The 72089-nt window shown below is 44.9% G+C and overlaps 2 protein-coding genes across 2 annotated transcripts; one reads left to right on the forward strand and one right to left on the reverse strand.

Moving 5' to 3' along the window:
- Positions 1-43405: 43405 nt before the first annotated feature.
- LOC125536469 (transcription termination factor MTERF9, chloroplastic) lies at positions 43406-47715 on the forward strand. Its single transcript, XM_048699695.1, has 6 exons — positions 43406-43751; positions 44972-45044; positions 45116-45270; positions 45363-46052; positions 46157-46790; positions 46886-47715. The coding sequence occupies exons 1-5, from the start codon at positions 43503-43505 to the stop codon at positions 46487-46489; spliced, it is 1500 nt and encodes a 499-aa protein (XP_048555652.1). The 5' UTR covers positions 43406-43502; the 3' UTR covers positions 46490-46790; positions 46886-47715.
- A 1118-nt stretch (positions 47716-48833) lies between these two features.
- On the reverse strand, positions 48834-53733 carry LOC125541318. Its single transcript, XM_048704762.1, has 8 exons — positions 52923-53733; positions 51468-51764; positions 51155-51304; positions 50888-51061; positions 50060-50185; positions 49849-49940; positions 49598-49690; positions 48834-49298 (listed from the first exon to the last, which is right to left on the reverse strand). The coding sequence occupies exons 2-8, from the start codon at positions 51752-51754 to the stop codon at positions 49090-49092; spliced, it is 1131 nt and encodes a 376-aa protein (XP_048560719.1). The 5' UTR covers positions 51755-51764; positions 52923-53733; the 3' UTR covers positions 48834-49089.
- Between the last annotated feature and the right edge of the window lie 18356 nt (positions 53734-72089).

Raw genomic sequence — 72089 nt, forward strand, 5'->3', positions numbered from 1 at the left:
CTGCGCCGGATGGTCCACGACGCCGGCCTGCGGCATGGCGCCGAGGATCGTCTCCAGACGGTGTTGGAGACCGGCTGGTAGATGGCCGCCTTCGACGCCAACTACGACTCTCAGTTGGACCAGATGATCGTTGCCACCAGCAACAAGTTCACCGTCCTCAAGAAGCTCACGGACGACATCGCCGTACTCCTCCAGCCCGCGCGCTCGGGCTCCTCATTGCCTGCCACCCTAATCGGCCTCCATGGCCGGAACCTCTTTCAAGCACTGGTGGCCTTGCGACTCCCCGCCGACGCCACGAAGAATGTCTACCTGGAGGTCGCGCTCGCCGCGAGGCGCCTCGCCCTGCAAGAATTCGTCGACCTACACATCCACATGTACGAGGAAATCGTGTACATAGGTATCTACAAGGCCAGTGAGGACGCTATGATGTTGGCCTTCCTCAACCGGCTGGAAGCCTTGGATGCCTTTGCTAAGAAGCACCTCGACCTCGCCACAAAAGTCGCCGCTCCTTAGCCGCCGGTCGGTGGCCCGGCGCACTAAGTTGAGGAGGAGGAGGTCGTACGTTCGTGGATCCATCTTTCTTCTTGCCTTCTGTAACCACCACTGCAATCGCATCATCGTGGCCTTAATTCTATGCTGTTGCATTCACGTTCCAGTCAATACCGACATGTGCGATCCCTTTGCTTAATTATATGCATCACTGTAACTAGTACTCCATCCGTCAATTTATAAGTTGTGCTTACCTTTTCCATCAACTTCATGCAACGCGCGGGCATCTTGCTAGAAACACTAGAATATGTCTATATAATCCGTATGTGATAGTCCATCTGAAATCTCAAAAAAGACAAATATTTAGGTACGGAGGGAGTAATATATTAGGAGTATATCAAAACAATAGTGATTTCTTTCAAATTTGTGAACAAATACTACTATTCTACTACTTTGGATCCGTCGCAACGCACGAGCACATTGCTGGTAAAAGGAAAAGGCCTGCCGCGTTCACGTCGCACCCCCACATGCCCGGGAATCGGGAGTACAACACGGCCCGTCTGGCACGACACATGGCTTAGGGATGGCGTGTTGCCTAGCATTTTCACTTTCATGTGGGACCGCCGTTGAGCAAACCGACACCCCGCCCGCCGCCGGGTTGGAAAAAAGAAACGAGGGGATGATCTAGATGTAGCGCGGAAGCCAAGAAATTTGGTGTCAGACGGGGCTCGTTGATAGAGTAGGAGCATTCCATACTAGTACTACTCGTACTAGTACCAAGTTTGTACTCCTAATACTATATTACTAGTACTACCACTATACAACTAGTAGGTACGTGCACGGCACAACATCGTAGGAACAAAAAACGGGAAGATCTTGTTTTGGGTGATTTATCTATTTTTCAATCAACGTAGTATGAATAATATGATGTGGGGGGCACCCATGAAGCTTATGTGGCTTGGTTGCATGGCTACGGAAGGTTAGAGAAAAATAAATAGATAATGTGTTTAGAGTGCACTCCACTAAATAGATATATATACTTTGGATCCATTGCAACGGACCGGCACATCTATATCTATACCCCCTATATAGTGTGTGAAAAACTTTGAAAGTTGGTCGTTGGATGAAGCCAATCCGACGGTACAAAGATGGAAAATCCGAGCACTACTGGCCGTTGGTTATCATCCACCGGATTCTGCCACATGTATAATCTAGAAGACTCCATGGTTGAACTTAATTCATGACTAAGGGCCTCTTTGATTCATAGGATTGCAGAAACACAGGAATATGAAAAAAGTAGGATTGGAATGTGATAACCCACAAGTACAGAGGATCGCAACAGCTTTCGAGGGTAGAGTATTCAACCCAAATTTATTGATTCGACACAAGGGGAGCCAAAGAATATTCTCAAGTATTAGCAGCTGAGTTGTCAATTCAACCACACCTGGAAACTTAGTATCTGCACCAAAGTGTTTAGTAGCAATGTAATATGATAGTGGTGGTAGCGGCAACAAAAGTAAAGACAACAAAAGTAATGTTTTTGGCATTTTGTAGTGATTGTAACAGTAGCAGCGGGAAAGTAAATAAGCGAGAACCAGTATATGGAAAACTCGTAGGCACCGGATCAGTGATGGATAATTATGCCGGATGCGGTTCATCATGTAACAATCATAACATAGGGTGACACAGAACTAGCTCCAATTCATCAATGTAATGTAGGCATGTATTCCGTATATAGTCATACGTGCTTATGGAAAAGGACTTGCATGACATCTTTTGTCCTACCCTCCCGTGGCAGCGGGGTCCTATTGGAAACTAAGGGATATTAAGGCCTCCTTTTAATAGAGAACCGGAACAAAGCATTAGCACATAGTGAATACATGAACTCCTCAAACTATGGTCATCATTGGGAGTGGTCCCGATTATTGTCACTTCGGGGTTACCGGATCATAACACATAGTAGGTGACTATAGACTTGCAACATAGGATCAAGAACTCACATATATTCATGAAAACATAATAGGTTCAGATCTGAAATCATGGCACTCGGGCCCTAGTGACAAGCATTAAGCATAGCAAAGTCATAGCAACATCAATCTCAGAACATAGTGGATACTAGGGATCAAACCCTAACAAAACTAACTCGATTACATGATAAATGTCATCCAACCCATCACCATCCAGCAAGCCTATGATGGAATTACTCACGCACGGCGGTGAGCATCATGAAATTGGTGATGGAGGATGGTTGATGATGACGACGGCGACGAATCCCCCTCTCCGGAGCCCCGAACGGACTCCAGATCAGCCCTCCCGAGAGGTTTTAGGGCTTGGTGGCGGCTCCGTATCATAAAACGCGATGATTTCTTCTCTCTGATTTTTTTTCCTCTCCGAAAGCAAATATATAGAGTTGGAGTTGGCGTCGGAGGGCATCTAGGGGGCCCACGAAGTAGGGGGGCGCCCCCCCCACCCCCGTGGACAGGGTGTGGGCCCCCTGGTCTTCATCTTTGGCGAGGATTTTTTATTATTTTTTCTAAGATGTTTCGTGGAGTTTCAGGTCATTCGGAGAATATATTTTTTCTGCACATAAAACAACATCATGGCAATTCTGCTGAAAACAGCGTCAGTCCGGGTTAGTTCCATTCAAATCATACAAGTTAGAGTCCAAAACAAGGGCAAAAGTGTTTGGAAAAGTAGATACGACAGAGACGTATCAACTCCCCCAAGCTTAAACCCTTGCTTGTCCTCAAGCAATTCAGTTGACAAACTGAAAGAAAGAAAGAAAGAAAAACTTTTACAAACTCTGTTTGCTCTTGTTGTTGTAACTATGTTAAGCCAGCATTAAAGTTTTCAGCATATATCATAACTAACCACATTTGCAATAATTCTCAGGTCTCATAATTACTCATATCAATAGTATAATCAACTAGCAAGCCATAATAATAAATCTCGGATGACAACACTTTCTCAAAACAATCATAATATGATATAACAAGATGGTATCTCGCTAGCCCTTTCTGAGACCACAAAACATAAATGCAGAGCACCTTTAAAGATCAAGGACTGACTAGACATTGTAATTCATGGTAAAAGAGATCCAATCATAGTCACACCCAACATAGATTAATAGTGATGAATGCAAATGACAACTGTGCTCTCCAGCTAGTGCTTTTTAATAAGAGGGTGATGACTCAACATAAAAGTAAATGGATAGGCCCTTCACAGAGGGAAGCAAGGATTTGTAGAGGTGCCAGAGCTCGGTTTTGAAATAGAGATAAATTGCATTTTGAGCGGTATACTTTCATTGTCAACGTAGCAACTAAGAGATGGCGATATCTTCCATGCTAAACACATTATAGGCGGTTCCCAAACAGAATGGTAAAGTTTATACTCCCCCTCCACCAACAAGCATCAATCCATGACTTGCTCGAAACAATGAGTGTCTCCAACATACATCAGGTCCCAGGGGGAGTTTTCTTTGTAATTAATTTTGATTTAGTTTGCATAAAGCATGGGACTGGGCATCCCGGTGACTAGCCATTTTCTTGTGAGTGAGGAGCGGAGTCCACTCCTCTTGAGAATAACCCGCCTAACACAGAAGATAAGGACAGCCTTGGCTGATACATGAGCTATTCGAGCATACAAAACAGAATGTTTATTTAAAGGTTTAGAGTTTGGCACATACAAATTTACTTAGAACGGCAGGTAGATACCGCATATAGGAAGGTATGGTGGACTCATCTGGAATAACTTTGGGGTTTAAGGGATTGGATGCACAAGCAACATTCCCGCTTAGTACAAGTGAAGGCTAGCAAAAGACTGGGAAGCGACCAACTAGAGAGCGACAACAGCCATGTAGATGCATTAAAATTAATAAACATTGGATGCAAGCATGAGTAGGATATAATCCACCATGAACATAAATATCGTGAAGGCTATGTTGATTTGTTTCAACTACATGCGTGAACATGTGCCAAGTCAAGTCACTTAAATCATTCAAAGGAGGATACCACCCCATCATACCACATCATAATCATCGCAATAGCATGTTGGCACACAAGGTAAATCATTTTAACTCATAGCTAATCAAGCATGGCACAAGCAACTATGATCTCTAATTGTCATTGCAAACATGTTTATTCATAATAAGCTGAATCAAGAACGAGGGACTCATCATATTTACAAAAACAAAAGAGGTCGAGTTCATACCAGCTTTTCTCATCTCAGTCAGCCCATCATATATCATCATAATTGCCTTTCACTTGCACGACCGAATGGTGTGAATAATAATAAGGGTGCACGTGCATTGGACTAAGCTGGAATCTGCGAGCATTCAATAAACAGGAGAAGACAAGGCAATATGGGCTCTTGGTTAAATCAACAATAATGCGTATAAGAGCCACTTCAACAATTTAATTTTGGTCTTCTCCTACTGACCCCCAAAGAAAAGAAAAGAAATAAAACTATTTACATGGGAAAGCTCCCAACAAGCAAAAGAAGAACGGGAAATATTTTTGGGTTTTCTTTTTAATTATTACTACTACAGCAGAAAAATAAACTACTACTAATTTTTTTGGTTTTTCTTAAGGTTTAACAAACACACAAGAAGAAAGCAGGAAAAAGAAAATAAACTAGCATGGATATTACAGTGAAAGAGTATGAGCACCGACATCTAGCAATGAGTGTGTGTGAACATAAATGTAATGCCGGTGAGAAATACGTACTCCCCCAAGCTTAGGCTTTTGGCCTAAGTTGGTCTATTGTCAGGGATAGCATGGCGGCTACCCATAGGTGTAGCTGGGGTCATACTGCGACGAAGAATAGTTGGGATCATACTGATGTGCAGCGGTTATCGCCTGCTGAGCTGCAGCGTGGAGTCGAGATGCCTCCGCTCTCCTCTCGTACTCTTCTGCCTCCTCTCTGGTAATAACATATCTTATTTTTGTCTGTGAATCAAAGAAGGCAGGAGCAGGGAGAGTAATACAGAAAACACGTCGTTTATCAAAAATTAAACGATATAAGAGAGGTGATTCAGGCCTCTCGACAAATTGGTGCGAAGCCATAGAGTTATAATCTAAATATGCAGGAGGCAACTCCGTATCACCCTCACGAATTTCTATCTCAAGAAAATGAGCTAAGCAGGTTGCATAAATTCCTCCAAAGAAATCTCCATTATGTCTATTATGATGCAACCTACGAGCTACAATGGCTCCCATATGATAAGATTGGTCTCCTAACACAGCACTCCTAAGAATGCTAAGATCGGGGACACACATGTGACATGCTTCATCCTTAGCATTTATGCATCTACCGATGAAGAGAGCAAAATAATGTATAGCAGGAAAGTGAATGCTCCCTATGGTAGCCTGCGTTATATCTCTAGATTCCCCCACAGTTATACTAGCAAGAAAGTTTCTAAATTCAGATTTAGGGGGATCCCTAACACTACCCCATGATGGAAGTTTGCAAGCAGAAGTGAAATCCTCCAAGTCCATGGTATAAGATTTGTCATAGAGATCAAACATGACTGAAGGAGAATTACGCGAAGATGAATACTCAAACCTCCTCACAAATGAACTTGTGAGATCATGATATTGGGGGCATTTGTTAGCCTCAAAATCCTCAAGACCGGCATTGCGCAAATATGATTTGAATTCTTCTTTAATTCCCACACGGTCCATAAAATTTTCCGACGGCCATTCGCAAGGCCGTACTGGAGCGTCTCTTGGTGGATCCTCGTTAGCATCGCGCATAGCAATCCTGGGTCCTTGCTTCTTAGAAGAACCACCTTGGAACATCTTCCTAAGCATATTGTTTTTCTCTGAAAAATTCTGAAATTTTTAGTAACTTCAAACAAAAGTGAACCAACTTCAATAAAACTGATAGCAACTACTCCTACAAGTGCCTAGAGCCTATATCAAGCATTAGAACTACTTGGAACCATATAAATTTGACATGCAAGCTCAAGAACATGGTCACCTATGCAGCACAAATTTGCAAAGAATAAAGCACTAGAACAAAAACTAATTGGACCAATGGAGGAGTCACATACCAAGGAACAATCTCCCCAAGCAGTTTTGCGAGAGGTGCTTTGAGCAAGGAGATCGAAAATCACAGCAAAAGTGGCTGGAACTCGTGCTTGAGTTGGTTTTTCGGGTTTGTGTGAGACAGAGGAAGAAGATGGGTGCTGGGATAAGTGGAGGAGGGCCACCATGGGCCCACGAGGCAGGGGGCGCGCCCTAAGGGGGGCGCGCCCACCACCCTCGTGGCCAGGTGGCAGCTCCTCCCGCGGTAATTTTTGCATAGTAAATCCTCAAATATTCTCAAAAAAAATCATATTAAATTGGCATGGCATTCTGAGGACTTTATTTTTGGGATATTTTTATATTACACGGATAAGCCAGGAAACAGACAGAAAAAAATACTATTTTTACTTTATTTCTACTAATTAACAGAAAATATAGAGGGTACAGAAGGTTGTGCTTCTAGTTTCATCCATCTCATGCTCATCAAAAAGAATCCACTAACAAGGTTGATCAAGTCTTGTTAACAAACTCATTCTGATAATCATGAAACCGGAGAAATTTCGAATAACACTAAGTTACCTCAACGGGGATATGCACATCCCCTATAATAAGTATATCATATTTATTTTTGACAGTAGGAAGAGGAAATTCAAAACCTCCAATTATAATCGATGGAATTTTTCCAATGGAGTTGATACTATGAACTTGAGGTTGTTTCCTCGGAAAGTGTACCGTATGCTCATTACCATTAACATGAAAAGTGACATTGCCTTTGTTGCAATCAATAACAGCCCCTGCAGTATTAAGAAAAGGTCTTCCAAGAATAATAGACATACTATCATCCTCGGGAATATCAAGAATAACAAAGTCCGTTAAAAGAGTAATGTTTGCAACCACAACAGGCACATCCTCAAAAATACCGACAGGTATAGCAGTTGATTTATCAGCCATTTGCAAAGATATTTCGGTAGGTGTCAGCTTATTCAAGTCAAGTCTATGATATAAAGAGAGAGGCATAACACTAACACCGGCTCCAAGATCACATAAAGCAGTTTTAATATAATTTCTTTTAATGGAGCAAGGTATAGTAGGTACTCCGGGATCTCCAAGTTTCTTTGGTATTCCACCCTTAAAAGTATAATTAGCAAGCATGGTGGAAATCTCAACTTCCTGTATCTTCCTTTTATTAGTAATGATATCCTTCATATATTTAGCATAAGGATTTGTTTTGAGCACATCAGTTAATTGCATACGCAAAAAGATAGGCCTAATCATTTCAGCAAAGCGCTCAAAATCCTCATCATCCTTTTTCTTGGATGGTTTTGGAGGAAAAGGCATGGGTTTCTGAACCCAAGGTTCCCTTTCTTTACCATGTTTCCTAGCAACAAAGTCTCTTTTATCATAACGTTGATTCTTTGATTGTGGGTTATCAAGATCAACAGCAGGTTCAATTTCTACATCATTGTCATTACTAGGTTGAGCATCATCATGAACATCATCATTAATATTTTCACTAGGTTCATGTTCATTACCAGATTGTGTTTCAGCATCAGACATAGATATATCATTTGGATTATCAGGTGATTCAGCAATAGGTTCACTAGAAATTTGCACAGTTCTATCATTTTTCTTTTTCTTCTTTTTAGAAGAACTAGGAACATCAATATTATTTCTCTGGGAATCTTGCTCGATTCTCTTAGGGTGGCCTTCAGGATACAAAGGTTCCTGAGTCATTCTACCAGTTCTAGTAGCCACTCTAACAGCATAATCATTTTTCTTACTGTTCATTTCATCAAGCACTTCTTTTTGAGCTTTAAGCACTTGTTCTACTTGCGTGGTAACCATAGAAGCATGTTTGCTAACAAGTTTAAGTTCACCTTTAATATTAGCCATATAATCACCCAAGCGTCTAATCATATAAGCATTTTCTTTTAATTGTCTACCAAAATAAGCATTGAAGTCGTCTTGCTTAAACATAAAGTTATCAAACTCATCCAAGCACTGACTAGCAATTTTAGTAGGAGGAACTTCAGCTTTATCATATCTATAGAGAGAATTTACCTTTACTACCTGTGTCAGGATATCGGGGTCAGGAGATTCTTCAATAAATAAAGAATTCAGATCATAAGTTTCTTCAGCAGGCGGTATATTAAGACCATGTATTTCTTCAATAGGAGGTAAATTCTTAACATCTTCAACTTTAATACCTTTTTCTTTCATAGATTTCTTTGCCTCTTGCATATCTTCGGGACTGAGGAATAGAACACCTCTCTTCTTCGGAGTTGGTTTAGGAATAGACTCAGTAATTGGAGCAGGAGCTGGCTCAGGAGCTGGCTCAAGAGGTGCCCAATTATTTTCATTTGTCAACATATTATTCAATAGAATTTCAGCTTCATCCGGTGTTCTTTCCCTGAAAAGAGAACCAGCACAACTATCTAGGTAATCTCTGGAAGCATCGGTTAGTCCATTATAAAAGATATCAAGTATTTTGGGTTTCTTAAGAGGATGATCAGGCAAAGCATTAAGTAACTTGAGAAGCCTCCCCCAAGCTTGTGGGAGACTCTCTTCTTTAATTTGCACAAAGTTGTATATTTCCCTCAAAGCAGCTTGTTTCTTATGAGCAGGGAAATATTTAGCAGAGAAGTAATAAATCATATCCTGGGGACTACGCACACAACCAGGATCAAGAGAATTAAACCATATCTTAGCATCACCCTTTAATGAGAACGGAAATATTTTGAGTATATAAAAGTAACCCGATCTCTCATCATAAGTAAACAGGGCGGCTATATCATTTAACTTAGTAAGATGTGCCATAACAGTTTCAGATTCATAGCCATAAAACGGATCAGATTCAACCAAAGTAATTATATCAGGATCAATAGAGAATTCATAATCCTTATCAGGAACACAAATAGGTTAAGTAGCAAAAGCAGGGTCGGGTTTCATTTTATCTCTAAGTGATTCTTTGTTCCATTTAACTAATAACCTCTTAAGCTCATATCTATCCCTGCAAGCTAAAATAGCGGCAGAAGATTCCATATCAAAAAGATAACCCTCAGGGATAACAGGCATATTTTCATCATCACTATCATCATCGTATTCAGATTCAATAATTTCTTTTTCTCTAGCACTAGCAATTTGTTCATCAAGAAATCCACCAAGGGGCACAGTAGTATCAGGCATAGAACCAGTTTCATCATAAGTATCATGCATAGCAGAAGTGGCATCATCAATAACATGCGACATATCGGAATGAATAGCAGAAGCAGGTTTAGGTGTCACTAGCTTACTCATAACAGAAGGTGAATCAAGTGCAGAGCTAGATGGCAGTTCCTTACCTCCCCTCGTAGTTGAGGGATAAATTGTTGTCTTAGTGTCTTTCAAGTTCTTCATAGTGTCCAGCAGATATAAATCCCAAGTGACTCAAAGAATAGAGCTATGCTCCCCGGCAACGGCGCCAGAAATTGGTCTTGATAACCCACAAGTATAGGGGATCGCAACAGCTTTCGAGGGTAGAGTATTCAACCCAAATTTATTGATTCGACACAAGGGGAGCCAAAGAATATTCTCAAGTATTAGCAGCTGAGTAGTCAATTCAACCACACTTGGAAACTTAGTATCTGCAGCAAAGTGTTTAGTAGCAAAGTAATATGATAGTGGTGGTAGCGGCAACAAAATTAAAGACAGCAAAAGTAATTATTTTGGTATTTTGTAGTGATTGTAACAGTAGCAGCGGGAAAGTAAATAAGCGAGAACCAGTATATGGAAAACTCGTAGACACCGGATCAGTGATGGATAATTATGCTGAATGCGGTTCATCATGTAACAGTCATAACATAGGGTGACATAGAACTAGCAACATCAATCTCAGAACATAGTGGATACTAGGGATCAAACCCTAACAAAACTAACTCGATTACATGATAAATCTCATCCAACCCATCACCGTCCAGCAAGCCTACGATGGAATTACTCACGCATGGCGGTGAGCATCATGAAATTGGTGATGGAGGATGGTTGATGATGACGACGGTGATGAATCCCCCTCTCCAGAGCCCCGAACGGACTCCAGATCAGCCCTCCCGAGAGGTTTTAGGGCTTGGCGGCGGCTCCGTATCGTAAAACGCGATGATTTCTTCTCTTTGATTTTTTCTCTCTAAAAGCAAATATATAGAGTTGGAGTTGGCGTCGGAGGGCATCCAGGGGGCCCACGAGGTAGGGGGCGCGCCCTAGAGGGGGGTGCGCCCCCCACCCTCGTGGACAAGGTGTGGGCCCCCTGGTCTTCACCTTTGGCGATGATTTTTTATTATTTTTCTAAGATGTTCCGTGGAGTTTCAGGTCATTCCGAGAATATTTGTTTTCTGCACATAAAACAACATCATGGCAATTCTGCTGAAAACAGCATCAGTCCGGGTTAGTTCCATTCAAATCATACAAGTTAGAGTCCAAAACAAGGGCAAAAGTGTTTGGAAAAGTAGATACGACGAGACGTATCAGAATGGCATGTTCATTGGATCCCTATAGGATTTGAGTTTGTTTGATTGTGTCACATGAAAAACAAAGGATTTCTTTCAAGAGGTTGGAGTGCATGTTAGAATTCCTGTGAAATGTAGTACAAATGAATCCTTAGGAAAATATTCTACATGATTCAATCCTATGAATCAAACGACCAACGTAGGAAAATTCCTAAGGATTCTAATCCTTCAAAGATCCTATGAAAATCCTTTGAATCAAACAGACCCTAACTTTGCCACAACTAAGCTTAGGCAAAGTTATTAGTTCTTCAAAACGAGAGAAACAAGTTGGCAAGCCTAAGGGAATCTTGCCACATTTTTTGTGTGTATGTCATGTGGGGCCTTAGTGTGGCTTGCCTAAGGTGTGGCTTGAATCAAACACTCGCCTAAGTTAATCAAACTTGCCTAACCTTACATTCCACCAGATTTTGCCACATGTTAGAATCCAGAAAGCTCCACATGTAGAAGCATAATGCACAAACCACCAGAATCTCATGCGTGCAATGCACGTGTACCTTACTAGTACTAGTTGGTAGTAGTAAGAAACAAATTCCAGTTTTGGCACGAGCTCGTACTGCGGGGGCACCACAAGGCCTGCCGCAGGAGTTACATTTCCCTCTCGGGGCCCACGGGACCGAACTTCAGTGGCTTAGTGGTAGAAACAAGAAACGTGATGGTCGCCGTGGTTCAACTTCCATGGACAAGCTGTCATGTCTGCTGACACATGTATATCAAAACTAGAGTGTTTATATTTCAAGCACGTGAACAAGTATTATTCTACTACTTTGGATCCATTGCAACGCACGGGCCAGCACACTGGTAGCAGTAGTGTCCATCTCTATCTCTAGAGGCCTTCCCTCGTTCATCCTTTTCTCTCACAAGATAAACTACTCATAAAAATGCATCTGGATGTTCCGTGGAACGCACGAGGATGTTTCCTTGGGGGTCTCTCCAGCGCGGCGTGGCCGTAGTTGCAAGGTGACGCCCCTTGAGATGCCGACGTTGAGGGGCACTCGGATTTCCTCCGATGAGCAGGTAAGATGAGTTTGATCACGTAGTAAATGCATTCTAAAGACTACTTTCGTGTCCATTTCCTAATTCTCCCCCTGCCCACTGTTTCACAGGTTAGGCTCGGTGCGAGTGGAGATTGGCTTGCATATGTACGGGAGGGTACCAACATCAATTTGCACAACATTTACAACGGTGAAACCGTTCCCGTAGAACCTTTGTCCAACATTGGGATCAGCCATGCAACGGGCCACCGCATGAATTGGTACGATGGAACCACGGTGAGATTGAATAAGATAGCACGAACCTTGCACATGGCAGTCAAAGGCGGACCATGCTGTCTGCGGCCAATTTGTTGCCGTACGAGTAGGAAGACAATGTGCTCCTTTCTAACCGCATCTGCGCGGTGACAAACCAGGGGACTTATTTTGTATGGGACACATCCTACGATATACTCCCTCTCTCCCAGTTTATTTGTTTTGAATCTTTTCGTTTTATAAGTTTCAAATTCAAATTTAGAGCTCCCCATCACATGTTGAGATTACAATGTCCATTAAATCGTTGCATGCATGTATAGTAAAGAAACAAATCTCGAGTTTGGCATGAGTTCGTGCTGCGGGAGCACCACAAGCCCTAGCGCAGGAGTTACATTTCCCTCTCAGGGCCGTCGGGACTGAGCTTCAGCGCCTTACTACACCTACCTTTGAGTCAATAACATGTGGACCCGATAGGTGACTGGTCCACATGTAATGCTCCCGTAGGCAGAGGGGCAGTGGGGCCAAGAGGGGTGAGCCGCAGGTCAGGGGACGTGTGGTTTCATGGGTTCGAGCGGCGTTGTGGGAATCGCGGGTGGCTGTGGTAGAAACTTGATGCTCGCCGCATTTTAGGTGGCCCACATGTCATGCACACAAAGGCAGAGGGGCGGTGCGGCCGAGAGGGGTGAGGCGCACGTCGGGGGGTGTGGTGCCGTGGGTTGGAGAGGCGTCGTGGGAATCACGATATGAAACGTGATGGTTGCCGTAGTTGAACTTCCATGGACAAGCTGTCATGTCTATGGACACATGCACTGCATACCGATTACTGGAAGGAGTTGCAGAGAAAGCTATATATGCGGATAAATAGTTCCTTATAGTCAAGCGGAACCACGCTACTACTCTGTTCCAAAGACATGCACACCATCGAAATAGTCCATCTATATCAATATACACCAAGAGGGAATAATTTTTTTACAAGAGAGGAAATAGTTCATCCATCCATAATGCCCTCCTGCTGGTGCAGCCTCTTCTTCTTCTTCTTCTTCTTCTTGTTCTCATTCTCTGTGGGAGACGGCTTCGCAACAATCTCTTTGGACCTTGCAGCTATCTCGAAACTCACACGGGCATCGAGGGCAACATATTTTATCCGCTCGTACATCAAGGGATAATTCTCCCATCCAGATGACCTTAATGCCATCGTCTCGTCACCCTTCTGAAGATTTGTACCGAGCACAAAATTTTCTACATCGAATAGGGATGGTGTCTGTTTATCACAAACTTCTACAGGAATTTTGATTCTGGTTTGTAGGTCAGCGATGCTCTTCAAATCAAGCTTGTACGGCTCCAGCTTCTGTTTGTCCACTTCGATGGCTGCCCCACAGAAGTATACGTCCTCCCGAGACAAGAAATCGTGAAGCTCACCCGGTATGGAGGGCGAGTGCATGATGTTGTACACCAAAACATCATCTTTGAAGCACAGCTGAAGGACGGCGGCGCCCTGGATTTTCCCAGGGGCACGCTCCGTGAACTCTGCATGGAGACCAATGACCCTCATCTCTACCTTTTCGAGGGAGTTGGATACATTGTTGATCCACTGCCGAACAACCCTTGGGTGGACGGTGACGGTGGCAACTATGCGCATCGAGCCTTCCACGAGGACATGTTGGACGCTAAAAACCTGCATCTCGATCTCTATCGTCATTTGGAACCGCTGGAACGGAGGGCTATAGTTTGGAGAATTAGGATTAGATGGCTAGTCTAACTGAAGTAGTAGATGATTATTTAAAGAGGTTAAAACAATGTGAACGTAGTGGGGTTTGGATGCAAATGAAGACGAAGGGGAGGTGAAGAAGCCGAGGATAATCGGTTCCCGATGGAGAAGTAAATCGGAGAAGTGGCGTGCGGGCAGTTGATTAGACGGCTAGGTAGACTAAACGAAAAGGCTATGCGGGTAGACTGATGAGTCATACCTGTTCGTGTACGTGCCCATCCTGGGACCTATGCAAACAGATAAAAAAATGTGTCGTAGTTTTTTTTGAGCGCGTGAGTGGGAGACACAACATTCTCTGGTTAAGGAATACTCCCTCCGTTTAGGTGAGTATAAGTCACCTTATGAAAATCAGGTTTTCCCAAAACCTTTAGGCGTGGAGCACTAACTTCCTGCTCGATCCCCTCCCAGCCTTGTTAGCCAGCGTTCTCTTCCTCTGCTGCCGCGTTCTACCTTTCCATTTTTCCTCTTCTCAAGTGTGGAACGATTTGCATGCCGTCCTTGATGCACCAGAACGACCACTGCATGCATCGCGGCAGAGCATTGATTGGGCATGCACGAGAATTTGGTTCTGCTCGCAATATGGATGATACCTGAATGATGAAGTGAACAGGCATGCTAGCACGGGAGACCTATTTATGCTATACAATACTGGAGTACTCATGTACCTACTGGTAGTAGTAGTAGTAGTACAACTGTGGTACACTTGATGGTCAAAATACTATTCATCCGGTCCTCACAGTGAAGTGAAAACACCCTGCGCCTGACACTAGTCCAGGCGGCGTGTTTGGGTTACCAAAGTCAGCCTCACCCTGTGCACAGTGCAGTCTGTCACCGCCGCTGTACAGCACATTGGCGCCTCGCCTCGTCTCCCTCTCCGCTCCCATAGCACCACTCCATCTCCATCTCCTTCTCCGTCGCCATCTCACTGTGCCCCCGTGTACCGTCGCCTCACTTGCCTCCCCCAGTACCACTATTCCCTCGCTAGCCGCTCCAGCACCAACATCCTTCTCCCCCGTAAATCAAGCCCCCTTCCACACTCCACCATGGCCGAACGCGAACCGCGCAGCATCCATATGAGCCGCGATTGGAGCAATCTCCCCAGTGACATCCTCGACCTCTGTTGTTCGTGTATGGATATGTTGAGCGCCCGGCTGGTTGCATGCTCGAGGGACATGCACACGGCCATCATCGAAGCAAGGCCTAAGCTTTTCAAGACACCCTGCTTGCTGCTATCTGGTCTTGCGAGATTGGCTCACCATGATACGGAGGCGTGCATGATGCCCCTTGACTTCAATCCGATCTCCATTAGCCGAAACTCCTTTGCAGGTATGTAGTGGGTCACCGTACATCATTTCTCTCGACATCGATCCGATCACCATCGCCCGAAACTTCTTGGCAAGTATGTACTGGGTCAGCATGAACTCCCACTGGATGGCTGCCTTTAGAGAAGACGGTAAAAAGTTGGTGCTCGTGAACTTCCAGACCTCCCATGAGATTATCCTTCCTCCGTTGTATTATATAGAGTATTACCATCGCGGTCCAAGTCATCTAGATTACTACGTCAGTTGGACGGACCTTGTTTTGCAGAAGATTGTAATCTACCAAGTGCCCACACGACATGCGAATTACGCAGACTTCAAGCTAATTGCCTTGTTCGACCGCGGACTCGCCTATCTTTACGCCGGTGCCTTCTTTAGCTGGAGACAACTCGGCTCACAGTGGATCATCGTCAAAGCTGATACACACTTCTGTGATGCTATTGAACACAATGGCATCATCTACGCGATCGAAAAAGCAGATGGCACCACGTATTGCTGGGACGGCGCGTGTAAGTTGTTTCCTCTCATGTTAATGATGACGCCATGACACTGTTTGAACTTTTTGTGATGATTGGCATATCTCTGTTTGAGCAGAATTTGAGTAGAACTATGGCAATGTATTAGAGACGCCGTAAATCAGCTATATTTGGAATGAGTTAATTCATGCGATTGTGACCATGTCATTACAGCCAATTTGTACCCTGAATAATCAAACGGTTAGGAATATATGGATATTATCCTTATTTTACAGTAATCTATATACTACTACTAAATATGAGTGTGTATCAATGGCCATGTTAGTTTCCTCATTTTCATGATGTAGAAACATGCACCACACTGTTGGTTTCATCTAACCATACATTAGGGAAGTAAATGTGCATATGGGGAACTCTATATTTGGAAGTAGTGAAATCCTGCAATGCTTACCATGTGTACATACCTATATTCGCCCTTCAGCAATCAATGGCTAGAATAATATCCTCACAAAATTTTTGCCCACAGAACATGAGTATATAACAATGCATGGTCTGTTAGTTACCTTGAAGAATTTGTTTGTGAGGACAGAACATGATTACATAACATGCACGACATGGTAGTTTCCTGTGAAGAATCGATTGCGAGATAACAAGAGTATAACCATGCATGGCACTTCTATATTTTTGAACCCAATATACATTTCCCTATATTTTCCTCCCAGTTCCAAAAGGGACATATCAATGTTGTTTCTTGCATTATCCTACTCATACTCTGAACAATGCTAATCTTACACTAACAATGCATGTCCTTTTTGATATGATGCAGTGTCCCTACAGTTACTGCCCTTTGTAATCACACCACCTTTGCCAAAAACAGGGAAGCACAACTGGTTCCTCACTCGATCAGACGACGACAAAAGACTGATGATCATTCAGACACATGAGCCAGAAAAGTTATATTGCAAAAACCCCATTGTATAGAAGCACCGTGTAATACGTGAGTATCCGGACAGTGGCTGTTATGTCTATGAGCAGGATACCAGCTTGTTGGGGCCTTTAGGATTTTTTAGTTGGAGGCGGGTAAACAGCCTTGGTTCACACTCTCTGTTTCTCGGACTCAATTATCCGATTAACCAGGAGATCACCGTTGGCAAGGACCTTGATGGCAAAGAGGATATGTTTGCTATGGAAAACTGTGTCTACACGGCGAGCCCTAGGAGTTAGGGAGCAAACTCCCCTGATTGTCAATGATACATCCTACAGCCAAAAGAAGGTGAGAATGATAAAGGCATCCGGATTAACTTTGATCCTTGGATGCCTCAATTACGACAGGCAGTGATGTGGTTCGAGCATTCAGGTTGATAGGTAATTGGGTTGTTGCATCGAAAGGGTGGAGTACTGGTGTCTCCGGATCACTGGTCGCTGAAGCGGGGCTGCAAATTATGATGGTGTTGGATCATCTCTTCGAATGACTTTGTTGTCTTTGCTGCTGGTCTTTCTTTTGTTATGCATATTCCTTGTCATTTGGTCATCCTCGTCTATGTCACTCTTACTATGTAATAGTTGCTTCTGTTTAGAATGTCATTCTCATCTGGATCACGAGAGTCTGAGCGCTGCAGATGGGTGCGTTTTGGTGGTGTAGCAAGACTTCTTATGAACTATCATGTCTTACTGTTTATGTCAGTAGTAGTCACTAGTCAGTGTTTGAATGTTGTATATATCGTTGTTTGGAACTGTTTATTGTCTCGAACTACTGGTGGGCTAAATGAGGGCATCACCATTCTCAAGTGTTCAGAGTATATCTCCTTTTTTCAAGTTATATAATTTGAGCTCAGTGTCTTTTCGATGATGTACACTTGTTTGGGCCAGTGAGGTGTCGTTGAATATGGGCCGAGTAGTAACGCAATGCCAAACAGGTCAATTATGACTCTCAGGCCGGGCTCTCAAAAGATCCTGAAAAAAAAGGTCGGGCTCTCCAAAAAAGAATGAATAAGGACTCTTAGGCCGACATGTGGGCGCCACCGGTGTTTTCATGCGCTTGCGCGCCGAGAGCATATTGGCGCGTGCTCGAAATTCATGCTACCTTTTCATCCACAGTCTCCCGCCCCTCCCCCACCTCTGGAATCTCGATTCCTACTCCAGTTCCCCCAAATCCCCCTCCTGTACTCCCTGTACTCAAGCGCACTATCATGTCGCCGGTCAACGCGGATCTCCGAGCCGGAGATCCTGAGGTCCGTCCTGCCTTCGGTCACTGCGTGCTGTCGCTCAACAGTGGCATGGCAGTGCTTGATGACCAGTTTGCCGGCAAAGTGCGGATGGTAACCATCAATGGCGACCGGCCTCCCGTCTCGCCGGATGACCTGGTCAAAGCTCTTGGCATTGCGCACGGCATCCAAATAAGTGACTTGCTCGTCGAAGTCTGTCCGCCACCGGCTGATTTCTTCGTCAGGTTCCGGACAACTTTCGACTGCAGTCGTGTGTTCGAATCTTCCCGACGTTTGTTCTGTGATGGCGCGCTGGCGAGCTTTGATCGATGGCACCCAGGATGGGGCTCAGTGCCCTATGAGCTTGAGTTTTTAACAAAGCTTACCTTCCATGGCATGCCTCGACGTGCTTGGAACAGCAAGTCCATGAACGAGCTTATCAACGACCTTGGAGGTGAGCTCGTAAGTATGTTTGTTCCTCCAGACAGTTGGGCTCTGACGGTTATGGCATGGATGAAGAAGCCGTCCTCCATACCGAAGGTGATTGGTGTTGAGATACCGGTGCAGGAACCGGGGTTGTACTATTCGTCGCCACCAAGGCCGCCGCGGACCACGTTAGGGATGTACCTGTATCGAGTGTTAGTGCATGTCGAAGAAGTGGTCAATCCATCAATCGAAGTCCTGCCGCCGCCGCCGCTGGTGCCAGGGTCCGTCGACGACGTCCATTACAGGAGTCAACGTCAGACTTTCCCCGTGTTGCTCGGAACGATGGATGGCACAGGGCCTACTCCATCGCACGGCGGAGGCCACTGCTTCTTTGGGAGAAGAGGCAGGGCTGGCTGCCTGGATGTGCTCTAATTTGAGGTAACAACTGAATCTTGTCAGATACTAGTTAAATCCGAGCTATGGGTGTGAAGCACTGATATGCCAGTACATTTGATTGTGACTTGTTCTACTTTTGTACCTGAACTTTTTTTAGAAAGGGTTGTACGTCAACTTAATGTGCTAGGAGAACTTATTGTGTTGTCTGTCTATTTTCTTTGCACAACATTCAAGATATTTCTCCGTCATTGATAAAGACGATGAACCGTTATGTACGACTTCGTTGGTTTCAACATAGCCCTTCCCGTAGCGATCCACTACTTCCATCCTGATTGTGTCGCCTGCGTGAAATTTTTGTATGCAAGTTCAATGTGCTATGATGTTCTATATGATTGTGTCAACTATATAAGTTTTTACTGAGCATCAGCAATGCATATGACTGAAAGATGTATTTACGAGCATCGGCCGATGGGTTTCTCTCTATCTATCTCTCTATCTCTCTCACACACACACACACACGCGCACGCGCACACACACACGCACAAGTGGGACCCGTTGAATTATTTATTTGCTCATGACAGCTTTTAATTAGGTTCCACTCTAATCTAACTTTTTTCTTAAGTTATTAATTGAGCTCAGTGACTTCAAAAAGTTGTAGAAAAGCCTTGTTTGGGCCTTTCTAGCGTCGCTGAATGTGGGCTGAGTAACCATGTTAGGTTCTACTGTACTACACAGGCCTTTTTCGCTATTTTTTCTTAAATAATAAATTTTTTATTAATTTTCATAAATATTACGCTGGATAAATTTTTTTCAAAAATAATACACCGTCCGCCCGCTGCAGGCCGACTGGGCCTAGTCGGCCCACAGCAGGCCGATTGGATTCCAGTCGGCCTACAGCTGGCCGACTGGCCCCTGTCGGCCCACTATGGGCCGACTGAAGCTAATTGGCTCGTTGTGGGCTAATTGTTTTTGCAAAAGTGTTAATCATGTATTTAAAAAATATGTGTATTGTGACCTCCTCCGCTCGCAGTGGGCCCACTATTGACTAAAAAATATGTTTTAAAAAGTGTTAATCATGTATTTAAAAATTGTTAAATGTGTCTATAAAAAATGTTCCTTATCTGTACAATTTTTTTAATGTGTGTATAAAAAATAGCTTTTTTTCAACATCAGCAATGCAACTGGGCCGACAGTTGTACACAATATCCGGGTTAACTTGTTATTCTCCGCCCGACTAGGCTGCAAACTTTCCTAGGAGGTATGCATTAGGCTTAACAAGAAAATTGACTTTAAAGAAATAATAAATGGGAAGTAATTATAATAATTGGACAGTTACTATGCACCAAACACATAATTAGTTTGAAAAATATATTATTTTTGGAATTAGAAAATTTTAATTTCATTACTTGTTGCACGCGCAATATTTCATTGGATTTTAACGTAATACAACTTTATTTTGAAATTATATTTAACCTGACTAGAAATTTCGGATACAAATATTTTGGATCCCATCAAAATGTGGGAATTTTTTTGAATTCTGTTTTGAGCGGTTGTTTGAAATTATTAATCGTTGTCCTAGCTAGGAGTTGGGCTATACTTTTAACAAACTGTAAATGGGCTGTAGTAAATTCCATTAGAATTAAAAAATGGGATGTACATTCTTATAGATCGCAAATGGGCTATATGTTCTCTGCCAAATCCGAGCTGTGGGCCTACTAAGTTAACGCGTAACAAGGGCTTTGTCAACTTAGTCAATATAAACGATTCTAGCTGCAGTGATCGTACGATGTCCATCCAATGGCTGTAGTGCTTCTTCAACCTCTGGTCTTCTTGCTCCAGCCGCCCAAAGCAGTGTCGGTCGTGTCGCGTGCTCCTGCCTCCCGTGGCCAACTGTGATGCCGCGGAGGCCTCACCGCCCCGTACTACATCCACCGCTGGCCAGGCCATCCCTCAACTCACCCACACCCCCTGTTATTCTGCGGCGACGGCAGCCTCACACTGCAGCCGAACCAGTGAACCCTCGTACTCCTCTCCGCGCGGGCTTCCACTGCTGCGTCTTCCCCGGCTCCGCGTCGTCCCCTTCCTAGGCCTCGCCATCGTCCAGACCACCGCCCTGGTGCTCTCGGCGCGGCGTGGTCAACGTGGTCAACGACCGACTTCCATCGAAAGAGTACTAAGTGGAGAGGCTGACAGCTGGGTCCACGACAGCCGCAAGGAAGTGCCTCCTTATTACGTGCAAAATAATTATTCCTCCACCTGACAGCGGGGACCCACCGGACGGGCCACCGTATTTCGTGAAAAAAAGATTCACCCCCCTGACTACTGGGACCCACCAGGCCCCCGACTGCTGGGACCCACCAGCTACATCTTTGCACGCAAGGAAGTGTGTCCGGGCAAAAAAACGATTCGCCCCCTGACTGCTGGGACCGACCAGCTACATCTTCGCAGGCAAGGAAGTGCCTGACAGTCGGGACCCACCTGGTCGAAGCGTACGTAGCGTTGTCATTCTGGTCGCGAACGTGTACGTACATATTGGTTGATGTAGAGGCGTGCACGTGTCGTAGTAGAGGCGCGCACGTGTCGTAGTAGAGGCGCGCACATAGCATGTACACGTACGTACAGCAGCCAGGGTGCAAGAAATAAAATACGGCCACGTATGTGTACATACGGGCGGGGTCTCGAACGCCTACTCGCGCATACGTACGGCGAGGGCTCGTGTACATGGATGGGTCAGAATGGAGAAACAACGTCGTCGTCATGTTCATGGGGAGGCAACGGAATGCGTCGTGTTCATGGGGAGGCAACGGAATGTGTCGTGTTCATGGGGAGGCAACGGAATGCGTCGTGTTCATCGGGAGGGCTTGGACGGAACAAGCGATGGAAACGAGGCTTGGCGTACCGCAGAACGGAGGAAACGGCCTTGTGTTCGACCGGCCACATTCGAAACGGGATCCTGTTCATCGGGAGGGGTCTGGCGTACCGCAAAACGGAGGAAACAGACCTCCTATGGTCGAAACAGGGGTCCTGTTGATCGGGAGGGGTGTGGCGTACCGCAAAACGGAGGAAACGGACTTGTGTTGGAGCGCTACGGTCGAAACGGGGGTCCTGTTCATCGGGAGGGGTGTGGCGTACCGCAAAACGGGACTCCACGGGATACTGTTCATCTCCACCGTCGACCCCCTCCAGCCTCCACGAGCTACTGTTCATCCACCGTCGACCTCCTTCAGCCTCCACCTGTGACTGTTCATCCACGGGCTCCTGTTCATCCAGCCTCCACCGCGCGCTACTCCACCGGCTACTGTTCAACCACCCCTCCACCGTCTATTGTTCATCCAGCCCTCCACACCACGGGGTCCTGTTCAACCACCCCTCCACGGGCACCCCTCCACCGTCTACTGTTCATCCAGCCCTCCACACCACGGGGTCCTGTTCAACCACCCCTCCACCGTCTACTGTTCATCCAGCCCTCCACACCACGTGGTCCTGTTCATCCACCCCTCCACGGGCACCCCTCCACCGTCTACTGTTCATCCAGCCCTCCACCACACCACGGGGTCCTGTTCATCCAGAGGCAACGCCACCGCTCACTGTTCATCCAAACTCCCCCGCAACACTCACTATTCATCCCATCGATCGGCTTCAGTTAGCAGCAGTAGCGAAGGAATCGCTCGATCGGGTTCAGTTAACAGCCATCGATCGATCGCTTGGGTTCAGTAACGCATAGCCTGCAGTGCAATCGCTCGGGTTCAGTTAGAGCCCAATGCCTCGCTCGCTTCTACCACGGTTTTTTCCGTCATGGACGGCCCAAAGAATGTCATGCAGCTGCGTCTCCGGCCCGCCCAGGACGAAAAGCCCATTTTCTGTCATGATTTTTTGTCATAGAAGTAGGAGCCCACCACATCTATGATGATACCCGGTTTTGTCACAATTATCGTCATAGAAGTGTCATATGTATGACAGAAAAAAAATTCGTTTGGCCCAAAATGTCACAGATATGTCTTTTTTTTAGTGTTAGCAGTTGCCGCATTTTATGAAATCTGGCAAATGGATGTCAAAATTGTATTCCTTCATGGATTTCTTAAAAGAAGAGTTGTATATGATGCAACCAGAAGGTTTTGTCGATCCTAAAGGTGCTAACAAAGTGAGAAGGCTCTAGTGATCCATCTATGGACTAGTGCAAGCATCTCGGAGTTGGAATATATGCTTTGATAAAGTGATCAAAGCATATGGTTTTATACAGACTTGCGATGAAGCCTGTATTTACAAGAAACTGAGTGGGAGCACTATAGTATTTCTCATAAGTATATGTGAATGACATATTGTTGATCGGAAATAATGTTAGAATTTTCTGGAAAACATAAAGGTGTGTTTGAAAAGAGTTTTTCAAAGAAAGACCTCGATGAAGCTGCTTACACATTGAGCATCAAGATCTATAGAGATAGATCAAGACGCTTGATAAGTTTTTTCAATGAGTACATACCTTGACAAGATTTTGAAGTAGTTCAAAATGGAACATTCAAAGAAGGAGTTCTTGCCTGTGTTGCAAGGTGTGAAGTTGAGTAAAGAATCAAAACCCGACCACAATAGAAAATAGAAAGAGAATGAAAAGTCATTCCCTATGCCTCAGTCATAGGTTCCATAAAGTATGCTATGTTGTTTACCAGTCCTATTGTATACCTTAGCATCTTTCTAGCAAGGGAGTACAATAGTGATCTAGGAGTAGATCACTAGACAGCGGTCAAAAATTATCCTTAGAGGACTAAGGAAATATTTCTCGGTTATGGAGGTGATAAAAGAGTTCATCGTAAAGAGTTACGTCGATGCAATCTTTTTACATCGATCTAGATGACTCTAAGTCTCAATCTGGATATGTATTGAAAGTGGGAGCAATTAGCTAGAGTAGTTCCATGCAGAGCATTTTAGACATAGAAATTTGCGAAATACATACAGATCTGAATGTTGCAGACCCGTAGGCTAAACTTCTCTCACAAGAAAAACATGATCACTCTTTGGGTGTTAATAACATAGCGATGTGAACTAGATTATTGACTCTAGTAAACCCTTTGGTTATTAGTCACATGGAGATGTGAACTAATCACATAAAGATGTGAACTAGATTATTGACTCTAGTGCAAGTGGGAGACTGAAGGAAATATGCCCTAGAGGCAATAATAAAGTTATTATTTATTTCCTTATTTCATGATAAATGTTTATTATTCATGCTAGAATTGTACTAACCGGAAACTTGGTACATGTGTGAATACATAGACAAACAAAGTGTCACTAGTATGCCTCTACTTGGCTAGCTCGTTGAATCAAAGATGGTTAAGTTTTCTAGCCATAAACATGAGTTGTCATTTGATTAACGGGATCACATCATTAGAGAATGATGTGATTGACTTAACCCATTCCGTTAGCTTAGCACTTGATCATTTTAGTTTACTGTTATTGCTTTCTTCATGACTTATACATGTTCCTATGACTATGAGACTATGCAACTCCCGATTACCGGAGGAACACTTTGTGTGCTACCAAACGTCACAACGTAAGTGGGTGATTATAAATGTGCTCTACATGTGTCTCTGATGGTACTTGTTGAGTTGGCATAGATCAAGATTAGGATTTGTCACTTCGATTGTCGGAGAGGTATCTCTGGGCCCTCTCGGTAATGCACATCACTATAAGCCCATGCAATGTGACTAATGAGTTAGTTGTGGGATGATGCATTACGGAACGAGTAAAGATACTTGCCGGTAACGAGATTAAGCTGGGTATTGAGATACCGGCGATTGAATCTCGGGCAAGTGACATACCGATGACAAAGGGAACAACGTATGTTGTTATGCGGTTTGACCGATAAAGATCTTCGTAGAATATGTCGGAACCAATATTAGAATCTAGGTTCCGCTATTGATTATTGACCGGAGACATGTCTCGGTCATGTCTACATAGTTCTCGAACCCGTAGGGTCCGCACGCTTAAAGTTCTGTGACGATCGGTATTATGAGTTTTTGTGTTTTGATGTATAGAAGTTAGTTCGGAGTCCTGGATATGATCACGGACATGACGAGGAGTCTCGAAATGGTCGAGACGTAAAGATCGATATATTGGATGACTATGTTCGGACACCGGAAGGGTTCCGGGAGGTTTCGGACATATATCGGAGTACCGGGGGTTACCGGAACCCCCCGGGGAAGCTATTGGGCCTTATGGGCCTTAGTAGAGAAGAGAGAGGGCAGCTAGGAGGTGGCGCGCGACCCCCTTGCCCCAATCCGAATTGGACAAGGGGAAGGGGCGGCGGCCCCCCCTCTCCTTCTTTCTCTCCACCTCCTCCTTCCCCCTTCTCCTTCTTGGAATAGGAAAGGGAGGGGCAAACCTACTTGGAGTAGGATTGCCCCCCCTTGGGCGCGCCTCTCCCCTGGCCGGCCCTCTCCTCCTCCCCCCCTTTACATACGGGGATAGGCGGCACCCCAAAGATACAATAATTGATCTGTTGATCTCTTAGCCATGTGTGGTGCCCCCCTCCACCATAATCCACCTCAGTTATGTCGTAGCGGTGCTTAGGCGAAGCCCTGCGATGGTAGCTTCATCAACATCGTCACCACGCCGTCATGCTGACGAAACTCTTCCCCGAGCTCTACTGGATCGTGAGTTCGTGGGACGTCACCGAGCTGAACGTGTGATGAATGCGGAGGTGCCGTACGTTCGGTGCTGAGGATCGGTCGATCATGAAGACGTACGACTACATCAACCGCGTTGTTACAACGCTTCCGCTTAACGGTCTACGAGCGTACATGGACGACACTCTCCCCTCTCGTTGCTATGCATCACCATGATCTTGCGTGTGCGTAGGAATTTTTTTGAAATTACTACGTTCCCCAACAAGTGCTATATCCATGGCTCACGCTCATGTATTGCGTGATGATTGAAAAAGTTTGAGAACATCAAAAGTATGAAACAATTTCTTGGCTTGTCATCGGGGTTGTGCATGATTAAATACTTTGTGTGATGAAGATAGAGCATAGCCAGACTATATGATTTTGTACGGTTAACTTTCTTTGGTCATGTTATTTTGAGAAGACATGATTGCTTTGTTAGTATGCTTGAAGTATTATTATTTTTATGTCAATATTAAACTTTTATCTTGAATCTTTCGGATCTGAACATTCATGCCACAATAAAGAAAATTGTATTGAGAATTATTCTAGGTAGTATTCCACATCAAAAATTCTGTTTTTATCATTTACCTATTCGAGGACGAGCAGGAATTAAGCTTGGGGATGCTTGATACGTCTCCAATGTATCTATAATTTTTTATTGTTCCATGCTATTATATTATCTGTTTTGAATGTTTAATGGGCTTTAATATACCTTTTTATATTATTTTTGGAACTAACCTACTAACCAAAGGCCCAGTGCAAATTGCTTTTTTTTGCCTATTTCAGTGTTTCGCAGAAAAGGAATATCAAACAGAATGAAACCTTCGGGAGAGTTATTTTTGGAACAAAAGTGATCCAGGAGATTTGGAGTGGACGTCGAGAAAGAAGCAAGGAGGCCACGAGGCAGGAGGGCGCGCCCAGGGGGTAGGCGTGCCCCCCAACCTCGTGGGCCCCTCGCAGCTCCACCGACCTACCACTTCCTCCTATATATACCCATATACCCTGAAAACATCCAGGAGCACCACGAAACCCTATTTCCATTGCCGCAACCTTCTGTACCCGTGAGATCCCATCTTGGGGCCTTTTCCGGCGCTCCGCCGGAGGGGGAATTGATCACGGAGGGCTTCTACATCAACACCATAGCCTCTCCGATGATGTGTGAGTAGTTTACCACATACCTTCAGGTCCATAGTTATTAGCTAGATGGCTTCTTCTCTCTCTTTGGATCTCAATACAAAGTTCTCCTCGATTCTTTTGGAGATTTATTCGATTAATTTCTTTTTGCAGTGTGTTTGTCGAGATCCGATGAATTGTGGGTTTATGATCAAGATTATCTATGAACAATATTTGATTCTTCTCTGAAATATTTTATGCATGATTTAATATCTTTGCAAGTCTCTTCGAATTATCAGTTTGGTTTGGCCTACTAGATTGATCTTTCTTGCAATGGCAGAAGTTCTTAGCTTTGGGTTCAAATCTTGTGGTGTCCTTTCCTAGTGACAGCAGGGGCAGCAAGGCATGTATTGTATTGTTGCCATCGAGGATAAAAAGATGGGGTTTATATCATATTGCTTGAGTTTATCCCTCTACATCATGCCATCTTGCCTAATGTGTTACTCCATTCTTATGAACTTAATACTCTAGATGCATGATGGATAGCGGTCGATGTGTGCAGTAATAGTAGTAGATGCAGAATCTTTCGGTATACTTGTCGCGGACGTGATGCCTATATACATGATCATGCCTAGATATTCTCATAACTATGTGCTTTTCTATCAATTGCTCCACAGTAATTTGATCACCCACCATAGAATTTGCTATCTTGAGAGAAGCCACTAGTGAAACCTATGGCCCCTGGGTCTATCTTCCATTATATTATTCTCCCATCAACAAGCCATTTCTATCGTCGTTTATTTTGCAATCTTTATTTTCCAATCTACACAACAAAAATACCAAAAATATTTATCTTATTATCTCTATCAGATCTCACTTTCGTAAGTGACCGTGAAGGGATTGACAACCCCTTTATCGCGTTGGTTGCGAGGTTCTTGTTTGTTTGTGCATGTACGAGGGACTTGCGTGTAACCTCCTACTGGATTGATACCTTGGTTCTCAAAAACTGAGGGAAATACTTACGCTACTTTGTTGCATCACCCTTTCCTCTCCAAGGGAAAACCAACACATGCTCAAGAGGTGGCATTGGCTGAAAACGTGGGTGTTGTTTAAGCTTATTTATGCAAACAAGAGTAAAAGAGTTCGTAAAAGTTTTTCTTTTTCACTTTCAGTTTATCAACTGAATTTCTTGAGGACAAGGAAAGGTTTAAGCTTGGGGGAGTTGATACGTCTCCAACGTATCTAGTTTTCCTAACGCTTTTCCTCTTGTTTTGGACTCTAATTTGCATGATTTGAATTAAACTAACCCTGGACTGACATTGTTTTTAGTAGAACTACCATGGTGTTGTTTTTGTGCAGAAATAAAAGTTCTCTGAATGGAATGAAACTTTGCGAGGATTTTTTATATCAATAAAGAGAATTTCCGGAGCCAAGATCCACTAGAGGGGGGCACCTGGGTGGGCACAACCCACCAGGGCGCCCCCCTCCTGGCATGCCCAGGTGGGTTGTACCCACCTGGTGGCCCCGCAGACCTCAACCCTGATACTATAAAAATCACATATTTGGAGAAAAAATCAGGGAGAAAGAATTATCGCGTTCCACAAGATAGAGCCGCCGTCACCTCATGTTCTTCATCGGGAGGCCAGATCTGGAGTCCGTTTGCGGCTCCAGAGAGGGGGGTCTTTGTTCTTCATCATCACCAACCCTTTTCCATCGCCAGTTCCATGATGCTCCCCACTGGGAGTGAGTAATTCCTTCATAGGCTCGCTGGTCGGTGAGGAGTTAGATGAGATTCATCATCTAATCGAGTTAGTTTTGTTAGGGCTTGATCCCTAGTATCCACTATGTTCTGAGATTGATGTTGCTATGACTTTGCCATGCTTAATGCTTGTCACTTTGGGCCCGGGTGCCATGATTTCAGATCTGAACCATTTATGTTATCACCATTATATCCATGTTCTAGATCCGATCTTGCAAGTTATAGTCACCTACTACGTGTTATGATCCGGCAACCCCGGAGTGACAATAGTCGGGACCACTCCCGGTGATGACCGTAGTTTGAGGAGTTCATGTATTCACCGTGTGTTAATGCTTTGTTCCAGTTCTCTATTAAAAGGAGGCCTTAATATCCCTTAGTTTCCAATTGGACCCCGCTGCCACGGGAGGGTAGGACAAAAGATGTCACGCAAGTTCTTTCCATAAACACGTATGACTATTTACGGAATACATGGCTATATTATATTTATGAACTGGAGCTAGTGTCGTATCACCCTAGGTTATAACTGCCTCATGATGAATATCATCCAACAAGTCACCGATCCAATGCCTAAGAATTTATCTTATATTGTTTTTGCTAAGTTACTACTGCTATCATTATTGTTACACTTGCTACAAAACTACTACTATCACCGTTACCGTTACTATTACTGCTATCACTATTATCAAAACTATCAAAGTACTTTGCTACTGATCACTTTGCTGCAGATAATTAATCTACATGTGTGGTTTAACTGACAACTCAGCTGCTAATACTTGCAAATATTCTTTGGTTCCCCTTGTGTCGAATCTATAAATTTGGGTTGAATACTCTACCCATGAAAACTTTTGTGATCCCCTATACTTGTGGGTTATCACCCCGCGGTGTTACCCTATAGCTAGGCAGCGTGTGTCGCCACCTGACGCCTGATGAGGTGTGCCACAGTACCAAGCAGACGGCCGTACCCGCGCCCGGTGCACCTGGTGAGACCCGCACCCGACGGACCCAGCAGGCCCGGCGGCCCCCACTGCCGGTTCCCAGACGCAAACACCAGGGCCCTGCCCTTATGTAATATCACCATTGTAACCCTGGGGGCCGGCCTATAAGATCCCACGGTGCCCCTCCATGCAGAGGGGTTGAGCTCAGTTGATCTCGCTAGACTCACTTAACACACACACACACACACATCAGGGAGGCAAGGCATGCACTGGCCAGTATTCCTCTTCCCACCAAACAGCTCCAGGAGCAAATCTGTAACTACTTCATATAAACCAAATTCGGTAGGAGTAGGGGTGTTATCTCTCCGGAGAGCCTCGAACCTGGGTACGTCTTGTGTCACACACTTGCACGTTCCAACCTCGCCTCTGAAACCCACTGGTTCCCTTCCTTCTATCCCCACCTTTAGCCATCCCATGGCATCTGCTATGAGATCACCACGGCAATCTCCTCTTCCAAACCCTTAAGAACCGAGCAATTAAACATCATGGAGAAGTAGAACTAACATAAATTCATACGAAAATTTACTTGGCATCTCCAAAAAGTTAAGAGACTTTCCCAAATGACCATTGTTCTTTGCCCCTGTATGACATTTGCACCAAAATTACAAGAATAAAGAACCACTTTCTCCTCTAAACTTAATCAGCACATGCATCTCCTATGGATGATGTTTACTCAGCTCTGTTTAATCCTCTCACAGGGATAGAATCTCCTGTGGGTATTAACCACAATCATGGCACTAGTAATGCACACAATGGTATCGACCCAATACCATCGAGAATCCGCCGGTTATGAAAGTACCAATTCCCATATGATCCCGAAGCATATAATTTCACTTGATCTGTATGCAACCTGCACATATCCTGTGCTAGATTCATCAAGGCATTTGCCGACAATTTTGCGTTTGAATGATGTGACACATGTATCCGTGCCCAAGATCACCGCCTGCTACCACAAACATAGAGACTCCCGCAGCGAGGCCTCGCATGTAACACCCCCAGTGTTATGCTACAGTAACCTCACACTAATGATGCCATGTCATCAAGTTTGACTAAGTCAAATTTCCCTTGATAAAGATCCAAGTCAAATTCAAATTCAATAATAAGTGAATTAAAGAAATTCGAAACATGAAAACTAAAATGTTCAAAATGTGGCAAATAATCCATATACAATTATGGTGGTGAACCAATTTTTTTATAAATTGTTTAATTTCCCAAAATAATTAAAACAACGACTAAAAATATTATTTGATTGCTTTTTAATTTATAAAAATTCTAAAGTAATTTATTTAAATACTAAACCAAATGTGGCAGTGGCCTAAATTATAACACTATTTTAGGTGTACGTTTTATATTTTATAAAGCTATTTTTGTGTCTAAAAGAAATAGGAAACCGTAGTTTTAAAAAGAAAAAGAAAAACCCACTATGGACTGGGCCTAAGTGCGCAATGCATAGGCCCAGTGCACAGCCCAACCCACCTAAGAGGTCACCCTTTACCTCTATTCACCACGGGCTCGGTGGCCGCCCCACGCGCATCCATGCTGTGGATGGCCACGGGGCGACCATCCGACGCCCCAGGCGAGGATAAGAGCGAGCCCGACTGCTCTCTCCCTGGCACGCCCGTCCCCTTCCTCCCTCACGTCACCGAGGCGGGGAAACCTCATCGGCGCCGCCGTCGGCTAGTCTTCTTCATCGGCCTCCGCCACTTCTCGCCAATGATTCATCGCCCAGGTCCACCCCCGGCTCCCCGAGCTCCCCTCTGGCCTCTCGGTGAGCTCGCACATCCCCTACCTCGCCCTGTGTCCTAGCTGCGCTCCTGGCCTGCCCGCGCTTATGCAGCTGCCTGCCGCCGCCGTCCGCCGCTCACCCCGCTGCTACAAGCCACCGTAGTTCCCGTCGCTGCTGCCGTTGGATGCGCTTAGTCGCGCGGGTCATGTAGAGCGCACCAGCGCGTGCAGCCATCGCCGGAATTGGCCGGCCGGAGCTCCTCTGCCACGCCGTATTAGCGTCGTTGTTTATGCCGATGACGTGGCGTTGTCATTAGCTCTAATTAACCCAGCTAACCCCACTGACAGTGGGCCCCATGCCACTAACTAACTAGTTAAGTTTTGTTAAAAAATGTTAACTAGTCAGAGTCAATGACAGGCGGGTCCCACTGGACCCGCTGACCAGTCAACTGTTGCGTCGGCAGTTGACTAGCCCCGCCTATCGGCCACTAGTGCAAATCTGGGTGCACTGCACCAGGTGCACCCAGCCCCTTTCTGACTTTTTGGTTAATTTGAATTTAATAATTGAAATAAATTCAAAAAATGTTTAAAACTTTAGAAATTAATATAAAATAATCTATAAGTCAGATGAAAATAATTTATATATGAAAATCGATCAGAAAAATATGATGAATCCGAATATGTCATCCACATACCTACGACACCCCTCCAACACTGCAAATATGGAACCTTCCCCTTCGGTTCATCTGTCCGATAATTGCCTGGAGTCGGGAAAATATTCTCGGTTATTTTCTCGCTCCACCTATAACACTTAGCACTGCGTTAGGTCACCCCTAGCTTAGCTTACTGCCTTGTCATGCTTTGTGTTGCATTTGTATGCCTATTATTTATTGTTTATTCCCCCTCCTTCTCCGGTAGACCCCAAGACCGCTGCCGATGCCCGTGTGATCGACTACATCGACAATGTTCCGCAGCTGTCTGCAGAGCTTCCAGGCAAGCAAACCCCCCTTGATCATTCTGATGTCACCCATTCCATTCTTTCTCATGCCTACATTAGATTTTGCTTCTGTAAATGATTACTCATATTCTGATGCATAGCTTGCTTTTATAACCTTCTTTTGTACCTTACCTGCTTATCATATATGCTTATAGGTTGGTTAGTGATCCATTAGTGACCCCTCATCTTGTCCTTGTTGCCCCCGCTGGATTATCAGATGACTTGATCGACGTCCAGAGCCTGACACATAACCTCACCCCCTTTAGTTGTACGACTCTGCAGGTTGCTATCGAGTGCCGAGGGTGATACATCGTAACGCACTTTTGATGATATCTCTGTAGTGTATCAATTCAGTCATGGTCCTCGAGGGTGATTCCTCCTTCACCAATCCTGATACGACTCTGTCGTGCAACGCCTCAAGTGTGAACCTCAAGGATGATTCCTCTTACTTCACCTTGACGATTACATCAAGTGTATTCCATTGAGGGTGGTTTCTCGGATTCCCCCCTTGTTGTTTTGGACACATGGTTACTTTGACTTTACCACAGAACCATGATGACGTCGGGTCGGCGCCGTGGGGTACCCGCGAGAGATATACTGAAGTCGGGTTGACCTGGAGGGTACCCACGGGATGATTATGTGGCACGACCGGGAAGACAAACAGCCCTGCAGTGGGCTAGGCCTGACCCTTGCCTCAAGTCCTCTAGATGGGGTGACAGAAGCAATGATCATCACTGTGCGCTCCCAAGACACTAATGAGATTGGGTATTTGATCTGAGTTGGTCTTTGACCTATACGCACTAACCACCACACGGGAACAGTTACGGGCACTCGATGCCGTCTGTATCAACTGAAGCTCTTTGGATGTGAGCGACCGAGCGGCGCGCACCCGGGTGGTCCGCATAAGCACTTGCATTGTATAAGGAGGTCGCCAGGACTAATCCCGTCCGCCCTCGTAACGTGCAGGAGTGTAAAGGGCGATGGACCCACCCCTGCGCGCTTAGGATGTAGACTGGCGTGTTGGCCTCTCTATTGAGCCTAGGTAGGGCTACGACGTGTTGATCTTCCGAGGCCGGGCATGAACCAGGAAAGTGTGTCCGGCTAGAGTGATCGAGTGTGTTGGGTAATGTGGTGCACCCCTGCAGGGAAGATAATCTGTTCAAATAGTTGTGTCCACAGTAATAGGATGACTTGGAGTTGTATCCCGATCTTTACAACTAGAAATGGATACTAGAATTGTGAAATGAATATGTTGGCTTTGGGATTTCTTTCTCGTAGGGAGTCGAAAGGATCTCTGGGCGTTAATACTACAACATACTTGCTTAATAATATGTTACTCTATACTCTTCTAAATGCTGCAAGATGCTTTAAGATGCTAGTCTTCGGTAGGCTAGGCTTTCCCCCTCTTCTGGCATTTCTGCAGTTCAGTCCAAAGATATATGTGACGCCCCCGATTTAATCGTACACTAATCATACACGCAAACGCGTACGATCAAGATCAGGGACTCACGGAAAGATATCACAACACAACTCTACAAATAAAATAAGTCATACAAGCATCATATTACAAGCCAGGGGCCTCGAAGGCTCGAATACAAGAGCTCGATCATAGACAAGTCAGCGGAAGCAACAATATCTGAGTACAGACATAAGTTAAACAAGTTTGCCTTAAGAAGGCTAGCACAAACTGGGATACAGATCGAAAGAGGCGCAGGCCTCCTGCCTGGGATCCTCCTAACTACTCCAGGTCGTCGTCAGCGGGCATCACGTAGTAGTAGGCACCTCCGGTGTAGTAGGAGTCGTTGTCGACGGTGACGTCTGGCTCCTGGGCTCCAACATCTGGTTGCGACAACCAGGTAGAAGGGATAGGGAAAAAGAAGGAGAAAGCAACCGTGAGTACTCATCCAAAGTACTCGCAAGCAAGAAGCTACACTACATATGCATGGGTATCAAATGGAGTAAGGGTATCATATGTGGACTGAACTGCAGAATGCCAGAATAAGAGGGGGATAACTAATCCTTTCGAAGACTACGCTTCTGGCAGCCTCCATCTTGCAACATGTAGAAGAGAGTAGACTGAAGACCTCCAAGTAGCATCGCATAGCATAACCCTAACCGATGATCCTCCCCTCGTCGCCCTGTGAGAGAGCGATCACCGGTTGTATCTGGCACTTGGAAGGGTGTGTTTTATTAAGTATTCGGTTCTAGTTGTCATAAGGTCAAGGTACAACTCCAAGTCGTCCTGTTACCGAAGATCACGGCTATTCGAATAGATTAACTTCCCTGCAGGGGTGCACCACATTCCCCAACACGCTCGATCCCATTTGGCCGGACACACTTTCCTGGGTCATGCCCGGCCTCGGAAGATCAACACGTCGCAGCCCCACCTAGACCAACAGAGAGGTCAGCACGCCGGTCTAAACCTAAGCGCACAGGGGTCTGGGCCCATCGCCCTTAGCACACCTGCACGTTGCGTACGCGGCCGAAAGCAGACCTAGCCTAGTGGCGTTCCAGTCCAATCCGGCGCGCGCCACTCAGTCGCTGACGTCACGAAGGCTTCGGCTGATACCACGACGCCGGGATACCCATAACTACTCCCGCGTAGATGGTTAGTGCGTATAGACCAAATGGCCAGACTCAGATCAAATACCCAGATCTCGTTAAGCGTGTTAAGTATCCGCGAACGCCGACCAGGGCCAGGCCCACCTCTCTCCTAGGTGGTCTGAACCTGCCCTGTCGCTCCGCCACAAGGTAACAGTCGGGGGCCGTCGGGAACCCAGGCCCACCTCTACCGGGATGGAGCCACCTGCCCCTTCAGCCCCCATCTCCGAACAGTATCACAAGTAATGGAACATGTATAAAGTGTATAGTATATGCCCATGATCACTTCCCGAAGTGATCACGGCCCAGTAGATAGCATGGCAGACGGACAAGAGTGTAGGGCCACTGATGGAACACTAGCATCCTATACTAAGCATTAGGATAGCAGGTAAAGGTAACAACAGTAGTAGCAAGGACAGGCTATGCATCAGAATAGGATTAACGGAAAGCAGTAACATGCTACACTACTCTAATGCAAGCAGTAGAGATAAGAATAGGCGATATCTGGTGATCAAAGGGGGGGCTTGCCTGGTTGCTCTGGCAAGAGAGAGGGGTCGTCAACACTGTAGTCGTACTGGGTAGTAGCGGCGTCGGTCTCGGTGTCTAGCGGAAGAAGATGGGGAAAGAAACAATAAATATAATGCAAACAGATGCATAACGATGCATGACAAGGCAAGTAACGGTGCTAGGGGTGCCCTAACGCGGTATTAGGTGATACCGGTGAAGGGGGGAAAACATTCGGGAAAGTATCCCCGGTGTTTCGCGTTTTCGGACAGATGAAACGGAGGGGGAAATTTGCGTGTTCACTATGCTAGGGATGCGTGGTGGACGAACGGGCTGCGTATCCGAATTCGTCTCGTCGTTCTGAGCAACTTTCATGTTGAAAATATTTTAATCCGAGTTACGGATTAAAAGATATGATTTTTTAAAGATTTTATTAATTTCTGGAATTTATTTAATTATTTAAATAAATTCGAAAAATAGATTAATGACATCAGCATGATGTCATGCTGACATCAGCAGTCAACAGAGTTGACTTGGTCAACCTGACCAGTGGGTCCAGTGGGACCCACCTGTCATACACTGTTTAGGTTAATTAGAGATTAGGCTAAACAAACTACTGTTTAATTAACTAACAGATTAGTTAGATTAATTAACTAGGATTAATTAACTTAATTAATTTAGTTAATTAATTAATTAATTAAGTTTATTATTTTATTTTTTTATTTATTTATTTACTTATTTATTTTAATTCTCTCTTTTTTTAACGTTCTAGGGGGTGGGGCCCCTTTGTCTTAGGCCCCTGGGGGCCTTAACAGGCGTGGTTAGCGGGCGCTAACGGCCGCGGGCGCCCGTGCACCCGAACGGGGCAACAGGGGGCGCCGGCGGAGGCCGTAGCCCAGTGCGGCGGGGCGAGGCCGTGGCCTCGGCGAGGCTCGCCGGCCAGCCGCGGCAGGCGGAGGCGAGCGCAGGGGGCGGCGGCGCTGCGGGCCGCTGCGGGGTCGCGCGGCTGGAGCGGCAAGGCGAGGAGCGGCGCAGGAGGGAGCGGAGCAGGGCAGGGCGGCAGGGACACGGGAGCGCTCCGTGAGCGGGCGCGGCCAGCCGGCGGGCAAGGGCGCGGGCGAGGCCACGCACGAGCGGGCGAGCGCGGTGCTGCAGTGGCTGCGCCGCACGAGGCAGGAGGTAGCAGCGGGGCGAGCGCGCGCGGGGTGGACGGCGGGCGCGGTGACGGCGCTCGGCAAGCGTCGCGGCGAAGCGGGGACAGGGACGGCGGCGTTCGGGCGAGGCGCGTGCACGCGGACGAGGCAAAAGGGGCACTGGCCGCGGGCGGAGCGCGGTGACCGCGGGGTGAGGGAGAGGGGCGGTCGGGTCCTCACCGCGGTTGTAAGGAACATGGCAACGGGGGGCGAGGAGGAGACGGAGACGACGTGCGTAGGGGTAGCAGGCCGGTGGGGAGGTCCGGCGAGGTGGAGGGCGGCAACGCAGCTCCGGGCAACGGGGATCGGCAACGGCGTCGGCGCGGTTTGTTCCCCCTCCCGATCCAATCGGGGGCGCAGGGGAGGGGAAAGGGGGAGGCTTGCGGAGGGAGGCGAGGCGACGGCAGCAGGGGCGGCGCCGGCGACGGGCGCCGTCGTCGAGGTCGCGGGGGAGGCCGCGGGGCGTCGGGGGCGAAGGGTTCGAGGTCGATCCCGATCTGGGAGGAGAGAGCGAGAGGGGGGGATGGGGGAGTGGGGGGTTACGGCTAGGGTTTTCCCCCCTCCTGGGGATAAGGTAGGGGCGGGTCGGCCGGCTGGGCCAGGTGGGCCGGCCTGGCTAACAGCTGGGCCAGCTGGCCCAGTGGGGGGGGTTCTTTTATATTTTTTTGTTTGTTTTCTGTTTTTGTATTTCTTTTCTGTTTTAGCTAATTGTTTGGGCACCAAATGAGTTTTGTAAAATATGAGAGTTGGCCCACAATTCACAACACAATATATCCTACCACCAAAAACTAGTTTGGGGTAATTATCATTTCATATTTATTTTTTTATTAATAAAAAGGTTAGTAAATAATGTTTTCAGCCATTGTTTGAGGTTGTTTAAGTCACTTATGAAATTTTAATAATGTTGTTTACAATTTTATCATAGCCTCTGATTTATCTACTATTTATTGAACATTTTAGTTTTAATATTTGAAAAACTTTTATTGTTTGCTTGATTTTGATTTTGAATTTGAATCGGTTTCGAACTAACGCGAGATTACTAACAATAATCAAAGTGACGTGGCATCGTTAACGTGGGATTACTGTAGCCTAATTATCCGGGCGTCACAATATAGCCCCATTCCTTTGATACTGATGCATAATTAGTTTAGATCTGATGTAAGTCTTGCGAGTACTTTGGATGAGTACTCACGGTTGCTTTGCTACCTTTTTTCCCCTATACCCAGTTGCTGCGATCAGATGGTGGATCCCAGGAGCCAGATGCCACCACTGACGACTATTACTACTCCCCAAGGGTGCCAACTACTACATGGAGACCGCTGACGACCAAGAGTAGTTAGGAGGTTCCCAGGCAGGAGGCCTTGCCTTTTCGATCTATGATGATTTTGTGCTAGCCTTCTTAAGGCAAACTTGTTTAACTTATGTATGTACTCAGATATTCTTGCTTTCGCTGACTCGTTTATATTCGAGCTCATGTATTCAAGCCCTCGAGGCCCCTGGCTTGCAATGTAAGGTTTGTATTATTTTAATTTGTGTTTAGAATTGTGTTGTGATATCTTCTCATGAGTCCCTGATCTTGATCGTGCACAATTGTGTGTATGATTAGTGCACAATTGAATCGGGGGCGTCACATCGCAGGAGCTCGAACCCCGAGTGGGTCGAGCCACTCACCCCTGCCAGCGATCCTGAGTGGGTCTAGCCAGTCACCCCGACCCCCGCGCTAGCGATCTGCATCAGCAAGTAGGAGGACATCTCTAGAAATTAGCAATGACACAACATACTTTTTTGTAGGGAGGAGAGGAATCCGGACACAAACCTGGATCCGACTACAGGAGCCGCCACCGGACCAGCAGCAGGTAGCCTTACAATCCCTATTCTCCCTTCTCTTCTCTCCATCTCACCTCGTCTCCCCCTCGTCTCTTCTTCCCAGAAGACCGAGTCACCGTGGTCATGGAGCGCCGCGACTAGCCTTCACTACGATCTGTTGGGCTGGATCGTGACCTCTGCCACTTCCCCGGCGTTCCCCGCCTCCCGGAGCTCCGCCTATGTCTTCCTGCTCCCAATCGGATCGTGAGCGGCGCCGCTCGATCTGCAGCCCATAGAAAGTCTCAAACCATTTTTTATTTATTCACCGAGGACCGTGGGTTGAATCCCTGAAACCACAGGGTTTTATTTGTAAATTTTCTGAACGAAATATTTTTCTCACTAAGAAAGGACTGCGGGTTGAACACTAAAAAACACAGGGACTTTTCTGCAAAACTGCCGCAACGATGAACGGGCAGAAGCGATAGCCGCTTTATTATTAGGTAAAGATAAATATCTTTTTTTGGTCACTTGCATAGATTTTTGAATCCGTTGTTGTTCGCTTCTAACTTTTACATATGTTGAACTTCAAATTTCTTGAATCGTGTCATTAATACCTCTGAGGTACACTATAAGCATTGTGTCAAGTTTGGCATTGGACAAGGTTCATGTAGCACCCAAGGAATCTCCGCTAGCTCCTGCATAATGATGATCCTAAGGTGTCACCTTCCCACGATATATAGAAGTGAAAAAATGCATGCCATGTGGTGAAGGGTCGATATCACAACACAAATAACCAAAATAATTTGCAACACAAACAATATATATACAACAACTCCAAGGAGTCAAATTTAACGAATGAACGGGTCATTAAACCAAAATACAACTCATACAACAAAAGCGGATATACCTTGACTGGTAAGAATACAATTGACTTAAGTAGACTTAAACAAAAGAAAAGGCGTCCATTTACCTACCAGATCATTGTCTATGGGATAACCAGTTAACGTCATCCATCAACATACCTGCTTCACGAATCGATGTCGGCTGGATGGCAGCCATCTAGGGAAAAAGAGTAAATTAAGCAAGGTGGGTACTCGGCTATACTCGCAAGACTTACACAGACCTAAAACTATTTATCCATTTGGTTTCAATGGAAGCAGTACTGTGGTTTAGCGTCACAAGGACTAAGCATTCTACAGAGAAACGCTACAACTTGTGTCTATTAGAGATAAGAAGAGAGCACATACAAGTAAAGAGGCACAGTCTTTTAGGAGAGAACTTGCTACGCAATAAAAATTATGCTACACGATCACATCCAAGAACACTATGCAGATGATGGGTAAGGTCAAACTCTCCAACTAGTAGCAAAGGTAGTGAAGTTGGTGTGGTGCAACGATTCCCACAGCTAGGTCATACCTACTAGCACGAGAATTTCTCTGACATGATCCGCCAATCAAGAGTCGAAGTAAACAACCAACATTGCAGTAGCTCCACCATAGAGAGAGGGCCACATCAAGAAGGAAGAAAGGAGGCACCTCTCATGTACGGCGCCGGTCAGAGGACCGACACCCTCTCCATCACTGCCCCCATCCCTTTCTCCATCTCCAACACCATGTTGGCCTGTAACTCGTCCCAAACCTCTATGTACTTCATCTCCATGTTTGAGTAATTTATCTAGTTCTTGGGGAATAAGATGAACTTTGGTTTGTACTAGAACCGAATATCTTGGGCGATATGAAATCCTCTTTTACATGTTTATGTTAATAATCTTTCTGATGTTGGGTGAAGTCGATCATTCAACATATGCCTCTTTTGAAAGGAAAGTTATTACTGTTGACATGGAGTCTGGTTGAGGAGGTCGGTTAGTGACATGTCCTATCTCACTTCATCCTGGAGTGGGGAAGAACAGTGGTGCCGTATGTGATATGGGGCTGTCGCATGCATGTATGTGTCTATACCTGGCTCCACCCATAAAGAGAAACATGAGAAGTGGCTTAGGTATTCGCAGAATGTATGGATAGTGATGATTCTGGACACCCCGAGAACACCCTTATTACTCAAGAACTGCCCTTTTATTTGATTAGTTATTTTATTTATGTTTTTTTACCTTTGATTGGTTGTTTAGATAAAATCACCTTTATTATCGTTTTCGCTAGCAACCGGCGAATAGATTATTTTCAGATTGTGAATGTAGCCGCGTGAGTGACGAGATAGTTGTAGGGTTGGTAGTTGCCTCTGCAATCGCCCCCCTGATCAACATACTCTACTTACCACAAATTGCAATAGCTCTGTGCATTTCCAGACCATCAACCGGATCCTCAGAGGCAAAAGGCGCGCAGAGCCCTCTAATCAAAAGAATCAGCCGGGCTAGAAAGGAAAGAATGGCAATCAATGCTCAAATGGTTTTCTGAAAACGTTCATAGTTTTTAATTTGTGTGAAATATTTAATGGAAGGATGAAATGAAAATGCAAAATTAAAATAAGAAAAATATTGTAATAATAACTATGAAACGAAACTAGGGAATTCGGGATCAGAGTAGGGACTTAGCGGGGCGCCACTCGGTAGATGCGGCTCATAAAGCACCAATCTTCCACGTGTCTTCTCCTATGGGCCGGCCCATCCGGCATCTTATTTTACTTTTGAAATTCACTCGGCTTTCCTTAATTTTTTCTTTAATGGTTTTTTCAAGCTTTTGTTTGCTTTTTTGTGTTTCCACTTCGCCTTTTTTTGTTTTTTATGGTTTTATGTTTCTTCTTCTTGTCCTTTATTATTTTTTCTACTCTATTCTTGTTTTCCCATTTTTAATTCTTTTTAAAGGAATTTTTTTTGGTAAACACGATGTTAACACTTTAAAAAAAAGATAAGGTCAATTTTAAAAATATGCGAACATTTTCTAAAAGTACATGATTTTTTAAACAAATACGAGAACATTTAAAAAATAAATGATCATTTTCTATATTGACATTTTTTTAAAAAAACAAGTGAATATGTAAATTTTTGAAAATACATGAATAATTTTAAAAATTGTGCGTCTAAAATTCAGTTTTTAATTACATTAACATTTCTAATTAAACAAATAATTATAATAAGGAACACATTTACAATACACATACAACTTTTACAAGGATATGCCTCTTTATAATAACTTTGGATAATGGAGTAAGATCATGATAAACTTGGAGAGCCAATGTTAAAACTCCGCCACTCATATGGAAATGAAGCCCAGAAGAAAATAGTTGCGGCGTAACCATCTTAGCAACGTGCCATATCTAAATCAGGATCTTGTGTAATTCGGTGATTTAAAAAAAACATGGAACCGCGCGTTGGCCAGACTGAGATCGAATGACTTGCCAAGTGAACAGTAAGGTAATTTTTTTTAGGCAAACTCGCGGAAGCTTTATTAAACCATCACAATGTTTACAGAAACGAACAAAAGCTCACCGGGGTGGCCTAACCAAACATGGCGGCCGGTCCCCAGCGTTAAAGCATGCTTCGCGAGGTTGTGAGCCTCGAAATTCGAGGTCCAGAATTTATGACTGAAAAAAAGTAAAAGACCTAGCTCGTTGTGTTATTTCTGTACCACCGCTCCATAAGACTCCGCCGTCCCCCCTTTGATCGCATCAACAACAGTCTTGCAATCTGACGCGACGAAGATTCACTGTTCATATATATATATCCTCCGCTAACGCCAAGGCTTCTCTGATGGCTAGGACCTCCAGAACCTCCGGGTCTTCGATGTTTTCTGAAGATGACAACCGATGCACCCTTAAACACCTGAAATATCATGGTAGATCGCTCCCACAGCCCCAAAACGGCCAGCGTGTGAAACTGCCGCATCAACATTGATCTTCATGTGGTCATCCGGAGGTGGCTGCCATGTAGTTGGGCGTGGTAAAACTGCTGCTGCCGCCCTCACCACAGTCTTCTTGAATTTGCTGCAAATCTGAGATATAACTCGTGATGAAAGCATGAGTAGAGAAAGGTGTTTTATAGATCCCTTCGTGTATTATCTTCCTCCATACTGCCCAGATGGCCCAAAGTGTCACGATCATTGTGTTAAACTCAGCTTGTGGAAGAGATTCGCTCATCACGAACAGGCATTTCTTTGCTTGTTCTTCTCTCTGCATGCACATATGTTGGACAAGATCCTCCTTCGAAAGAGCCCACACACACCGGGAGTAGCTGCAGTCAATAATGAATGGCGCCAACTATCTTCAGCTCCACATAAAGCACACACATGTGATAAAGACATGTGCCAATGGTGCAGAACGTCATTGGTGGGAAGCGAGTGTTGCGCCAGCCTCCACGTGAATATCTTCAATTTTGATGGCACTTGCATATTCCAGATCGATGACCACACATTGTGTTCCACTACTCCATTAGACATCTCACCAGTGTCCTCTAGCCAAGCTTCTCTTCCCATCTTCATATTGTGAATTTTTTTGTAAGCCGAGCTGACAGAAAAACGCCCCTTGGAATCTCCCAACTATGCCCAGAAATCATCTACTTGCATAGTACATAGTGGTATCTTGAGAATCACCTCGGCATCTACCGACAGAAATATTTGTGTGACTAATTTCTCTCGCCATGCGGCCGCCGTTGGGTCGACCAGCTCTTGGACCAACCGCTGAGGGTCTGCCACCAACGATGAAACAAGCATCATTAAAACCCACCCTCGGGATCCAATTATGGCGCTAGATATTGGTAGTTAAACCATCCCTAATGCGCCTAATAACTCCATGGTGAAGAACATTCCTCCCATCTATAATGGCGCGCCAAACTTGAGATGGGTGTGACCCAAGATATGCTTCCATGAAAGATAATATTGGGACATAAACAATTTTCAGTATGCGTGCATAAAGAGAATCAGGCTCTTGTAGCAGCCTCCATGCCTGTCTTGAGAGTAAGGCAATGTTAAAAATTTCGAGATCACGAAAGGCTAAACCTCCCAGGTTCTTGGGTCTAGTCATGACGTTCCACGACACCCAACGCAGTTTCCTTTTACATTGTTTACTTCCCTACCAGAATTGACGGATTATGGAAGTTACACTCTCTTTGCAACGTCCAACCATCAAAGAGAAGAAAAATGGTCCTGCGCCGACTGGCCGACTCAGCGGCCCGGCCCAGCGGGGCCTTAAACCCCTTTACTACGCCCCCGAAAGATTCTCTCCTCGTCCTCATCCAAACCCCGACCGAATCCCCAACATCCCCCACCGCCGCAGATAAAAATCCAAATAATCGAAGCCCCGCCGTACTCTCGCCCATGGCGCTGCTGCAGCTGCATCCGCCGCCGCTGGCGGCGCTCGGTCGCTCCGTTCTCCCCTGCCGCCCGTTCCCCTCGGCGACCGCGACCGCCCGCCGCTCCCTCGCCTCAGTCGCCTTCTCGCTCCAGACCAACGTGCGCCTCCTCAAGCCCAACCGCCGCTCCCGGCGCTCCCGCTACCCCTACTACGACCTCGACGACGATGAAGAGGAAGAAGATGAGGAGTACGACGAGGACGACGAGAGCGAGGTGAGCTTCCCCAATACCAGTAATCATTGCCAAGTTGAGTAGGCCTTTGCTTCACTGCCAGTGCCTGGCTCTAGTCATGTGAGAGAAATGCGAACTGGGCTCTCACTTGGTTTTAAAATGTGCTCGTCGCAGGAGAATTTAATTGGACAATCGTATTGGTATAGAGCGTGATGTAATCTCTAGCTCAGTGTCTCGTGAAGATTTGGCATACCCTAGTCATCAAGGAAATACCTATACCGTTTGTGCCTATTCTAGAATTTATACTTCCGGTATGCAGTTCGGAGGGAGTACAATTTGCATGTTTGATATGAATGCTTGTCTTCCCGTGCGTTCAGTTTTGGCTCTGTATCTCACATTACATCAGATCATTATAACCACATAATGTAGCACAGTTGATACTTTATCAGATTATAAGCACCGCATAATGTGGCACAGTTAATATTTTGTAGTGTAAGAACTTTGTCGAGGCTTCGTAAGGACTAGTGCCAACAAAGCATGAGCAATCAGCCATTTGGCAGGTCTTGTGTAGTTCTGTGTTTGGATATGAATTGCAATGGTCAGGATATCGGTAACTTGTACCATATCGGTCGGGTGCTGAGTAGGGATAAATAGGCGAATTTTCCAGTTAATCGCCTGATAAATAAATTAGTTAATTGGCTATTCGGTGACCCACCGAGTAGCGATTAACTGACTGAGGTGCAGATTAACTGGCCGATATTTGGAACAATGATGAATTGTCAGTGCTGTTACCATTGAACCCTCCCGAGTCCTGACAAATGGTCTGAGATTTGCTAGGAGAGCTGGAACATATTGACCAAACTCTTCTAGCTCCTTTTAGTTTCGGTAACATCAGATGCTTCTGTGCTCACATGCAAACAATACATACTTAAAAAGGATATTGCGATACAACGTGTTCAATTGCCCCTTCATATATTAGTGACACATGACGCCATAGTGAATGCTCCCATGTTTTGCTATTTAAAAGGGTGTTATCATAATGAACAGTGGTCTATCTAAACCCAGTGTACAGAATTTCCTTGGAAGGTGTATGTCACATGTTGTGTTGACACACTGCTCATACTACATCATTAGATGCTGCGTTTGAATTATTATGCAGAATTTTGTCTAAAAAAATCACTTATGTTTATCTGCTCATAAAACAAATATTACAAACTCACTGTTCCAGTATATCTTACTCTATATTGCACTACTCTTTTCAGGACGATTTATCAGGTTTGGAGTATCCTGGTGTCCTTTATACAAACAACCCGCGTGCTCCGAACAAGAGAGCAGGTATACTTAAGCTATGTAAAATTTCTTAAAAACAATGGTACCTTGTATTGAAACCTGGCTCTATGCTTCAGGACGAAAAACACAACTGGTGAAAGAAAATTGGGAAGGAAGGCGGCCCAAAACTCGTGATAAACATGCTAGTCCAGGAAGGTCTAATTCCCTCCAGCCCAGGAGCAAAATAAACAGAACATTACTAAATCTTACAAGCATGAACAGTGAAGTAGAGGTAGATTTCTAAGATCAATTCAGTATGTGCATGTTTCTGGTCCATATTTTAGTATGTAAGGTACATTGACTAACAAAGATTTGTTGTTGCAGTTGAAAAATGAAAGCATCTCTCGTATTCTGTTTGAAAAATTGCAAGAAGAATATGACTTTGATGATAAATGGTTACCGCTTATTGATTACCTGTGCTCATTTGGACTGAGGGAATCCCATTTTACTTACATTTATGAAAGACACATGGCTTGCTTGCAAATCAACCGGGCTTCTGCAGAAGAAAGGTTGGAGTTCCTTCTAAGTGTTGGTGTTAAAAGCAAGGATCTGAAGAGGATGCTGGTCAGACAGCCGCAAATCTTGGAATACACTCTCAGCAATCTGAAGTCTCATGTTGCTTTTCTGGCTGGCATTGGTGTTCCGGATGCACGTATGGGGCAAATTATTTCTTCTGCCCCTTCATTTTTATCTTACAGTATTGAGCAGTCCCTGAAGCCAACTATAAGCTATTTGATTGAGGAAGTGGGTATTGAGGAGAGGGATGTGGGAAAAGTGGTGCAGCTAAGCCCTCAGATTCTGGTGCAGCGAATTGATAATGCGTGGAAATCTCGATTTCTTTTTCTCTCAAAAGAACTAGGGGCTCCCAAAGATAGCATTGTCAAAATGGTCACAAAGCACCCACAGCTGCTTCATTACAGCATTGAGGAGGGCATCTTGCCTCGAATCAATTTCCTTAGAAGCATTGGCATGAGAAACTCTGATATTCTCAAAATATTGACAAGTCTTACTCAGGTATTACCATATGTCCATATACATGTTATCATTCCTCATCCTTATATCTTTGCTGTTGCTATTAAGTGTCTCTCGTGGTAAATGTATCCTGCCATGTTTTTCAGGTGCTATCTTTGTCGGTGGAGAAAAATCTCAAACCAAAGTATCTTTATTTGGTCAATGACCTTAAGAATGAGGCTCAATCCCTGACGAAGTACCCCATGTACTTGAGCTTGTCTCTTGAGCAGAGAATTCGTCCCCGTCACCGTTTTCTTGTTTCATTGAAGAAAGCTCCAAAGGGCCCATTTCCTCTTAGCTCCTTTGTGCTTACAGATGAGCGTTTTTGCCAGCGGTTGGCTGGGACGAGCTTAGAGAAGTACCATACATTTAGACAGAGCTTGCTGCTGACAGGTTTCGAAGATAAGACTGGAAGGAAACCATTGGCATCACGACGGTAGATAGTTTGAGGAACTTGACCATAGGCAAGAGGGTTGCTTCTGACTTCCGTGCCTGTCCTCACTGTAAGAAAGCTCCAGAGGGTCTATTTCATATTAACCTCCCTCGCGCCTGTGGACGAGCATTTTTGCCATCAATGAGCCTTTGACTAACTTAGAGAGAGAAGTAACATACATCGAGACAGAGCGTCTGTTGGCAGGTTTTGCCGAGAAGTCTGAAGGAAATTGTTAGCACCAAGGCAGTAGATGATTAATATTCAGCTGATAGGTTGCGTTTTAGACTATGAGCCTGCCCTTCCTCACTGTAAGATGACCATCTTACACAGCACTTTCCTTTTCTTTCTGTGTCTTCCGGTTGTTATTTTGCGTAGTTCTAATGATTGGTCTACTATTTTCCAGGAAATGGCCTAGGTTGCTGGCCTGGTTACCCCTCTGTTCAGCTGTTGCCTTGTGAAACATCTTGTAGAGTCTTTCTGATAGCTCCGGATCAACTACAAATGGATGGTTCATCTGACAGAACAGCATCCACCGGAATAGCTGATCGAACATTCTGCTAACTGCTTAAAGAGTAGCTGCCTTGACTTCTACTTACGGTTAACCGCAACTTTCGAGCAACATATTAAGTCTAGCAAAACTGCAGCTTGACCATATAGCGTGCAACTTCTGTGTCAGACATATACGCCCTCCGTTCCCAAATATTTGTCTTTCTAGGCATTTCAAATGGACACAACATACGGATGCATGTAGACATATTTTAGAGCGTAGATTCACTCATTTTGTTCTGTATGTAGTCACTTGTTGAAATCTCTAGAAAAACAAATATTTGGGAACAGAGGGAGTAGTAGGCTATAGTAAATTTTCTTCAGGGTTGTAATGATAGAGATTATGCGGTTGAGATTTGCCTGTAATGGTACTAGTACTGTGCCTACGCCCTCCCTGTCTCTCACAGGGTTATGATGGGAATCGCACTTTTAAAAACTATACCGTCGAGGGATCTCAGCAGGTGCAGTAGCGGAAGAAGAAAACGAGTGCAGCATTCGGCGAGGGGCCACATGTACCAGAAAATGCTGGGGTCATGTGCTTCTGAGCGAATTTTTCCGTCAAGTTTCAATATTTCGTTACTAAGTTTAGGATGTATGAATCTGAAAAATTTCACGCAACAGCACGTGTGTATTTGCAGTAATGTAAAAGACAAGATATGTGTATTTCACACCTTTCCTTTTCTTTTCTTTATATAACGCAAATATATATGGAAAACGCTTGGCTTCTACCGGCGGATCGCACGTGAGCATCCGCAAGCTCATCCTTACGGCGCATGTCTTAACCGAGCGGTCCTTTTTTTTCTTTCTTTCGGTCAACGTTATTGCTGCTGACTGTCCACTATGACGAGTTTTCACAATATGGTCTTTGTTGCAAAAACTGCAACAAGACCTATGTTGCAGAAAAAATAAATTTGTAATGAGACCTTTGTTGCAAAAAAAAACTAAATTGCAACAACACATCTGTTGCAAAAAAATAAAATAAAACTGAAATAAGGCCTCCGTTGCAAAAAAAATATTGCAACATTATCCGTGTTGTAGAAATTTCCCGCAACACACCCTGTGTTGCAATGATAAAAAGTGACGCTCAATCGCTCAATCCAATAAAGCCGATGACTCGTGAGGCGGTGTATCTTATAAAAATATCCGTCGGCCGGGTAGCAGCACCTAACATATATTGGCAGTGGCGGAGGCAGGGGGTGGCCAGCCAGGGCCCGGGCCCTCCCCAACATCCTAATTTCCTTTGTATTATGCATATGAACAGTGAATTTTTTTACTATTGCCTGCAGCCGGCCCTCCCCAACATCAGATTATACGCATTCCTGCCTCCACCACTGTATATTGGCTCAAATTTTGTATGTTCATACTACATCAACAATATGTACCCCGCCATCCTTATTCGAAATGTTTACAACATACACATGTGTGTTTTGATCATCTGAAATTAGCCGGCTTCAGCCGCGTCAGTTCGCACGCACTGTTTGGTTTGGGGCTTGGGAGCTAAAAAAGGCAGCCTTTTGTTTCCGGTGGTGCCAACTAAAGGAAGCTTTAGCTCTAGCACTAGCATTGTCCCACTTAAAAAAAAACAAAAAACTGGCATGTAGGAGTACTAATCTCAAGGCAATTCAAAAATGATGTGCAACAATTCAAAGAAAATCTGGCATGTACTAATCTCAGGTTGGAAATAATCACCACTTGTTCCTATCACCAGAGTAATGCAACTCTCTCTCGAAGATAAACAACAATGACGTACAACTAAACAGGTAAGCAAAACCCAATGAACCAACTGAAACTGAAGATATCTTCCATTACTCTCTCCGAAAGAGACGCACAGGTCTCAGTGTCATATGCAAACACAAACTGTTTCTGTTTTGCTATTAACTACCAAAAAAACTCAGTGTGTAGAGTAGAATTACAAGGATTCTTAGATCATGCATCAGCAGGTCATAACAGCAGGGGGGTTGACCCCAAACCTAATCAACCAAGGAAAGCGCTTCAATGTACAAAAACTTCCCTTTGTTTATATGATCTATCTAAGAGGAAACCATAGAAGCGTTTCAGTAATCAGTATAGTGTACTCAAGTTTGCTGCGTCTTTAGTATACTCATCTAATCTACAATCTATGTCTGGAGTGTATATGTATCGAATGGGAGTCGACAACATCTGAATGGGGAACTCCGTTCCAATCCACTTATACTTGCGCCACTGGCTGGTCAGGTCAGGCCTCCTTGTAGAAACAGTCGACATCTGGAAGAGCGGCAGCGATCTCGTCCCTGCAAAAGAGCTCACATGGTTCAGATCTGCTACTACTAGACTAACCAACAGGGGAAAGGCAACAAAAATGATATCGGAATGGGAAATAACAATGGCCAAATAACAATGGCCGTTGCTACTCAAAATAATACAGAATATCAAATAACGCGCAACATCTGAAGTGCTCCGATTCCAGCATAATTTGGTTTGTCGCAACCATGATAAGGTCAGCCATTCTAGGTAGCATAACAGCTCGATTAAGCATCCTAAAAGTCGATAGATGGTAGCTGAAAATGCCGACATAAATAGGAAAACTCACATATCTTGTTGTGCTGCGCCTCCATCTGGCACACCTGGCACTTCATCCGGAACACCTGGCACTTGTCCTGCCACTCCATTCCCAGCAGGGTTCCTGTATTTGCAACACTTCCAGACTTGAGCATTCAGAGTTTGCAATTGCAAAAAAAGTCCCTTGTTCCTGAACTTGTAATATTTAAAATATATTGGGTAAGGTAAAAAAAAGAAGGAAAACTCAGATATCTTGTTCTGCTGCGTCTCCATCCAGCACACCTAGCACGTCATCTGGCACTGCAACCGGGGCATTTGGCACATGTCCTAGCCCTCCACCCGGGCCATTCAGCCCATGATTCCCAGCAGGGTTCCTGTATTTGCAACACTTCCAGACTTGAGCAGAGTTCACAAATGCCAAAAAAAGTCCCTTATTCCTGAACTTGTAATGTTTAAAATACATTGATGAAGGTAAAAAAGAAGGAAAACTCACATATCTTGTTGTGCTGCGTTTCCATCTGGCGCACCTGGTTCTTGTCCTGGCACTCCACCCAGGGCATTTGGTACATGTCCTGGCCCTCCATCCAGGCCATTCGGCCCATGATTCTCAGCAGGGTTCCTGTATTTGCAACATTTCCAGACTTGAGCATTCAGAGTTCACAAATGCAAAAAAACAAGGTCCCTTATTTCTGAACTTGTAACATTTAAAAATATATTGAGTAAGGTACGGCCTAACTAAATCAGTGCTCCAAAAATAAACTAATTCCATGAATTGAATTAATGAACGACAGGGACACTTTATAAGTACCCCAAAATACAAAATAAACGAAACCAACATAACCTAAATGAAGCATAAAATCAAACCAGCAGCTTACGGAGAGAATAAAGGCTAGTGATGTTTACAGAATATGGTATAGGCCACCTAGATACACAAAAAAAAATTCAAATCAGTAGCCTAATGTGTAGCCATGTCACTAGGAAGCAAATGACAACAACAAAGCTTGGAAATCAAATTCTGGGACTGACATCCTAAATGGATAATGATGCTGGAAAAGGAGACTAGTCCACAAAGTCAAACAAAAGAGAAGTCGATAACAATCAGCAACTGACTAGTCTGAGAAATGCCAAAAATAAAGTAAGTCATAAGAGCTTAGAAAAATGTCATGCGACATTTCCACCATAGCTAACAGTAAAGATTCTGTATGTGTGAATAGCACACATGAGATACTGTTTTAACAGAAATTATAGATCTACGTTTACACTATATGATAGGATAACGTAAAAGGAAGCAAAATAAAGCAACCATGTACTAAATCGTTACCACAGATAATAGGGGATATAGCGGTCCACGTGAAGTCTTGCTCCGGAGATGAAGTGAGGGACCTCAGGATTCCAGTTTGATAAAAGCAGCCTCACTGTCCCAGGGAGCATGAATCTCACAAAACCATATGACCTTCCATGCGGAATAGTCACAGACACGACAGACCCGAAATTGCTGGAACAAACATCATAAATAATATTAACATAATGACATAGCACTTGGGATCTTTATTTAAAGGGCCTGAACGCTTAAGTTACAAGACGATACCTGAAATACGAATGAACCTTTGATTCAGTGCATATTTCTCTACTTTGAGCAGAGAAGGTGATATAAATCCGAGTTTCACTATTGAAATCCATCACATTTGGATTGTAGGCTGGTGGAGCAACCTCCAACAGGATTACATACCATTGAAAGCTGTTTTGAAACATCAATGGTTATAAATCAGAACGTCTAGAAAAAGAAAAGAGACGTGTCTCAATTTTTTTCAGAAAGGTAAAGAGATGTGTCTCATTGCTAATTTAAAGTGAACAAAACAGACAACTAAAAGAGAGATATTAGAAATGAGACCACAGAAAACCTGTCATGAAACAAATAAATCGTATGAAGACGCCAGAGCAAACTCAGCAGGTGATCAGGATTCCCATCCTGTCCGTCTTGCAGAAGCTTTATGTGCAACTCAGAGCAATTCCGTGGCAAATCCACTACTGGGACAGGAAAACCATGCATCATATGCAGAAATACCCTGATTTGGATCTCTATCCTCCCAAATGAGTCAAGTCCATGAGAGAACCAACAGTCTGAACCATACTTGCAAGATCCATCAATCATGTAGAAGCGGCAAGGCTGGTCAGACCTCCAAACCATTTTCTGTTTCCTGTGCCACAGAGAACATCAAGGAAAATTAAAAAATAATAAATTGGTGTCATAAATAATTAATATCACGGAAACCATTCTCTGTTTCCTGTGCCACAGTAAGAAACAATGGCATGTATTCACCAGAATTTCACGTTGCCCATTTTGCACTTCAAAAAACTGAAGAACAAAAATCCAACCAGAGACCACTAGAACGTACTCCATATATTATACCATATAAACTGGCAATCAACAGAAAAGATAGGGTAAAGTAGCATATCCACGACCAAGAACCAGCCAAGAACCTCCAGAATTCCATCAAAATCAATATTGATGCACCAGCTAATCCACATTTGACCCCGCAAGAACTCATCAAGCTAAGAAAACCTGGAATCATGCTTCTGTGCCCCTAAAGCGTTAATGTACACACAGGCGGGAGCAGAAAGAAGGAAGGTAACATATTCGTGACCACGAACTATTCTAGTCCCCAAATCGCCTCCAGAAGTCAACCAAAATTGGTACGTTGTATTTGATATACTCCACAAATTAACCCCGCAACAAATCATCAAGCCAAAAAACTTGGGATCGTGCTTTTTGTGCCCCTAATCCTAATGTCCAAAACTCTTGTAACTCTGGCCGGGAAGCAGAGCAGCACGGGCGGGAGGACCAAGAACCATTCTAACGAAGCAACCTTATGCAAAATTCCACTAAACTTGGTACTGCTGTACAATATACTCCACAAATTATCCCCGCAGCAAATCATCAAGCCAAGAGAACTTGGGATCGTGCTTTTGTCCCCCTAAATCCTACTGTATGTCCGAAACTCTTGTAACTCCGGCCGGGAAGCAGAGCAGCACAAGCGGGAGGACCAAGAACCGTTCTAACCAAGAAACCGTACCATATTCCCACGAAAATCGGTACTGTCGTACGAAATGCAACACAAATTAACTCTGCAAGAACTCGTGAATCCAAGAAAGTTGGAAAGATTCATCTGCACTCCTGAATTTTAACGTCCAAAGGTCTTCTACTCCGGGAAGAAGAGCAGCGCAGGAGGGGAGGGGATGATCAAGAACGAAACACCATGCCCAGAACTCAACCAAATTCGGTAATGTTGTACAAGATACGCGCTCCGCAGATAAACCCCGCAAGAAATCATGCGTCAAGATCGTAATGTACAAACCTGGTCTTTCTCCGCTCCAGGAAGGGTTCAGCACACCGAGGAAGGGTTCAGCAGACCGAGGAAGGGGACGAGGCGGGGGCTGTATATGATGCCTGCGCAAGCTTCTCCGCTCCGGGAAGGGTGAAGAAGAGGGCGAGGAAGAAGACGGTGAGGCGGAGGCTGTATATATGACGCCCGCGCAAGCTTTCGCCTTTGAAAGGAGACGGTAGGCAACCTCGAATTCGCAGCATTGGGCCTGGGCCTGGGCCTGTCCGGTACGCCCAAGGCATGACTTAAGAAGCCCCGAGCAGCATTGGGCCTGGTGCTGGAAAGGCCTCCGCTTGGCTCACTAAGTCCTGGCGCGCCGCCGCCTCCGGTGCGGTGGGAGCCGCCGGAGAGAGGGGCGAGGGGAGGCGTCGGCCCAGCCGCCGCAGTTCCGCATTCCCTGTCGTGGTGGTCGGCACCGACGCCGCCGACCTTCAATTTCACGGAGGGGGCGGCGACCAATCTCGCCGTGGAGCGTCGCTGCGGAGATGCCCGGTGTCGAGCGGAGCGACTGAGCTGGGTTGAGGACAGAGAAGCGGCGTTGCGGATGCTCGGCCTGGATCAAAGCGACGGAGGTCGGTGGAGAAGAGAGAAGCGGCGGTGGGTGCGCCATTGCGGTGGCTGGCGCGCCTCTGCAGGAGTCTCGTGGTGGGTCGTGTGAGGAAGAATCGCATGCCTTCAGTCAAGTAAGCAGGAGAAAAATTCACTACACGTGCATTTACTTGGGCTGGCGTTAACTTTAGTCCGTGTGGTTACAAATACCCGAAATATAATCACCAAACTTGCTCTAGAAGGTCGTCTACGGTCCATTATACAGTTTTATGTACGTATATGATGAGTTGGCTCGAGTCAACCGATGCCAAGTGTGCATTGACTACCACATGTGCCCAGCTCGCTGGAATACGCATGCACGCAGGTTTTTTTTTGTGCAAAATTGACAGTTATTAAAGATCTACCCCCACTTGTTCGCACACCTGGCCGGATCGAGCCACACCCGCTCGGACCGAGCCCAACCGCTGCCGCTCCCAACCCTATCTCGCAGACTCCGTCGTCGCCGTCTGAAAGTGCAAGTACCCCTAGGTGATTTTGGTAATTTCTAACAACATATAACTCATTGAACTAATGCTATTTCATGATTAATATTTCAGGAAAGTTTAATGATTGGCATGGCATGGATGAGAAAAGTGGACCCCTAAAAAATGCTAAGGACAAAAGGATTGGCTTAAGCTCAAAGCTCAAGACTCTACATTTTCTATTTTAGTGATCCAAGATCACATTGAGTCTATAGGAAAAGTCAATACTATTAAAGAGGGATGAGGTGTTGCTTAATGAGGCTCTTCCTCAAAATGCTTAGTAATATGCTCCAAAGCCCTCAACTACTTTCTCACATCCATGTATGACCTAAACCAAAAGTCAAACTCGGCCCCGCCGATTCTTTCTATCCGGCACCACCGAGTTCAGATGTCATAGCCACTGCCACAAACCCTAGGAAAATCGGTCTCACCGATAGAGATCCCCGTCTCACCGAGATGGGATTGTAATCTCTCTGTTTTCCTTCGTAACGTTTCGGTCCCACCGAGATGAGCGATCGGTCCCACCGAGATTGCAATGTAAACTCTCTGTTTCCCTTTCGTAACATTTCGGTCTCACCGAAATGAGCGAATCGGTCCCACCGAGTTTACCTAACCAACTCTTTGGTTAGCTTATTACCAAAATCGGTCTCACCGAGTTTGTGTAATCGGTCTCACCGAGATTACGTTATGCCCTAACCCTAACCATATCGGTCCTACCGAGTTGCATGTCGGTCCCACTGAAAATTCTAACGGTCACTAGATTTGCTGATTTGGTCCAACCGAGTTTATCAATTCGGTCCCACCGAGATTGGCAAGTTGTGTGTAATGGTTAGATTTTGTGTGGATGCTATATATACCCCTCCACCTCCTCTTCATTCGTGAAGAGAGCCATCAGAACGAACCTACACTTCCAACTTACCTTTTCTGAGAGAGAACCACCTACACTTGTGTTGAGGCCAAGATATTCCATTCTTACCATATGAATCTTGATCTCTAGCCTTCCCAAGTTGCTTTCCACTCAAATCTTCTTTCCACCAAATCCATATCCTGTGAGAGAGAGAGTTGAGTGTTAGGGAGACTATCATTTGAAGCACAAGAGCAAGGAGTTCATCATCAACACACCATTTGTTACTTCTTGGAGAGTGGTGTCTCCTAGATTGGCTAGGTGTCACTTGGGAGCCTCCGACAAGATTGTGGAGTTGAACCAAGGAGTTTGTAAGGGCAAGGATACCGCCTACTTCGTGAAGATCTACCGCTAGTGAGGCAAGTCCTTCGTGGGCGACAGCCATGATGGGATAAACAAGGTTGCTTCTTCGTGGACCCTTCGTGGGTGGAGCCCTCCGTGGACTCGCGCAGCCGTTACCCTTCGTGGGTTGAAGTTCCATCAACGTGGATGTACGATAGCACCATCTATCGGAACCACGACAAAAACATCCGTGTCTCCTATTGCGTTTGAATCCTCCAAACCCTTCCCTTTACATTCTTGCAAGTTGCATGCTTTACTTTCCGCCGCTCATATACTCTTTGCATGCTTGCTTGAATTGTGTTAAGATTGCTTGACTTGTCCAAAGTTGCTAAAATCTGCCAAGAACTAAAATTGGGAAAAGGATAAGTTTTATTTGGTCAAGTAGTCTAATCATCCCCCTCTAGGCATACTTTCGATCCTACAAGTGGTATCAGAGTTTTGGTCTCCATTTGCTTTGATTTCCATAGCTTTTGGTAGTCATAGCCTTGGTTTCACAACCTAGGAGAGTATGGCGTCTAGCGAGGGAAATTACCACCGTAGAGGTCCTTACTTTGATGGTACTAATTTTGCTAGTTGGAAGCATAAGATGAAAATGCATATTCTTGGACATAACCCCGCCGTATGGGCTATTGTGTGTATTGGCTTGCAAAGTAAATTCTTTGATGGGAGAGAACCGAACCGTGAAGCTACCGCGAAAGAGTTGTAGATGCTGCAATATAATGCTCAAGCTTGTGATATCCTCTTCAACGGATTGTGCCCCGAAGAATTCAACAAAATCAGCCGTCTTGAGAATGCAAAGTAAATTTGGGATACTTTGATTGATATGCATGAAGGTACCGACTCCGTCAAGGAATCCAAGTTGGATGTGCTTCAAAGCCAGCTTGACAAGTTCAAAATGAAGGATGGTGAAGGTGTCGCTGAAATGTACTCTAGGCTTGCTCTTATCACAAATGAGATCGCCGGCTTAGGAAGTGAAGAGATGACCGACAAATTCATCATCAAGAAGATCCTAAGAGCTTTGGATGGAAAATATGATACCTTATGCACATTGATCCAAATGATGCCCAATTACAAAGATCTCAAGCCAACGGAATGTTGGAGATCATAGCAGAAATTTAAAATTTTCTACGCATCACCAAGATCAATCTATGGAGTAATCTAGCAACGAGGGGAAGGAGAGTGCATCTACATACCCTTGTAGATCGCTAAGCGGAAGCGTTCAAGTGAACGGGGTTGATGGAGTCGTACTCGTCGTGATCCAAATCACCGATGATCCTAGCGCCGAACGAACGGCACCTCCGCGTTCAACACACGTACGGTTGGGAGGCGCCTCCTCCTTCTTGATCCAGCAAGGTGAGAGGAGAAGTTGAGGGAAAACTCCGACAGCACGACAGCGTGGTGGTGATGGAGCTCGTGGTTCTCCGGCAGGGCTTCGCCAAGCACTACGGAGGAGGATGAGGTGTTGGAGGAGGAAGAGGGCTGCGCCAGGGGAAGGGTGCGTCTGCCCTCTCTCTCCCTCACTATATATAGGGGGAAGGGAGGAGGGGGAGGTGCCCTAGGGTTCCCTAGGGGAGGGGCGACAGCCACAGGGGAAACCCTAGATGGGTTTGGGCGCCCCCACCCCTAGGAAACTTGCCCCCCAAGCCGGGAGGGGCGGCTGCCCTAGGGGTGGCGCCCCCACCTCTTCTGGTTACGTGAGATGGGGTGGGAGGTACGCTCATCCCCTTAGTGGGCTGATGTGCCCTCTCCCCTTGGCCCATAAGGCCCCCCAACGCTTGCCAGGGCCTCCGAAACCCCTTTCGGACACGCTAGTCATCACCTGGTACCCCCGGAACAATTCCGGACTCCAATACCCTTCGTCCAATATACCGATCTTCACCTCCGGACCATTCCAGAGCTCCTCATCATGTCCGGGATCTCATCCGGGACTCCGAACAACCTTCGGTAACCACATACTATTTCCCATAACAACTCTAGCGTCACCGAACCTTAAGTGTGTAGACCCTACGGGTTCGGGACCCATGCAGACATGACCGAGACAACTCTCCGGCCAATAACCAATAGCGGGATCTGGATACCCATGTTGGCTCCCACATGTTCCATGATGATCTCATCGGATGAACCACGATGTCGAGGATTCAATCAATCCCGTATACAATTCCCTTTGTCCAGCGGTATTGTACTTGCCCGAGATTCGATCGTCGGTATCCGATACCTTGTTCAATCTCGTTACCGGCAAGTCTCTTTACTCGTTCCGTAACACATCATCCCGTGATCAACTCCTTGGTCACATTGTGCACATTATGATGATGTCCTACCGAGTGGGCCCAGAGATACCTCTCCATTTACACGGAGTGACAAATCCCAGTCTCGATTCATGCCAACCCAACAGACACTTTCGGAGATACCTGTAGTGTACCTTTATAGCCACCCAGTTACGTTGTGACGTTTGGCACACCCAAAGCACTCCTACAGTATCCGGGAGTTGCACAATCTCATGGTCTAAGGAAATGACACTTGACATTAGAAAAGCTTTAGCAAACGAACTGCACGATCTTGTCCTAGGCTTAGGATTGGGTCTTGTCCATCACATCATTCTCCTAATGATGTGATCCCGTTATCAACGACATCCAATGTCCATGGTCAGGAAACCGTAACCATCTTATTGATCAACGAGCTAGTCAACTAGAGGCTTACTAGGGACATGGTGTTGTCTATGTATCCACACATGTATCAGAGTTTCCTATCAATACAATTCTAGCATGGATAATAAACGATTATCATGAACAAGGAAATATAATAATAACCAATTTATTATTGCCTCTAGGGCATATTTCCAACAGTCTCCCACTTGCACTAGAGTCAATAATCTAGTTCACATCGCCATGTGATTAACACTCACAGGTCACATCGCCATGTGACCAACATCCAAGAGTCTACTAGACTCAATGATCTAGTTCACATCACTATGTGATAAACACTCAAAGAGTTCTGGGTTTGATCATGTTATGCTTGTGAGAGAGGTTGTAGTCAACGGGTCTTGCCATATTTAGATCCCTATGTATTTCGCAAAACTTTATGTCATATCGTAGATGCTGCTACCACGTTCCACTTGGAGCTATTCCAAATTGTTGCTCCATTATACGTATCCGGTATCTCTACTCAGAGCTATCCGGATAGGTGTTAAGCTTGCATTGACATAACTCTTTATGTCGAACTCTTTATCACCTCCATAACCGAGAAACATTTCCTTATTCTTCTAAGGATAATTTTGACCGCTATCTGGTGATCCAGTCCTAGATCACCTTTGTACCCTCTTGCCAGACATGTGGCAAGGCACACATCAGGTGCGGTACTCAGCATGGCATACCGTATAGAGCCTATGACAAGAGCATAAGGGACGACCTTCGTCCTTCCTCTTTCTTCTGCCGTGGTCAAGCTTTGAGTCTTACTCAACTTCACACCTTACAACTCAGGTAAGAACCCCTTCTTTGACTGATCTATTTTGAACTCCTTCAAAAACATGTCAAGGTGTGCGTTCTTTGAAAGTATCATCAGGCGTCTTGATCTATCTCTATAGATCTTGATGCCCAATTTGTAAGCAACTTTATCCAGGTCTTCCTTTGAAAAACACTCTTCAAACAACCGTTTATGCTTTCCAGAAATTCTACATTATTTCGAATCAGCAATATGTCATCCACATATACTTATCAGAAATGTTGTAGTGCTCCCACTCACTTTCTTGTAAATACAAGTTTCTAGCAAACATTGTATAAACCTAAAAGCTTTGATCACTCCATCAAAACATATATTCCGATTCCGAGATGCTTGCTCTAGTCCATAGAAGGATTGCTGGAGCCAGCATACCTTTTAGCATCCTTAGGATCGTCAAAACCTTTTATTGTATCACATACAACTTTTTTTACGAAAACTGGTAAGAAAACTTGTTTTGACATCCATCTGTAAGATTTCATAATCGAAAAATACAGCCAATGCTAACATGATTCCGACGGACTTAAGCATCACTACGGGTGAGAAATTCTCATCGTAGTCAACTCCTTGAACTTGTGAAAAGACTCTTTCCCACAAGTCGAGCTTCATAGACGGTAACATTACCGCCCACATCCGTCTTCTTCTTAAAGACCCATTTATCTCAATGGCTTGCCGATCATCGGGCAAGTCCACCAAAGTCCATACTTTGTTCTGATATATGGATCCTATCTCGGATTTCATGTCTTCTAACCATTTGTCGGAATACGGGCCCACCATCGCTTCTCCATAGATCGTAGGTTCATTGTTGTCTAACAACATGATATCTAAGACAGGATTACCGTACCACTTAGGAGTAGTACATATCCTTGTCGACCTACGAGGTTCGATAGCAACTTGATCCGAAGCTTCATGATCACTATAATTAACTTCCTATTCAACAGACGTAGGCGCCACAGAAAACATCTTTCTGTGTTGCGTCACTCTCTGGTTGAAGTAAAGGTTCGACAACCTCATCAAGTTCTATCTTCCTCCCACTCAATTCTTTCAAGAGAAACTCCTCCTCGAGAAAGGACCCGTTCTTAGCGACAAATAATTTGCCCTCGGATCTGAGATAGAAGGTATACCCAACTGTCACCCTTGGGTATCCTATGAAGATGTGTTTGTCCGCTTTGGGTTCGAGCTTCTCCGGCTAAAGCCTTAAGCATCGCAGCCCCAAACATTAAGAAACGACAACTTTGGTTTCTTGCCAAACCATATTCTTACGACGTCGTCTCAACGGACTTAGATGGTGTCCTATCTAAAGTGAATGCAGCTGTCTCTAACGCATAACCTCAAAATGAAAACGGTAGATCGGTAAGAGACATCATAGATCGCACCATATCTCATAAGGTTCGTTTATGACGTCCGGACACACCATTACCCTGTGGTGTTCCAGGTGGCTTCAACTGTGAAACAATTCCACAATGTCTTAAGTGTTTGCCAAACTCATAACTTAGAAATTCTCATTGATCAGATCGTAGGAATTTGATCTTCTTGTTATGATGATTCTTAACTTCACTCTGAAATCGCTTGAACTTTTCAAACGTTTCAGATGTGTGCTTCATTAAGTAAATATACCTATATCTACTCAAATCGTCAGTGAAGATGAGAAAATAGCGATATCCACCGCACGCTCCAATTCTCATTGGATCACACACATCTGCATGTATGATTTCCAACAAGTCACTTGCCCGTTTCATTGTACCTGAAAACAGGGTCTTAGTCATCCTGCCCATGAGGCATGGCTCGCATGTGTCAAGCGATTCAAAATCAAGTGACTCCAAACATCCATCGATATGGAGTTTCTTCATGCATCTTACGCCAATATGACCTAAGCGGCAGTGCCACAAGAAAGTGGTACTATCATTATTAACTCTACATCTTTTGGCGTGAACATGTGTATCACCACGTCCGAGATTCAATGAACCATTCACATAGGGTGCATGACCATGAAAGGTATCATTCATGTAAACAGAATAACCATTATTCTCTAACTTAAATGAATGACCGTATTGCAATGAACATGATCTAATCATATTCATGCTCAACGTAGACACCTGATAACATTTATCTAGGTTCAACTAATCCCGAAGGCAGATGGAGCGTGCGATGGTGATCTCATCAACTTTGGAAACACTTCCAACACACATCGTCACCTCGCCCTCAGCCAGTCTCCGTTTAGTCCGTAGCTTTTGCTTCAAGTCACCAATAATAGTAACTGAACCGGTATCCAATACCCAGGTGCTACCAGGAGTACTAGTGAGGTACACATTAATAACACGTATAAATTTTGTTGAAGTTGCCAACCTTCTTATCTACCATGCATTTGGGGTAATTCCGCTACCAGTGACCATTCCCCTTACAATAGAAGCATTTAGTCTCGGGTTTGGGTTCAACCTTGGGTTCCTTCACTGGAGCGGCAACTGGTATGCCATCCATGAAGTTTCCCTTCTAGCCCTTGCCCTTCTTGAAAAACAATGGTCTTGTTAAACCATCAACACTTGATGCTCCTTCTTGATTTCTACCTTTTGCAGTCTTAAGCACTGCGAACAGCTCCGGGATCAACTCCATCCCTTGCATGTCATAGTTCATCACGAAGATCTAGTAGCTTAGTGATAGTGGCTAGAGAACTCTATCAATCACTATCTTATCTGGAAGTTTAACTCCCACTTGATTTAAGTGATTGTAGCACCCAGACATTCTGAGCACATGCTCACTAGCTGAGCTATTCTCCTCCATCTTGTTGGCAAAAGAACTTGTCAGAGGTCTCACACCTCTCAACACGGGCATGAGCCTGAAATCCCAATTTCAGCTCTTGGAACATCTCATATGTTCTATGGTGTTCAAAACGTCATTGGAATCCCGATTCTAAGCCGTAAAGTATGGTGCACTAAACTATCAAGTAGTCATCAGGATGTGTCTGTCAGGTGTTCACAACATCCACAGACGACGTTGTAGGGGTTTGCACATCGAGCGGTGCATCAAAGACGTAAGCCTTCTGTGTAGCAGTGAGGACACTCCTCGAACTACGGACCTAGTCCGCATCATTGCTTACAATATCTTTCAACTTAATCTTTCTCTAGGAACATATTGAAATAGGGAGCTAAAGCGTGAGCTATTTATCCACAACATATTTGCAAAGACAATTTAGACTATGTTCATGATAATTAAGTTCATCTAATCAAATTATTCAATGAACTCCCACTCAGATAGACATCCCTCTAGTCATCTAAGTGAAACATGATCCGAGTCAACTAGGCCGTGTCCGATCATCACGTGAGACGGACTAGTCAACATCGGTGAACATCTTCATGTTGATCGTATCTTCTATATGACTCATGCTCGACCTTTCGGTCTTCCGTGTTCCGAGGCCATGTCTGTACATGCTAGGCTCGTCAAGTCAACCTAAGTGTATTGCGTGTGTAAATCTGGCTTACACCCGTTGTATTCGAATGTTAGAATCTATCACACCCGATCATCACGTGGTGCTTCGAAACAACGAACCTTCGCAACGGTGCACAGTTAGGGGGAACACTTTCTTGAAATTATTGCGAGGGATCATCTTATTTAAGCTACCATCGTTCTAAGCAAATAAGATGTAAAACATGATAAACATCACATGCAATCAAATAGTGACATGATATGGCCAATATCATTTTGCTCCTTTTGATCTCCATCTTCGGGGCTCCATGATCATTGTTGTCACCGGCATGACACCATGATCTCCATCATCATGATCTCCATCATCGTGTCTTCTTGAAGTTGTCTTGTCATCTATTACTTCTACTACTATGGCTAACGCTTTAGCAATAAAGTAAAGTAATTACATGACGTTTATGTTGACACGCAGGTCATAAATAAATTAAGACAACTCTTATGGCTCCTGCCGGTTGTCATACTCATCGACATGCAAGTCGTGATTCCTATTACAAGAACATGATCAATCTCATACATCACATATATCATTCATCACATCCTTTTGGCCATATCACATCACAAGGCATATGCTGCAAAAACAAGTTAGACGCCCTCTAATTGTTGTTGCAAGTTTTTACGTGGCTGCTATAGGTTTCTAGCAAGAGCGTTTCTTACCTACGCGAAAACAAAAACGTGATATTCCAATTTCTATTTACCCTTCATAAGGACCCTTTTCATCGAATCCGATCCGACTAAAGTGGGAGAGACAGACACCCGCTAGCCACCTTATGCAACTAGTGCATGTCAGTCGGTGGAACCAGTCTCACGTAAGAGTACGTGTAAGGTCGGTCCAGGCCGCTTCATCCCACGATGCCACCGAATCAAGATAATACTAGTAACGGCAAGTAAATTGACAATATCGACGCCCACAACTGCTTTGTGTTCTACTCGTGCATAGAAACTACGCATAGACCTAGCTCTGATGCCACTGTTGGGGATCGTAGCAGAAATTTAAAATTTTCTACGCATCACCAAGATCAATCTATGGAGTAATCTAGCAAAGAGGCGAAGGAGAGTGCATCTACATACCCTTGTAGATCGCTAAGCGGAAGCGTTCAAGTGAACGGGGTTGATGGAGTCGTACTCGTCGTGATCCAAATCACCAATGATCCTAGCGCCGAACGGACGGCACCTCCGCGTTCAACACATGTACGGTTGGGAGACGTCTCCTCCTTCTTGATCCAGCAAGGTGAGAGGAGAAGTTGAGGGAAAACTCCGACAGCACGACGGCGTGGTGGTGATGGAGCTCGTGGTTCTCCGGCAGGGCTTCGCCAAGCACTACGGAGGAGGATGAGGTGTTGGAGGAGGAAGAGGGCTGCGCCAGGGGAAGGGTGCGGCTGCCCTCTCTCCCCCTCACTATATATAGGGGGAAGGGAGGAGGGGGAGGTGCCCTAGGGTTCCCTAGGGGAGGGGCGGCGGCCACAGGGGAAACCCTAGATGGGTTTGGGCGCCCCCACCCCCTAGGAAACTTGCCCCCCAAGCCGGGAGGGGCGGCTGCCCCAGGGGTGGCGCCCCCACCTCTCCTGGTTATGTGAGATGGGGTGGGAGGGGCGCTTAGCCCCTTAGTGGGCTGATGTGCCCTCTCCCCTTGGCCCATAAGGCCCCCCAACGCTTGCCGGGGCCTCCGAAACCCCTTTCGGACACGCTGGTCATCACCTGGTACCCCCGGAACAATTCCGGACTCCAATACCCTTCGTCCAATATACCGATCTTCACCTCCAGACCATTCCGGAGCTCCTCGTCATGTCCGTGATCTCATCCGGGAGTCCGAACAACCTTTGGTAACCACATACTATTTCTCATAACAACTATAGCGTCACCGAACCTTAAGTGTGTAGACCCTACGGGTTCGGGAACCATGCAGACATGACCGAGACAACTCTCCGGCCAATAACCAATAGCGGGATCTGGATACCCATGTTGGCTCCCACATGTTCCACGATGATCTCATCGGATGAACCACGATGTCGAGGATTCAATCAATCCCGTATACAATTCCCTTTGTCCAGCGGTATTGTACTTGCCCGAGATTCGATCGTCGGTATCGGATACCTTGTTCAATCTCGTTACTGGCAAGTCTCTTTACTCGTTCCGTAACACATCATCCCATGATCAACTCCTTGGTCACATTGTGCACATTATGATGATGTCCTACCGAGTGGGCCCAGAGATACCTCTCCGTTTACACGGAGTGACAAATCCCAGTCTCGATTCGTGCCAACCCAACAGACACTTTCGAAGATACCTGTAGTGTACCTTTATAGCCACCCAGTTACGTTGTGATGTTTGGCACACCCAAAGCACTCCTACGGTATCCGGGAGTTGCACAATCTCATGGTCTAAGGAAATGATACTTGACATTAGAAAAGCTTTAGCAAACGAACTACACGATCTTGTGCTAGGCTTAGGATTGGGTCTTGTCCATCACATCATTCTCCTAATGATGTGATCCCGTTATCAACGACATCCAATGTCCATGGTCAGGAAACCGTAACCATCTTATTGATCAACGAGCTAGTCAACTAGAGGCTTACTAGGGACATGGTGTTGTCTATGTATCCACACATGTATCTGAGTTTCCTATCAATACAATTCTAGCATGGATAATAAACGATTATCATGAACAAGGAAATATAATAATAACCAATTTATTATTGCCTCTAGGGCATATTTCCAACATAGAAGTCATTGGAAGAATTGTTGCTCATGAGATGTCACTCAAGGATAAGGAGGAGCTCCATAACAAGTCAAGTGGTGCTTACAAAGCCTCATATGAAGCTCCCAGATCATCAAGTGAGAAACAAACCTTCAATGAAGAATTGAGCCTAATGGTGAAGAACTTCAACAAGTTCTACAAGAGTAGAAGCAAAGAGAGAAGTTCCAAGTCAAGGTCCTACAATGACAAAAGATCTTCTAGTTGAGAGCGAAATTGCTACAATTGTGGAAGACCCGGACAATATTCCAATGAGTGTACGACACCCTACAGGAGAAGATTCTCCAAAAAGAATAAGTAGAAGAGAAGAATCACCATCAAGAAAGAGAAGGAGTAGAGATGATTGTTATGAACGAAGAACATCCCGGAGAAGTAAGGATTCGGAAAGGAAGGACAAGTCATCAAGGAGCTACACAAAACGAAGACATCAAGCTCATGTTTTGTGAATGGGTATCCGGCTCCGACTCCGACAATCACTCCGAGAGAAGCTATCACTCCGACTCTGAATATACTCAAGATGAAGGTGTTGCCGGTTTAGCACTTGTGTCAACCAACTCCTATGACATATTTGATTCACCAAATGAAGGACTTGGAAGATGCTTCATGGCTAAAGGCCCAAAGGTATCACACCCCGAGTATGTTGATTTTAATAGTGATGAAGATGACTTGTTAGGTGATGATGATTTACTTGTTGACAACTCTAGTGATGAATACTATGATGAAACGTCAATTAATCATGCTAATCAAGATAAAACGAATGACAATGATCAGGAGAAGATTGAGTTTCTAACTAAAGAACTAAACACTCTTAAGTTAGCTCATGAAACTATCTTATTAGATCATCAAGAACTTTTAAGGACTCATGAGAAATTACGTTTTGAAAAGCTCAACCTTGAGCAAGAACATGAGTTCGTAAAGGCAATCAATGATGATCTTCGCAAGAAAAGTTCTTCTTACATTGTCAAGCGTTTACTCTTATCCACTTACATGCCTCAAGTCAAGTCTAGTAACAAGAACAAGAAAGATTCTTCCTCTAGTAGTAACAATAATCATGCTAAATCCAATGTTGTTGCTTCTAGTAGTTCTCTTGATTCCACTAATGATTCTCTTAGCCAAGTTACACTTGAGCAAGAAAATAGCTTATTAAAGGGAATTATAGAGAAAGGTGTTTAGAAGAGCCTTGCCGGGAGTAAGCAATTCGAGGAAATTGTACGCAAGCAAGGAAGGCACCGGAAGAACCAAGATGTTGGTTTTGAACGAAAGTTCAATGCCAATGGAGTTGAGTGGGAAGAAGATCGTTGAGTGGGAAGAAGATCAATACCCCAAGACGAAGTGTGTTCCTCAACAAAAGAAGTGTGATCCTACTTCCTTCAAAGGGACACAAGCTCAAGATGATCTTCCACCACAAGACCACAAGCAAAAAGGCAAGGATAAGCTTCAAGAGGAGATTAATGCATTTGAAGAAGCTCCTAAGGCCTTGGTCAAGTGGGTTCCCAAGACTACATCAAGTTCTACTTCATCAAGTACGACTGCAACTCTAAGGATTCCCATCAAGATGATATGGATCCCGAAGAAGAAGAACTAGAGAGTTCCTGAAGGTGACTCCGCCAACATACTTCACTCTTATCATTTTGGCAAGAACAAGTGCAATCAACTTCCACATCTTGCACCAGTTCAAGGAGTCACAAACCCTCTTGTTGGTAAGACAAGGGACAAGGTAACCTAATGCTTTCATAGACATCATCTTGTGTGTGCATCACTCTATGTCTATGGATATCCTTGTTTGTTCCTTGTGGGACTAACCCGTGTAGGTATTGAAAGTGCAACTCACTCCAAAGGATTGCTCCAAATGATCTACATCAACATTGAGCATCCACATCTTCAACACCTACATGAAGTCATCATCGACAAAACCCAAGGTTAGTTCATCCCTCTTAGGGGGGATCTCACATCTAGGGGGAGCTTTACTCTAAGAATTGAGCTAAAGCAACTATAATGGTGTGAACACAACAACGCTTTATGTAAAAGTGGTAACCCCAGTTGTGCTTAAACGATGAGTATGACCTATGATCAAATGTTCTCATTTGACTCCTAAGTCAATATACTCATATATAGATGACCTAGTCATCGCCAATTGCTTGATAGATGCTAGAATTGGTTGTGCATGCTTTGCCACATATTTCATTTGCCATTTTATTGTGTGAGCATGTTGGTTGCATAATTTACTCATTCGAGGACATCCACTTGTTGTTTTGATTGTTTGGTTACTTTTTCTTTTGCCAAGTGGATGGACAAGAATGCCTAAGAACCTTCTCTAGCTATCTATGCTTTTCTCGTCTCAAACTCTATTCATGCTACATCACAAAGTTTGATCAAGTCAGATTCGAACCACTCTGTGTGAGGAGCACTCGGAGTCCCCGATTCGTCATAGAATTAAACTTCCAAAACTTCTTTGTGTGTTTCGGTCTGACCAATTCATCCATTTTGGTCATACCGAGATCACTAAGTCGATCTAGATTTTCAATCTCGGTGGGTCACACCGAGTTGCAGTAACTGCTTGCAGTTATGCATCTCGGTGCCACCGAGTTGTTCCACTCGGTCACATCGACAGGGTCAGGCTATATATATCCCCGGGCCAAAATTTGGAAAATTCTCTGAACCCCTTCGCCCGCGCTCAGTCTGCTCTGCCTCCGTGGGTCTCCGAATCGTCCTCCTCATCACCAGCTGCCTCCCGCCGCTGGTCTCCGCCGCCGTCAACGGAAATCGTCTCCGCCGTTGCCGCCGTAGCAGGTCCATCGCTGCACTTAGGGTATGGACTTGATCCTTGTGCTAATCTCACTCCGATTCCTAGCACATTGTTTTGCCATGTATCTTGCCATGACTGAGATCACTCTATCCAGCGAAATCACTCCATAGTTTAGTTGTGGATTGAAAATTTAGGGTTAGATTTCCGCCAAAATCATCTCGGACCAACCGAGTTATTGAAATCGGTTCCACCGATTTGGCTAAGGCCATTGCACATGTGATTCTCGGTCTGACCGAGAATTGCAAATCGGTGTGGCAGAGTTCAATTCTTTGTGAAACCCTAGTAGTCTCGGTGCCACCGAACTGTGACTCGGTCTGACCGAGTTCACTAGTTTAGGTTCCAAAAGGTGCTTCGATATCACCGAGTTTTCAAATCGGTAGATCCGAAATGCTTTTTGTGAAAAACTAAAACTAAGTTTTGACTCATTCTTTTGCAAAAACCTCTGCACTTTGTGATGCTCATCCAATCTATCTCATCTATATCTATTCACAGGGTCTGTTGTCAGTGTTTGCATCATGTCAGATCAGAGTGACAGTCAGAACAAGTCTGAGGAGCAAGTTCACATGAGTGAGGGCACTAGTCCCTCTAGCAGCTATGATGATGGAAGCAGGAGTACACCCAGCAACTTGCCTAAGGCAGCCACCATGACCAGATAGAAGAGAACCTCAGATTCTGAGGATGAGGACTATGTGGCTGTTGAGGAAGAGGCCACCTCAAAGAGGAAAGTTCTGAAAAAGGAATATGGCACAACTGCTGCAACTAAGCTAGGTCTGAAGACTAAGATGCCAGCAAGAAGACATCCCATGTCTAAGGCAAGGAAAGTTGCCACAGGAGAAACAATGGAGTTCACTCTTGAACCCAAGGAAACTGGAGATGGTAAGAAGAGGAAAGAAAGGGTTAAGAAGACCATTGCCAGAGTAATTGGGAAGCCCTCAATGATGGAAGATGAAGAGGAAGAGGTTGTTGCACCAGCACCTAAAGCTCAAAAGCTTATGGGAGATGCTATAAGATCAGGGGCTGCTCCATCTAAGCCCAAAGAAGCTCCCAAGGCAGCTGCTCCAAAACCCAAAGCTGCATCCAAGAGGAGTACAAGGAATATTCCAGCTGCAGAGAAGAACAAGGCCCCAATGCCTGAAGCTGCTATAGAAGAAGAAGATGATGAGTCACATGTCTTGAGGAAGTTGAAGCCCAAAATTCCAGATCACAATGATGCTCATCCTGTAGCTGAGGACATGAAGCTCAGGAAGGATGCATGACTCAAACAGTGGAGATTGACTGATCCCTATGCAGTCAGGAGAAGAACTATTGTGGACTATAGGTTCCATACAAAGGAACAACATGACTTCTATGAGACAGTGTTGCTTGACAAGAAGCCTATAGTCTGTGATATGAGATGGGTGGACTGGGAGTACATCAGGGAAAATGAAGAACACTATCCTGGAGTCTATGATAGTTTCAAGTCTTGTGGAGTAGAGGACTTTGTTGGGCAGAAGCTCACACAGTGGAATGATGAGCTTATTATGCAGTTCTACTCCACAGCTCATTTCTACCCAGATAGAAGGATTGTCTGGATGTCTGAAGGTACTAGGTACCAGTCAACGGTTGAAGAATGGGCAAAATTGATCAATGCTCCTAAGGAGAATGAAGATGACTTGGATGTCTATGCCAAGAAGAAGAAGGATCACAACACCATGGCACATATGTACAGAGAGATCCCAGATGCTGCTCTTGAGACACACAAATTTGGATCAATACATTACCTTCTGTCAGGTTTGCCAACAATCAACTGGATCCTCAGGCACACTCTATTGCCAAAGTCAGGTGATCACAAGATGATCAGAGGCCATGCAATTAAGATGCTTCACATATTTGATGTGCCTCAAAAGTTCAAAGTCATGAGCCTAATTATGGAAACTATTAAGAGAACAGCTGCAGATCAGAAGAGAAGTTGTGGGTATGCCCCACAGATCCAGGAGCTAATCAACTCCAAGATGGGCACTGGCACATATCTCTTGGACAAGGATCATATGCCCATCTACCCAGACTTTGAGGACAACACTGTGGTAATGGATGAGAATGAACCATCTTCTGTGCAAGCACAAGCAAAGAGGGAGAAGGCAAGGACTGAAAAGGCTGCAAAGATGCCAACCATTGATGAGGCATCTCAGTATCTTCTGAAGAGCAAGAAATATTAGCTTGGTTACTTGATTGCCTCCACTCTGAGGATTAAGAAGGGATTAACCACCCTGACTCAAAACCAGGAGAGCTTGGAGAGGATCATGGAGCAGAAGTTCTATGATTTAGATGTGAAGGTCACAGAGATACAGTCAGTTGTTGAGCAACTTCAGGATGAAGTGTAGGAGAAGTAGGGCAAGTCTACCACTGATGCTTTTGCTAGAGTGCCCAGAGGACAGAGATCAGCTGCAGTGCCAGTTACAGACACCAGAGCAACTTCATCTGCACAAGCTACAGCTTCAGTGCCACCAGTTCCAGCACCCACTCCACCAGCTCCATCTACATCAACTGATGCCTTCATCCTTGGAGGTTTATCTACACCACCACCTGAAGACCAAGCCTGAGAGTCGATCTAGCACTATGCATTTTTTATGAACTTTTTGGTAACTTGTTGCCAAAGGGGGAGAAAATGTATAGATCATAGGCTTCGAGAGAGAGTGTTGCTCTTTGTTCTCTCTTGTTGTTTGGTGGTTGAACTTTGTTATTTTCTTGTTTGAGATACTTTATGCTTTTGTGTGATACTTGGATGATCATGTGTTTGATCATATGCTACCTTAATGCTTGTTGGATGACACTATCCTTTTATATCCCCATATGATCATTCACTTTGCTTGGTGATGAGTGCATGTATTTAATTATTATCATTTTAAGCGCTCCACCAAGATGTATGTGACATGGAAGAGTAACCCATGATCCTAACTCATTGTGCATTTGCAGTCCAAAGAAAATCTTAAACTATGCACAAATTTAGGGGGAGCTCTTGCTTTTCACATACTTCTCAAAGCGACAATGTTTTTCACTCTTATTATCATTTGTCGAAGCTTTGATCTATATGTTGTCATAAATTACCAAAAAGGGGGAGATTGAAAGTGCAACTGTCCCTAGGTGGTTTTGGTAATTCCTAACAACATATAGCTCATTGAGCTAATGCTATTTCAAGATTAATATTTCAGGAAAGCTCAATGATTGGCATGGCATGGATGAGAAAAGTGGACCCCTCAAAAATGCTAAGGACAAAATGATTGGCTCAAACTCAAAGCTCAAGACTCTACATTTTCTATTTTAGTGATCCAAGATCACATTGAGTCTATAGGAAAAGCCAATACTATCAAGGAGGGATGAGGTGTTGCTTAATGAGGCTCTTGCTCAAAATGCTTAGTGATATGCTCCAAAGCCCTCAACTACTTTCTCACATCCACATATGACCTAAACCAAAAGTCAAACTCGGCCCCATCGATTCTTTCTATCCGGCGCCACCGAGTTCACATGTCATAGCCACTGCCACAAACCCTAGGCAAATCGGTCTCACTGATAGGGATCCCGGTCTCACCGAGATGGGATTGTAATCTCTCTGTTTCCCTTCGTAACGTTTCGGTCCCACCGAGATGAGCGATCAGTCCCACCGAGATTGCGATGTAAACTCTCTGTTTCCCTTTCGTAACATTTCGGTCTCACCAAAATGAGCGAATCGGTCCCACCGAGTTTACCTAACCAACTCTTTGGTTAGCTTATTACCAAAATCGGTCTCACCGAGTTTGTGTAATCGGTCTCACCGAGATTACGTTATGCCCTAACCCTAACCATATCGGTCCTACCGAGTTGCATGTCGGTCCCACCGAAAATCCTAACGGTCACTAGATTTGCTGAATCGGTCCAACCGAGTTTATCAATTCGGTCCCACCGAGATTGGCAAGTTGTGTGTAACGGTTAGATTTTGTGTGGAGGCTATATATACCCCTCCACCTCCTCTTCATTCGTGAAGAGAGCCATCAGAACGAACCTACACTTCCAACTTACCTTTTTTGAGAGAGAACCACCTACACTTGTGTTGAGGCATACCATATGAATCTTGATCTCTAGCCTTCCCAAGTTGCTTTCCACTCAAATCTTCTTTCCACCAAATCCATATCATGTGTGAGAGAGTTGAGTGTTGGGGAGACTATCATTTGAAGCACAAGAGCAATGAGTTCATCATCAACACACCATTTGTTACTTCTTGGAGAGTGGTGTCTCCTAGATTGGCTAGGTGTCACTTGAGAGCCTCCGACAAGGTTGTGGAGTT

The sequence above is a fragment of the Triticum urartu genome, chromosome 2 (assembly GCF_003073215.2).
Source record: "Triticum urartu cultivar G1812 chromosome 2, Tu2.1, whole genome shotgun sequence".
Taxonomy (NCBI): domain Eukaryota; kingdom Viridiplantae; phylum Streptophyta; class Magnoliopsida; order Poales; family Poaceae; genus Triticum; species Triticum urartu.

Coding starts and splice junctions, on each gene's coding strand:
- LOC125536469 (XM_048699695.1), top strand. CDS start 43,503: ATGGCGCTGCTGCAGCTGCATCCGCCGCCGCTGGCGGCGCTCGGTCGC. Junction 45,045..45,115: donor TGCTCCGAACAAGAGAGCAG/GTATACTTAAGC, acceptor TCTATGCTTCAG/GACGAAAAACACAACTGGTG. Junction 45,271..45,362: donor GCATGAACAGTGAAGTAGAG/GTAGATTTCTAA, acceptor TTGTTGTTGCAG/TTGAAAAATGAAAGCATCTC.
- LOC125541318 (XM_048704762.1), bottom strand. CDS start 51,754: ATGGTTTGGAGGTCTGACCAGCCTTGCCGCTTCTACATGATTGATGGA. Junction 50,186..50,887: donor TATATCCCCTATTATCTGTG/GTAACGATTTAG, acceptor TTGCAAATACAG/GAACCCTGCTGAGAATCATG. Junction 49,691..49,848: donor AGTGCCAGATGACGTGCTAG/GTGTGCTGGATG, acceptor TTGCAAATACAG/GAACCCTGCTGGGAATGGAG.